This window comes from Alligator mississippiensis, chromosome 15 (assembly GCF_030867095.1).
Source record: "Alligator mississippiensis isolate rAllMis1 chromosome 15, rAllMis1, whole genome shotgun sequence".
Taxonomy (NCBI): Eukaryota; Metazoa; Chordata; order Crocodylia; family Alligatoridae; genus Alligator; species Alligator mississippiensis.
Genome location: NC_081838.1, coordinates 16,196,288 through 16,265,264, shown reverse-complemented (window position 1 = coordinate 16,265,264; position 68,977 = coordinate 16,196,288). Strand labels below are relative to the sequence as shown.

At 56.3% G+C, this 68,977-nt stretch overlaps 2 protein-coding genes across 8 annotated transcripts; both read left to right on the top strand.

The window, feature by feature from the left end:
• The first annotated feature begins 38,508 nt into the window (after positions 1–38,508).
• Positions 38,509–65,714, top strand: LOC109285658 (uncharacterized). Its single transcript, XM_059719075.1, has 16 exons — positions 38,509–39,509; positions 40,174–40,287; positions 40,783–40,896; positions 45,711–45,800; positions 47,568–47,627; positions 49,416–49,745; positions 49,836–50,132; positions 51,936–52,031; positions 56,156–56,425; positions 56,758–56,914; positions 61,534–61,646; positions 61,977–62,291; positions 62,371–62,658; positions 63,009–63,365; positions 64,029–64,289; positions 64,632–65,714. The coding sequence occupies exons 1-16, from the start codon at positions 39,209–39,211 to the stop codon at positions 64,772–64,774; spliced, it is 3,306 nt and encodes a 1,101-aa protein (XP_059575058.1). The 5' UTR covers positions 38,509–39,208; the 3' UTR covers positions 64,775–65,714.
• LOC109284405 (natural killer cell receptor 2B4) lies at positions 42,796–59,354 on the top strand. Of its 7 annotated transcripts, none has more exons than XM_059718988.1 (5): positions 43,050–43,067; positions 49,416–49,745; positions 49,836–50,132; positions 51,936–55,991; positions 56,156–59,354. In XM_059718988.1, the coding sequence occupies exon 5, from the start codon at positions 56,490–56,492 to the stop codon at positions 57,513–57,515; it is 1,026 nt and encodes a 341-aa protein (XP_059574971.1). In that variant the 5' UTR covers positions 43,050–43,067; positions 49,416–49,745; positions 49,836–50,132; positions 51,936–55,991; positions 56,156–56,489; the 3' UTR covers positions 57,516–59,354. The 7 variants fall into 7 exon arrangements, with proteins under 7 accessions (XP_059574974.1, XP_059574971.1, XP_019348283.1 ...); XM_059718987.1 differs by lacking the exon at positions 43,050–43,067 and adding an exon at positions 49,117–49,219; XM_059718991.1 differs by lacking the exon at positions 56,156–59,354 and having other exon boundaries at positions 42,796–43,067; positions 51,936–53,683.
• Positions 65,715–68,977: the final 3,263 nt, after the last annotated feature.

Here is a 68,977-nt window from a genome sequence, read left to right as displayed (position 1 = left end):
CACTTGCTCAGCCCCCTACAAGCACCCTGCGCTCGCTCGCCCTCTCTCTCACTCTGACGCCTACCTCCTGGCTCTTCGCTGGGGGGTCCGGGTCCTTGGATCCCGGGGGCACAACGGGCGTGAACCCGTGCGTCTCCACCGGGGAGCACACCCACTAGCACTATGGACCAATGTAGGCCCCTGGATATTTCCCCACCTCCTGTGTTTGGGACAGCACCGCACCTCCTGCCATGTCGAAGGCATGCGGATGCAATGCAAATGGTTTGGTGAAGTCCGGTGTGTACAGCCCTGGCTGGGTGCACAGGGCATTTTTAACTCTGAGAAATGCCTGCTTCATCTCCGGTATCTCAGGTGTCCAGCCCCCGGCTCCCTCCCAGCCCTACTGGCACCCCTCACTCCTGCCCTCCCCCAGCCCCGCCAGTGCCCCTCCCTCCTGCCCCCAGCCATGCCAGTGCCCCTCGTTCCCAACCCGCAGCCCCTTTCCCACCCCCAGCTCTGCTGGTGCTCCTCATTCCCCACCCACAGCTCCCTGCTCCCCCCGCGAACCCTAGGTGGGGGGCATCGGCAGAGGGGCAGGGGGCAGGTGGTGTCTGCAGGGGGGTGGGAGGGGGTTGGGGGGGTCTGCCAAGCGGGGTGGGAGGGCAGATGTAATCCATGTGGGTTGGGTGGTGGAATGGGTAGGCACAATGTGGGGATGTCGGCACGATCCACGGGAGGGACCATGGGTAGACGGGATCTGAAGGGGGTTCCTGGGGTCTGGGAAGGTTTGGCAGGATCAGGTTTTTAGCCCCCAGCCTGTGTGTGTCACCTCTGAGTGTCCTCTGAACGCTGCAAAAGCACTGACCTGTGTCCAGACAATGTCTGCAGCACGGCTGTAAAACCTCCATTGCTGTGATGACCAAATGTATATAGTTCAAACATTTCTGTTTCTAGTATTTCAGACAAGAAAATATTTATTAGTTGAAAGGTTCCATTAAAGTTCGTCTTTTAAAACAGTTACGCTCTCGTGGACAAGCTCTCTGCTCAAACGTCAGCGAGCTTCTTAACAAGATCGATTGTCAACCCTGCTGCTACCCCTCCTTCCTCCTACCTGTGACTCACCGTCCCATTAATCTGTTCCTGAAATGACAAGAACATCAGGACGTAGCTGGTGGGTTTTGGTGCCTGTGTGCTGTGCAGCATGAGGCAGACGTTGAAACAGAGTGCCCATGTGCCCAACAACGCTCCAAAACCAGGTTGGTTCGCCCCTACTTGCAGCCCGTTCAGTTCTGAGTTATGAACCCTGACTGCAACCGCCAGGAAAGTGCCGTTTTCCCCTCTCACACGTGGACACAAACCCAGTGGGACTAAACTCCCTTATCATTGCCCAAAGGAGTATTTACTTGTCGGTAAGTGGAAGCATGATCAGTGTTACTGTAGAAAGGAAGTGAAAAAGGGAGGGTGAAAAAGTGGTTCTACTGGATCCTGCAGAACTCTTGGCAGCGTGGGATCTTTTATTCGACCAACTAAGTAGTTGCAAAACTAATTCTTGATTTGCAAGCTTTGGGGCTCGCGCCCCCTTGCTCAGGCAAAGCAGCATGCACAGGTTGTAGCACTTCTCCCGGGAAGAAATGTTCCTGTCCTGGATCCTGGCACGTCCTCACCACTAGAGATGGCCCTGGTCCCCTGCAGCTAGTAGATGAACTGGGGAGAAGTCGAGGATGCATCGGGGCTGGTCTGCAGGGAGAGGTGGAGACGCACTGCAGGATTTCTCTAAGCAAATGCCCGCAGAATAAGTCCTTTGATGTGTTAAACTATACAAGCTTACATCTTTCATTTTCTGGCGTTAAATGTTCCCTTGTCATTCCCGTCCATGTACTGAGACTAGGGAACAGACAGTTTTCAAGGAGCATTGAAAGGTGTTTTTAAGGAGGCACTACTGCTTGAAGAGCCTAAACCCTAAAAACAGCTGTAATAGTTTTAAAATGTGCTTAACTCAGATTCCTCCTCCCCCATCCAACAGCTTCGTCTTCATCTGTCACACGCTATCCCACCTCGTTTCCCTTCTCCACGTGAAGTCTTTTACGTGCAAGGGCAGCTGTGCACCGCGTGGCCTGAGCTTGAAAATGAGACTTGCCAACCCAGGGGCCTCCCATTGCCAGCACGGTGAGCAGCCCGGCGTGGGAAGCTCTGCCTTGACACAGAGCAGGGAGCTCAGCTGTGCATCTGCTGTGCTCCCTGGGGTCTGTGCATCAGCTGTGCCATCTGCTGAGCCGCCGCCTCCCCGGAGCGGCCGCAGCCGCCGGCCCAGCGCCGTGCCCGGCATGGCCGGGGCCCCGCGCCTCCTCCTGCTCCTGCTGGCGCTGCCGCGGGCCGGGGAGCGCGGCCGGGCCGGGCCGGGCCGGGGCGGGAGGGCCCGGGAAGGGCGCGGGCAGCGCCGAGCTCCCGGCAGGGCGAGCCCCGCAGCGGGGCAGGGCCGGCGGCGGGGGAGGCGGGGGGCAAAGGCCGGGGCCGGCGGCATGATAGCCTTGGAGCTGCCCCTGCCCGGCCGGGACAGGGACCTTGCACCCGGAGCGGCAGAAGCGGCCGGGGCTGGGCAGGGCAATGCCCGTGTGCGCGGGGGTCGCCCTCAGTCCGTGTTGTTCCCCGGCAAGTGCAGCATGGTCCGGAGCCGGTGCAGACGCCGCCCCGACAGAGCTGGTCGGCACCGCGGGGGAGACGGTCACGTTTCCTCTCGAGATCCCGGCAGGGGAGACATTAGATAATGCTGCCTGGACGATTGGCACAGAGAGTCTAGCATCGGCGGGACCAGGAGACCCCCCGAGTGTCGTTGTCGCAGACACACAGACGTGCAGAAGAGGGAAGGTTTATTGAGAGATCGCAGGGTTTTTAAAAATATGTTTTTATACACACACACACACACACACACACACACACACATCTAGCAAAACCTTTTCTTCACACAGCTTAAACCACATTTAAATCCCATGCGGCTGTTACAGCAAACACACCCACGGACTCGTGCTCCTGCTCTCCCATCCGCTGTCCTTTCCCCATCCCAGTCGCAGTCTCTGAGTCTTAGCCCTAATTTTGGGGTTTACATGCACAGCTCAGGAGGCACAGGGCACTCCTGAAGCAGGACATGAACTGGTCCAGGCAGGTTGTCGGAGTCCCCTGATGTTTAGTCAGGTGTCTGTACAGCGCCACCTCCTTTGTCATCAGCCTGAGCCCTGTCACCTCTCTGCGGAGCCAGTTTGCCTTGTGTATGGGCAGAGCCATAGGAGATGGTGGATGGTCTCTGCTGCACTTTGGCAGATTTCCTTGGGGAAGCTGGGTCAAGTCCCCTGCCCCGCTCTGTCTCTCCAAACCCCACTGGGTGAGCACGGTGCGCTATTAGTCAGTTCAGGTCTCTGCTCCTGTCATAGGCCTTGTGGAAGACCCACTCCCAGATGGCCAGGTGTCATCATCAGGGAGCAGCTCCATGATTGGTAGCACATAACTGGCTCTGAGCGCCCTCTGCATCTTGCTGTGGCAGCTTTTTATTTAATTTTTTTAATTTTTTTATTTTTAAGGATTTTTTTTCTGTTCCAAGCCAAATCAGCCAAATCAATTCCTAATCTGCAAGTCATTCAAGAACCATAAGTGGTCCTACAACCAGCAAACATCCTCCACCTCCACCTGGGGCTTCAAATGTTTCCAAATCATTTAGCAAGTATCCAATGTGCAAGCCCAAGCCCAGAGACTTGGGGTGTGGATGCCCCTGGGTTTCACATGCTCTAGGCCATATGGCCACAGAAGCAAGCTAGGAAGAAATCACCCAGGTCCATAAAATAGGCATAAAGCCAAAATCTTCCAGTGGGAAATGAATATGGGAGGTTTATTACTATACATTACCTCCAGGGGTACTCTCTTGCCCCTGGGAAAACCACCTTAGTGGTCATTGTATCTCCTGTACCTGCCTCTCAGGGCTGGACGCCCCAGAAAGGAACAATGCAGGGAGCTCTGCAGGGTGAACACCAGCAAGGCCCAGCTTTCCCATGGGCCAGGGAGATGCAGCTGGAAGGGCACAAGCTCCCTGTGCCAAGCACCAGTTCCAGAGCATTGCAAGATGGATCCCAGTTCACTTTGCCACCTTCTCCTCCAGCCTTTAACATGTCTGTTCTGATATGGGGTCAGTCTGTCTATGCCAAGGCGGATTCAGACACTGGCAACAAGAACAGGGGACTGCACCCCAAGCACCAGGACTTGGAGATGTTTCCTGGCTGGGGCAGGTCCTAGGTTAGGGGCCACTGGGAACCCCCCACCCTGCACCATTTCTAAGCCCAGGGAACACATGTGGGGAAAAGTAGGTGCAGCTCCCGGTCTGGCTCCAAGGGAACTCAGGGCCAGTAGCTGAGCTGGGCTGACAGTCTGGAGAACACATGGATCCAGGCTTCCCGCAGACCTGTTGGGGCTGAGACAGCCCTTGATGAGCAACTATCAGGTAGCTCCACTGAGCACAGCCTGATTTAGAAAGCTGTCACCCAGCCCAGGCCCCAGTGGCATGTACCAGCTCAGTGGCATGTACCTGGGTTTTAACTTTCTAAGGCTCTAAAATCTGTCTTACCCACACCCTCATGCACCCCACAGACCCAAGCAGCAGGCCCTCACCTGCAAACTCCTCCCACATGGAGATTTCTAAAGCAAAAAAGGTTTCTTTCCAAAATGTGAAGCTGTCCCCCACCCCCCTGACTTTGTAGTTCAAACACATATCAGGACCCAGTCCTCTTTGACTGAGGTCCAGGAAAAATTGAGAACAGAAACTTTCCAGGGGACAGGGAGCAGACGTTTCCAAGCCCACTGGGCTGTTAGCAGGCTGCCTGCCTTGTGTATCTGTGAAGTTCTTGGTTTCATCCCCTCATGCCCTGGTACAAGGAACAGTGTGTTACCCTTGTATGTGCCCATGTGGCTGCAGCTCCTAGGAGCTCCTGTGCTGGGGCAGCGCTGGAACAAATGGCACCACGGCAAGACTAGAGACTGTCTCTGCCTTGCAGAAACCATTAGCCTGCGCTCACCTAGGGTTACCCAGACGGGTGGTGCAGTCTCCATCCATGGAGGTTTTTAAGGCCCAGCTAGACAAAGCCTTGGCTGGGATGATGTAACTGGGGCTGGTCCTGCTTTGAGCAGGGGGTTGGACTTGATGTGACCTCCTGAGATCCCTTCCCACCCCCATTTTCTGTGATTCTACAACCTCTCCTGTCTGCACCCGGGGTAAACACAGCCCCTTGGCACTTACCATAAGCTTGGGAATGCAGGAGGAGGCACAGCACAAAGGGACAGAGAGCTTCCTCCATCACAGCAGGCATGTGAAGTGCCAACGGGCAGAGGGGAGTGAGGCTGGAAGGAGATGTGGTTACAAGCCAGGACATGTCTGACATGTAGCACTTTCTCAGTGGGAGCGTCTGCTCCTTCCCTGCTATGGTGGGAGCTTGCAGAGAGCGAGAGAGGCATCCTCTGCACTGCACACACTCCAACAACAGTCGCCGTGTGCTTCCTGCCTCACATTCCTTCTCCTCTGCGGTTGGGCACTGGCCGTACAGGGTACAGAGCTAGAGATGTGTGAAGCTGCAGGGGAGAAAGACTCAGGCTGGTTCTGTCACCCCTTTAGCAGAAAATAATGGCACAGAGACATGCGGGGAGGTGGGGGGAGCTGCAGGATGGACATAGATGGCCAGCACCTGCAGCTGCACCAGGAGGTGAAGGGGAACATTGCCTTTGCACCCATGGCATGACAGCAACACTGAGGGACTTCCCCTGCAACATCTTCTGCATTTTTTTGCTGAGAAAGTTTTAAGAGACCCAGCAACCTCAGTTCCTTGTTGCACTTATAAAGGTATAATTAGTACCCATCGAGGTGTTGGGGCTTAAGGCCCATTTTCTGGAAATGGGGAGTCTCCTTCTTGTCTTGCTCCTTCAGCCATATGGCTGAGGGCAGGTGAAACTTGGGGGCATCCAAACCCCAAACCTCTGGGCTTGGGCCTGCACGTAGGATGCCGGTCAAAAGACTTTGGAAATATCTGAAGCCCCTAGTGTGGGTGGAGGTTGTTTGCTGGTTGTTTGGGCACTTATGGTTCTGGACTGCCTCACGGATTTGGACTTGATTTGGTTGATTTGGCTTGGAATATGAACAATTTCTTAAGAAAAAAAAAAGCTAAGGTAGGTACCAACAAGGAATAAAACTAAATTGCAGAAAAAGACTCTTTCCCACTATGAAACGAGCTATTAGTCCTTGTAATATGTTAGCTGCAAGAGATTTTTACCCTAGCAGGCAGGAAGCAGTTGATGGCAGCTTTCACCGAGTGTGGGTCCTTCACTCATGCGCTCGTGGTGCAGGATGGCTTCTGCATTTTCTCTGGACTGCACACCTTGCTGGCACTTCTGTCTTGCTTTACGCTGTTTAATGTTATAGCTTCAAAGCATTTTTTCTTTGATGGCTGGCCGATTAAAATCCTAACAAAACAGGGAGGAAAAGGGTGACCATCACATTACAATTATTAAATTGCCTGGCTGCTGTTTTTGGCTTTGTCCAGGTGTGAAGACCCGTGTTTCTTGCGATTAAATGTGATGGGGCTTGAGTGACCAAACAGGATGCTAGGGGCATTGGTAACCGATCGGGTGGCCATTAGAGAGGGCATTCCAGTTTTCTGCTACTTTGTCTTCTGTTCTCGATCTGGACACCTTTATGTCCTCTATTTTTCTCTTCAAGAGTAACATAGAGGACATAAAGGCATCGGGTTTTGTACCAATAGAGGACAGAGTACAACCAGATTGTCCTCTTTGATGGCCACCCTAGTGACCGGACCCGTTTTTGGGTATTTATCAATGGGGCAAATTTGCAATAGCTTGTACCAGGATGGTCTGCTTACAAAACTCCAGACATACAAATGTCTGAATCATTCAGTGTAACACCTTAGACCCTGGATGCCTGATGTGAGAAATGTGAGGATGTCACATACAGGACATTTTCCCTGTATTCATTGCACCTTTTACAGGTTTTACATGAAATGTATATTTAGTCTTTAGCTGCTAGTTCAACTGAAATGTATATGTAGTTTCCTTTCCTTTTCTAGTTACACTGACTCCGTCATTCTTTTTCTTGTTCTTTTAGCTTGGATATACACATGTGATGAGTGTGTCAGGTGTCTGCCAACAATTTTCCTTTTAGAGGAACCATCAGTCTAATTATTTTATGGCATGGGTCTGGTATTTTGGTGCCTCAAGCTTTTTTTCTTGTGGCAGTCTTGTCACCACAACCCAGTCTTGCCCCAGCCACTTCCTTGCATTTTTCTGCAAGAGACACCATCCAAGCTTTTACAGACAGCACCCATGTCATGAGAGCAAGCCTGAGGGACCTGCCCTGCAAAGGCTTCTCCATTGGCCTTATTACCACTCTCTCGGTCAGGAAGTTTTAAGAGACTCAGGAGCCTACCGGGACTTGGTGTGTGGGCAAGCACTTTCTGGGTCCAGACAGACATCACACAGCCCTGAAATCTCTGCACTGAGTCACCTGGACACCGGGGAACAGCTGGGCCTGGACCAACGAGGCTGCAGTAACAGCAATCATCCAGGCTCGGCGTGTGCAGGGGGTGGGGGAGGCAGGACATGCCTGAGCGGTGCCTTTGTGGGGCCTGGGACCCTTGCTGTCTGGTGTAAAGGGGCATTTACAAGAGGAGTTGTACAGTGGCTCAACACTGCTGGTGGCCATGCCCCAGCTGAGGGTACTGCTGGGTTGCGTGTTTGGAGGTCACTGCTGTATCCAGCAAGCTCCAGCTGCAGCTGGGCTCTGGAGATGTGCTCACGGGGCAGGCAAAGCTTTCAAGTGAGCTCCAGCAATTGAGGGCAGTGCCTGATCTTCCCCTTGTGCCATGCACAAGGAAGGCATTGCTGTGCATGCAAGGCAGGCCTCCAGGGCTTGGGTCCGATCCCAGCTCTTTCTGGCAGGACTCGAGTCACCAGGCTGTGTTCCTGACTCTTCCTGGAAGGGCCCCGAGGTCTGTTTTCAGCTCTTCCAGGAAAAGCTTTGATAGCCTCTTTGTACCCAGGTGCCTCCACAGCCAAGACCCTGTGCGGCTGATCAGCTCGCTCGGCCTTACCTACCACCAGTCGACATGCTTTTGGCCTCCTGAGAAGAGGCTTCCCTGATCCCTGCTCATCCCGTGAGCTGCCAGCCCCCCAGGGCTCCTGCTCTTGTATCGATAAGTTTTGCTTCCAATGTGCTTCCTCCTAGTTGCGCCACATGGCTGGGTCGGCAGACAAGGAAGATTGCTCCTGGCAGGGTTCAGAGACACAGACAGTGCAGAGGAGGGAAGTTTAGTTTAGAGGCTGCAGCTGCCCTTGGGGCTGTGGTGTTTTGTACTGCCCATGTCTGTGGGCCCCTGAGCACAGCCAGTCCGTGCCCTAAAGCCTGGATACTGGGGTCTACTGGTCCCACTGGGCAGGGGAGGAGGAAGCCTTGGAAGAGACACTCTACTCCAGAGCGCTGATGGACCTGCAGTGCCAAGCGATGGATCAGGAACTGGCATCCGATACTCAGATTCAGACCCCTGAAGCCCACCGGCTGCTTCTCCTCAGTGTTGCAGCCTCCCCCAGTCCTTCCCTCCCAGAGGGGAGCAGACCCAGTGTGGGCTGGGCCCAGCTCAGTCCCATTTCAGCTGCATGCGAGTCACGATGTACACCTTGGTAGTCCCAGCGATCAGCTCCCCTGGCACCACCAGCAGGATGAGCCCCTTGGCCTGGTAGTAGGACAGTGATGCGGCCTGGGAGTGCAGTTGTGCTGGAACAGAGCAAGGCAGCAGGTCAGGGCCAGGGGGAAGTGGCTGGTGCTGCCCTGCGGTGTTTGCTCTGGGGGGCAGCAGGGATAGGGGCAGTCCCTGGGTGCTTCCAGGTGGGGTGGAGGAGACTTGCAGGGAGCTCTGGGCTGGGCCGTCCCTGCAGGGAGATGGAGCATGTGGCTCCCTGGGTAGCAGGGTCAGAGGGAATGTGCAAGGCAGGGACTTGGGGTAGGGAGGGGGCAGCATCTAGACTCAGGTGCCTCAGGTTAGCCAACCTGGCACCCTCATGCTCATTCTCCCCAGGTGTGAGCTGCATGGAGCTTCCCCACAGGGCATGTTACCTGCACAAAGGGCCTTGGCAGAAGCCATCGTGGAGCTGTTGCTGGCAGGGTTGTGCACTGTGCACGTGACATTTATCAGAAGATCTGCATTAGAGATTATTACAATGGATCCTTGAGCGGTCATACTGGGAGGGTCTGGGGCTCTCCAGCTGTAGATCACGATGTTGCCTCCATTGGGGATGGTGCAGATCAGGACAGTTTTCAGGATCCATTTGCACAGCTGTGGGCACTGCAGTGAATTGTGGGCTGGGGCAGCTGCTCTGCAGGGAGACAAAAGGGACTGAAATGGGAGGATACAGGAGTGAAGGGAAGAAAACAGCACTTTGCCTTCCTGCAAGCATCTCCCTGGGACACTACCGGGAGAGCAGAGCCCCCAAGACTACCAGGTGATACAGTAGACGAGATAAAGACTCATTAGCCCCCTTCAGGGTCGCTGTAGGAGTCTCCCGTGGGTGGAAAAACCCCATAGGGATGTGTCTGGTGTGAGATGCCCCTGATGACTGATATTTCTAAAAAGGGCTCTTTGCTCAAAAATATCCATGCTCATGAGCTCAGGAGGTAACAAGGGCACTGCACAACATGTATTTACTCCGGCTATGGCTGTAACACTCAGAGCCCGGGTCTGTCTAGGGTCCCCTGCTTTGCTGATGTGTGGGGGAAGCAAAGACTGCTTGCCCAGACCGGGCACAAGCACAAGCAAAAGCGCTCATCCTGCCCCTTTCCATGGAAGGGGATTCACATCCCTTGGGGGTTTCCAGGACCATTCTTGTGCTCTTGTGTGCACGCAAGCAGGAGTGCTCATCCTGCCCCTTCATTTGGCCTCGGGTCGACTGGATGGGGTAGAGAGTCAGGATGGCGGACGAGTATGTCCCGATGACTGTGCCTGAACTGAAAGAACTGGCAAAAGAGAGAGGCCTTCCAGTGAAGAAAGGGCTAAAGAAGGATGAGCTGATTAAACTCTTGTGTACCGGCGAGTCAGAAACAACGTCAGCTTCACGCTCGTCAAGTCCTGAGCTCAACCCGGTAACACACTACTGCTCGCCAAGCCCGGAGGCTGCCGGGAGACCACCCTCCGAGAGGGAGCAGCAGAGACTCCATGAGATAGAGCTGAAAAGGATGGAGTGGGAAGAAAAGAAGGAACAGCAACAGCTGGAGGAAAAACAGCTAGAATTGAAAAGGCTGGAGCTGGAGGCCCAGCGCGAGAAGGAGCAGCTGGCATTGAAAAGGCTGGAGCTCGAGGACCAGCGTGAAAGGGAACAGCGGGAAGCTCAGCATGAGAAGGAACAGGAACAACGTCAGCTGGAGGAAAAGAGGATGCAGATGGAGCTCGAGCAGAAAAAGCTCGATGCTCAGCTCCATTTGCAGACCAACGGGGGAAACGCGAATCCTCCTCAAGCGTCCGGGGAACAGCCCAAACTGGACGTCTCAGCCTTCGCTCGCTACCGAGACGGAGACGATCCTGCAGTGTTCCTAAGCAACTTCGAAAGACAAGCCCAGTGGTGTAAGGTGCCAGAGGAAAAGCTCATGATGTACTTGTCTGCTCTGGTAGAAGGCGACATGGCGGTGGTCCTGAACAGCCTGCCCTCAGATGCAGCTGATGACTATAATGCCTTCAAAGCTGCTGTGTCCAAACGGTTCAAGTTAGGACCGGATTATTTTCGGAAAAAATTCCGGAATACGTGCCCACAACCCAGGAAGTCATTGACTGATTATGCGGCACTGTTGAACGACAAATACATTAAATGGTTAGCCGAAGCCAAGGTTGACACTTTAGAAAAGGCACGCCAGCTCCTGGTGCTGGAACAATTCTATTTTTGGTGTCCGAGAGAGGTTAAGACCCTGGTCAGGGACAGGGACCCCAAAGATGCTCTCAAGGCCGCAGACATTGCAGACCGACTGTTGCTAAACCGTGAGAAGCCTCCCTACTCTGGGAAGGAACAAAAAGGGGTCCAAAGAGGGGGGAAGGGAGGTCCAGGTCAAAAAGGGGAAAGAGGGCCACCTCCTGCAGAGCGCAAAGTGGCCCGAGATTCGGACAAACCACCCAATTCGGAAAAGAGGGGGTGCTATAACTGTGGGGAGCCGGGCCACATCAAGCCCAACTGCCCAAAGCTAAGCACTAGACCCAGGCCCGTCAGGCATGCAACGACCGTGAGCAGTGAGGGGGAGGGCCAGAGCCCCTCTGAGGGGAGTGTCTGTTGCTACAGGATCACAAACTCGGAGGAGGTGATGGCCCCCCACCGGACCATGATCACAGTAAAGGAGAGGACCCTTGTGGGGGAACTGGACTCGGGGTCCAGTATGACACTAATTAATTCCAACCTGGTCTTGCCTGCAGACATAATCCCGGGGAAGACCCTCACTATTCAAGGAGTGGGGCCCCCACCTGTGACGGTACCGGTAGCCCGTGCCCCCGTCGTGTGGAACGACTGTGCAACGTACCTGGAAATGGGGGTACTGGAAGGGGCTCCGGTCCGCATCCTGGTGGGACGGGATCTTATGGGGCAGGAATCCCAGCTCCGGAGGTGGGAACAGACCCAAGAGCCAAAGCCCTGCACTGTTCATGCGGCGACTCGTCTGCAGAGCAGGAAGGCTAAAGATGGGGGGTTAGGAAATCCCCAGGAGACAGGCACACCATTGGCCACAGGGAAAGGGACCCCTGCAGACGGCGATTGCACCCTGGTCCTGGAGGGAACTAGCGACCCCCAGGGTGGGTTAAATGACAGTCCCGGGGAGGTGTGTATTCCGTCAGTGGCAGAGGGAGGTGAGACTAGCAGGGAGGAGACCCAGGAAGTCCCTGAGGGTGAGTGTGCACTCCCTGCAGGAGCACCTGCACTCCCTGCTGATTGCCTAGCTGGGCAGGAGGAGTTCAAGAGGGAGGTTCGGGAGGACCCCAGCTTGGAGGGACTCCGGCAGATGGCTCAGGAGCAAGAGACTGAGTTCACTCCGGACAAAAGGGAATGGGTGGTCTGGGATAAGGGGCTTCTCTATCGGTTGTGGGTGCCGAAGAACCATGCCGAGACCTGGGAGCCCCAGCGCCAGCTCATAGTACCCCGGAAATACAGACAGCAATTGCTTGCCCTGGCTCATGATTTACTGTGTCCTGGTCACATGGGCAGGGAACGGACACGCCAGCAGTTGCAGGTGAACTTTTTTTGGCCCAGAATTGCCCAGAATGTGACAGACTACTGCAGATCTTGCGAGACATGCCAGCGGACGGGCAAAAGCGGGGACAGGACAAGGGCTCCCCTGCAGCCCCTCCCTGTCATCGACCAACCCTTCCACCGGGTGGCAGTGGACATTGCGGGACCGCTGAAGCATAGGACTCGTAGGGGAAAGAAATACATACTGACTCTAGTGGATTTCGCAACGCGGTACCTGGAGGCAGTTGCCTTGACCTCCATCGAGGCACCCGTAGTTGCTGACGCCCTCATCAAGGTCTTCTGTCAGCTGGGATTTCCCTCCGAGATCCTGACGGACCGGGGTGGGAACTTCCTGGCGGAGGTGATGAAGTGCCTGTGGGACTGCTGTGGGGTGCAACACCTTAAGACCACAGCCTACCACCCTCAGACAAATGGGCTGCTGGAAAGGTTCAATGGGACCTTGAAAGGCATGCTAAAGGCCTACATGGACTCCAACCCCAATGACTGGGATGAGAAACTGCCGCATCTGCTCTTTGCCTACCAGGAGGTGCCCCAGGAGTCCACTGGGTTCTCGCCCGTCGAGCTGATGTTCGGGAGGCAAGTGCGAGGTCCTCTCGATTTGGTGAGAGAGGAGTGGGAAGGGAAGATCCCTTCCACAAAGACCTCCGTGGTGGAGTATGTGCTTGACTTCCGTCAGAAACTGACTGACATGATGAAGGTGGCACGGGACTCCCTGGGACAGGCTCAGGAGAAGCAAAGGTCCTGGTATGATGAGAAGGCCCGCTTATGTACCTTTGAGCGGGGTGATAATGTGATGGTTTTCCTGCCACTAAAAACGGACAAGCTGCAAGCTGCTTGGGAAGGTTCTCATGCTATCCTGGACAGACTGGATGATGTGACCTATGTAGTGGCTATTAGGGGTAGAAAACCTAAGACAGTTCACGTGAACATGCTTAAATCCTACTATGACAGAAAGGAGATGGTATTCTGGGTTCCCCCTGTTGAGGGAACACCGGAGGACCCGGAGGAGCCGGTCATGTATGGGGACTGAGATGGCAAGGCAGGGATCGAGGAACTCCACCTGCCGGACCATCTGCCCTCCCAGGACAAGGACCAGCTGCTCGCAGCACTCAAGAACTTTGAGACCGTGTTCTCTAATAAACCAGGTAAAACGGACCTGGTGGTACACTCGATAGAGACGGGCAGCCATCGTCCTATATACGCCCGACATTACCCAGTCAATGAGAAGGTGAGACAAGAAATAAAGCGGGAGATCGCAGAGATGGAGGAGTTGGGGTTAATCCGGCCTTCAACGAGTCCCTGGGCCAGTCCGGTGGTACTCGTCTGGAAGCAGGATGGGACCATCCGGTTCTGTGTGGACTACAGGAAGCTGAATGCTATTACCACCCCTGATGTGTACCCTGTACCCAGGATGGACACGTTGCTGGATCGCCTGGGCCCAGCCAAGGTGATCTCAACTCTCGATCTGTCTAAAGGATTTTCATAGATTCATAGATTCAGAGATGTTAGGGTTGGAAGGGACCTCAATAGATCATCGAGTCCGACCCCCTGCACAAGCAGGAAAGAGCGCTGAGTCTAGATGACCCCAGCTAGATGCTCATCCAACCTCCTCTTGAAGACCCCCAGGGTAGGGGAGAGCACCACCTCCCTTGGGAGCCCGTTCCAGACCTTGGCCACTCGAACTGTGAAGAAGTTCTTGTCCAATCTAAATCTGCTCTCTGCTAGCTTGTGGCCATTATTTCTTGTAAGCCCCGGGGGCGCCTTGGTGAATAAATACTCACCAATTCCCTTCTGTGCCCCTGTGATGAACTTATAGGCAGCCACAAGGTCGCCTCTCAACCTTCTCTTGCGGAGGCTGGAAAGATCCAGTTTCTCTAGTCTCTCCTCGTAGGGCTTGGTCTGCAGGCCCTTGACCAAACGAGTGGCCCTTCTCTGGACCCTCTCCAGGTTATCCGTATCCCTCTTGAATTGCGGAGCCCAGAATTGCACGCAGTACTCCAACTGCGGTCTGACCAGCGCCCGATAGAGGGGAAGTATCACCTCCTTGGACCTATTTGTCATGCATCTGCTGATGCATGATAAAGTACCATTGGCTTTTTTGATGGCTTCGTCACACTGCCGCCTCATGTTCATCTTGGAGTCCACTAGGACTCCAAGATCCCTTTCCACTTACGTGCCACCCAGCAGGTCATTTCCTAGGCAGTAGGTGTGCTGGACATTTTTCCTCCCTAGGTGCAGCACTTTGCATTTCTCCTTGTTGAACTGCATTCTGTTGTTTTCTGCCCACTTGTCCAACCTGTCCAGATCTGCTTGCAGCTGTTCCCTGCCCTCCGGCGTGTCTACATCTCCCCATAGCTTTGTGTCATCTGCAAACTTGGACAGAGTACATTTCACTCCCTCGTCCAAGTCACTGATGAAGACATTAAAGAGTATCGGTCCAAGGACCGAACCCTGCGGGACCCCACTGCCCACACCCTTCCAGGTCGAAACCGACCCATCCACCACGACTCTCTGGGTGCGACCCTCCAGCCAATTCGCCACCCACCGGACTGTGTAGTCATCCACGTCACAGCCTCTTAACTTGTTCACCAGTATGGGGTGGGATACCGTATTGAAGGCCTTCCTGAAGTCTAAGTATACGACATCCACCCCTCCTCCTGTGTCCAGGCGTTTGGTAACCTGGTCATAAAAAGAGACTAGATTAGTCAGGCATGATCTACCTGCTACGAACCTGTGCTGGTTTCCCCTCAGCATAATTTGTCCTGCTGGGCTCTCACAAATGTGGGCCTTGATAATTTTTTCAAAGACTTTGCCAAGGATGGAGGTGAGACTAACTGGCCTATAGTTGCCCAGGTCCTCCTTCCTCCCCTTCTGCCCATCATTTTGGCAGATGGCACTGGACCCGGATGCCATAGCCAAGTCTGCCTTTACCACACCTATGGGGCTATATGAGTTCACAGTTTTACCTTTCGGTTTGCGCAACTCGCCCGCCTCTTTCCAGAGACTGATCAATAATCTGCTGCAAGGATGTGAGCAGTTTGCCATGGCTTACATCGATGACATCGCCATTTTCAGTCAGGATTTCGAGTCGCACCTGACTCACCTGATCACCGTGTTAGGTAAGATCAAGCAAGCTGGTCTTACAGTGAAAGCCAAAAAGTGACAGTGGGCACTATCTGAGGTAGTGTACTTGGGTCATCGTGTGGGTGGAGGTCATATTGCTCCCTTGTGGGACAAGATTGAGGCCATCAAAGACTGGCTGCCTCCACAGACCAAGAAGCAAGTCAGAGCCTTCCTTGGTCTGGTGAGTTACTACCGAAGATTTGTCCCTGGGTTTGGAGCAACCGCAGCCCCGCTGCACGAGCTGACCAAGAAGGGCAGCCCGGACCCGGTGGTCTGGAAGCAGGGGTGTCAGGAAGCATTTGATACCCTCAAGGCTGCCCTGGTCAAACAACCGATCCTGAAGGCACCTTCCAGGATAAACCCTTCTACATGGCAACGGATGCCTCCGACGTAGGACTGGGAGCTTTACTCTTACAGGAGCACCAGGAGACACGGCACCCCATGGTGTACCTCAGCCGGAAGCTAATCCCTCGGGAGCGAAACCTGTCCTCCATCGAGAAGGAGTGCTTGGCAATCGTCTGGGCCCTGAACAAGCTGAAGCCCTATTTATGGGGACAACAGTTCACTGTCCTGTCGGACCATGCCCCACTGCAGTGGCTGCAGACCATGCACAACACCAATGCCAAGCTGCAGCGATGGGCCTGGCAGCTGCAGGAATTTAATTTTACTGTTGAACACATAAAAGGAAGCCAAAATGTGATAGCGGATGCTTTGTCATGAAAGGACTCTGGGTAGTGGGTCCTTGGGACTCGGGACTAGTGAGGAGATCACTAGTGTAAGACTGCCATCAGGTTTATGGTTTCTGTCTGTTATTGTCATAACTTGTTTCATGTTCCTTGTTTTTTCCTTTTTTTTTCTTCTGGCATCCTGTGGGAACTCCCTGACCCGACACGCCTGGACCCACGGCCCTGAGAGGCCCGGTGTCTGAGCTTGTAAAGGAGGGGGGGGAAGTGTGGCAGAAATGCCACTGTCGGTGCCCCTCTCCAGAGACCTGTCTCCACTAGCCTGAGAGGCTGGTGTTGAATCCCTCAGGGCGGGGATCTCCCTCCTTGTCTGCATATCAAAAGCCTGGTGCCTGAATGCTCTGGTCACCTGGGCAGGTGGGGAAAGGCCCGGCCCTGCGGTCGGGCCCAGGTAGCCAGGGATGCTTGGTAGATTGGTCAGCTTTTGGCCAGCACTGGCAGCTTCGATTGGACCGGGCTGCTGAGGTCAGAGTGGTTATTTAAGGGCCCGGGCCAGGAAGAAGGCAGCCATTAGCCATGCGGTCATCCAGGTGAATCTGAAACTGGCTCTCTTTTCATAACCGCATGGTCCAAGAGCGACCTGCCTCCAGAGGAAACTCCAACCACCTCTGGATGATGCGAGTGAGTAAGCTACTCGAGATCTGATTAGATATTTAGCTTACAGTAATTCAGATGCGTGTTTAAACAGCTACCTCAGCCATGCTGGTTTGCTCTATGGGATTCCTCTGATATTCCTCTAATATTTCTAGGATAAGGCTCTACCTTTTACCCTGTTTCCGGCCTACCCCCTGTAATCAATAAAGTTCTCCTTTGTGACCGGTGTGGGAGACTTATTGAGGGGTGGGTCTAAATTATGCCGAGGAGGCCCCTTAGGTCTGTGGACTAAGGGAGACTTTCCTAATCAGCCCCTGACTTGGGAAGTGCCCCAAGTGCTTATATTGGGTCTAGTGCCCATTGGACGATCAGGCCTGTGTTCTCCAAGGTGCGCAGAGCCAGAATTGAGTCCAGAGCCTTGGATGGTGGCAGCGGGAACCCCAGGCTAGCGGGTGTGCTCCAGGGAAAGGGTCGGCCGGATGGGAGGCACCCCAGGGAGGCACTCGGAGCCTGGAATGTGGGTGGGCTCAGGGAGGTGGGCGGCTCAACGCAGGAGCCCGCCACAGTAACAACTTTGTGCCCTTCACAGACCTTTACATTAACTAGGCTGTCACACTTAGATCGTAGTGGAGAGATTACCTCAGTGGGCAGAGACTGTGTAACTCCTACATGATTGAGTTATCTTTGCTACAGAGTTAAATAACATATGACTCACCATAGCTGTGCAGTGTGAAGCGGCTAGTAAATATGATTTTATCCATGTTGACTGTAGTTTTGTAGGACCTATGTTAGCAAATAAAAACCTAGGATTTTGGACTAGCCCAGGGATTGACCTGATACCTCTTTTGATGAGTGACGGATGATTTTAAATATTTATAGTAAATAAAGCTTAAGTCAAGTGAGCCCCAACCAAATCAAAGCCCAGCAATTAGCTGTAAGGTGATGATTTCTCACCAAACAGGTGACGAAGAGGCAGTCTGGTTCTCTTCAACTTTTCGAGCAAGTCGGGCGCATCAGCAACTGGTGTCGGAGAGATTTCTCGCTCTTGAAGTGCGCGCTGTTTGCTGTTTTACTGTCTTTTTTTCACTCTTAGTTTAGCATCTTCAAAGCATTCTTTTAGTTGTGTAAATCAAGAGAGTCCCAAGCAATAACTGATGGGATAATGCTGTTAATTAACCTGCTCATTACTGGTTATCAGAAATTTCTAATTTGAATGAGTTACCTTCTTCAGTGACAAGAGGCTATCCAGTTTGCAACATATCAAGAAACTGATTAACAGCCAGGAAAAACATACTAAATCAGGAGGAGACATCTATCACTTATGGAGAATGTCTCTTCCTGCACATAAACACGAGTTAGTCACAAAATAAATATTTACCATACTAATTAATGAAGCATGGACATTTCATATGGTTACGCACCAGACAACTAAGAGTCTGCCTGAAATCATCCTGAATAGAGCAAGATAAGCTGGGAGAGATACTTCATTATTCCTTCTTAGGTGGCCTAGCCATGAACTCGCACCTTCTTGCATTATGCAATTAGCATCAGTATTCTGTATTTTAACTTTTATGAGTCGGCCCAAGCTTAGCATGAGTTTCAGAGTCATCACCCCGCGTCCTCCATCCTCAGGTCGGTGATTTGCACTGAGAGGTCGTCAGGGACCTGCATGTGGCCCCTATAGCGTTTGTCTGTCACAATGACACCTGGGCTGGGGGTGGGGGTCGTCTCCTGGTACCAGCACTGCTAGACTGCCTGTGCCAACAGTTCAGGCAACACTCTTCAATCTCTCCCCTCCCGGGATCCCAATAAGGAAGGTGACTGTCTCCCTTGGTGTCCTGGCCAGCTGCATCAGGGCTGCATCTGCACCTGCTCTGGACCATCCTGCACTTGATAGGGGACAACGCAAACTGAGGGTGACAGAGCTGGATCCCCTGCGCACAGGCATTGTGCTGCCCAGCCCCAGGCAGCCCTTCCTGCACAGCCCCAGCACCTGCCTGCAGCCAGGCAGGGGCAGCTCTGAGGCTCTCATGCCCCCTGCCCTGGCCTTTGTGCCCTGATTCCTCCTGCTCCCGCCCCTGCCCATGAGCAGCAGGAGGAGGCGCAGGGCTCTGGGCATCCTGGGCACTAAGCTCTATCCTCCCTGCTCCCTAACCCAGCCCCCATGCACGTCCACAGGCCCAAGCAGCAGTCCCCCATCTGCAAACTCCTCCCACATGGAGATTTCTAAAACTGCAAAAGTTTCTTTCCAGAATCAAAAGACCCCCCCGCCCCCAACACACACACACAATTTCCCATTTCAAATGCATATAAAGACCCAATACTCTTTGACCGAGGTCTAGGAGATATTCAGAACAGAAACCTTCAGGGAACAGTAGCTGATGCTTACAAGGCCACTAAGCTGTTTGCAGGCTGCCTGCCTCATGTTTCCGTGTAGTGCTCAGTGTTATCCCCTCACCCCCGGGCACAAGTGACAGTGCTAATACCAGTGTAAGTGCCCATGTGGCTGCAGCTCCCCGGAGCTCCCATGCTGGGGCAGTGCTGGAACAAAACTGCAAGACCAGAGACCATCCCTGCCTTGCAGAAAACAGCACCCTGTGCTCACCCCCGGGTTACTCAGAGACGTGGTGCAATTTCCATCCCTGGAGGTTTTTAAGACCTGGCTAGACAAAGCCTTGGCTGGGATGATGTGGCGGGGCCTAGTACCACTTTGAGCAGGGGACTGGACTAGACACAACCACCTGATGTCTGTTCCCACACCAATTATCTGCACCGGGGGAAACACAGCCCCTTCTTACTTAACCTGAGTGTGGAAATGCAGGAGGCACAGCAGAATGGGACAGAGAGCTTCCTCCATCCCAGCAGGCATTTGAAAGGTGAGCAGGCATTGGGGAGCTAGGCTTGAAGGAGTCAGACAGAGACATGACTTAGGAGGAACCAAGCCGACTTCCCCTTGGAGGGCTCTGTTTCTGCAGGCCCCGAGTGCTCAAGGTGCATCCAGCAGGGAGGACGTTACTAGAAAGCAGAATTGCTTCTGGTGAGACTGAGCCATGCAGACACCCTTGCTATGAACAGCAAAGACATCAAGTACTCAAGCGGACTGGAGTGAGCCAAAGGGATGTGGTTACAAGCCGGGACAGGTGTGACGTACAGTGGCTTTTTGGGAGGCCTCGGCCTCTGCCTTGATATGGTGGGAACTTGCAGAGACATGACCAAGAGGCTTCTTCCACGCTGCAGACACTTCCACCGCAGCGGCTGCATGCTTCCTGCCTCACGTTCCTTCTCCTCTGTGGTTGGGCACTGGCCATACAGGGTGCAGAGCGCTCACAGCAGTGCCAAGAGGTGTGTAAAGCTTCAGAGGAGAAAACCTCACACTGGTTCTGTTATATCTTTAGCAGGACATACCGGCACAGAGACAGGTGTGGAGTTGGGGGCAGGGGGGGGCTGGAGGATGGAGATGGCCACCCAGCACCTGCAGCTGCACAGTGAGGTGAATGGGAACATTGCACTTGGCACCCATGGCATGAGAGCTAGGGCCATGCGAGGCTTTGGACAGAGCTTCTGATCTGGAGAAGCTTTGGACACTTTGGGGTCCAAACCAGCACATCTGGGTCAAAGTGCTGGCCTCATTAGGCTTCCCAAACTGGTACAGGGGTTTGAGGGGAACTGCACCCCAAATTCTTGAAAGCAAAACACTTATCATGTCTAGGCATTACAACATAGGGGGGTGAAAACTGCAGCGATGGTAGCCTATGCTGAGGCCACAAAGCCTGCCAGGTTTCAAGAAGATTGGTGCAGGGGTTTGAGGGGAAATACCCCTCAAGCTGTGCACAAACAAAACTCGTGCCATGGGTGACACTGTGTGTGCTAAGGCGCAGCGGGGTTATAGCTGCAGGGATGGTGGCCTCTGCTGTGACGCCGGCCAGCTGTGGAGGAGATCGGTGCAGGGGGGTCCTGGGGTCCTGCATCCCTAGCTGCTGACAGGCAAGACTCATGCCAGGGGTGATTGTGGGACTGCTATCTCTGTCTTGAGGGGTGGGAGAAACTACTGCAGGCCTGGCTGCTAAGCTACTGTGTTACCAGTTACCAATCAATCATGATTCACTGGGGATCAGCTCAATACACAGGACCTAGCTAATGTAGCCTATTAATTGCCATCAATGAGCACCTACAAAACCAGGCTAAGGAGAGGAAAGAAGCAATACAGACAATCAACTGCCCAAGACAGACATGGAGGTGGGAGGCTAACTCTGCATTACCCGGGTCAGGATGCTACTCCACCGAGAAAGTGCTGCTCGCCGCTAGGTGCGGGGCGAGGAGCGGCCAGGAAGGCAGCCCAGAGCCGGCTCACCTGGGAGGGAGGCTGTGGGGGGGGGGGCGCTTGGCTTTGGCTCAGCGAGTTGCAGCTGCCCGGGTCCTTGACCGTCTCCCTGGCGGCCTTCCTGCCTGATCATGGCCGCTGCCCCTGGCGGATTGGTACAAGAGGCACTGGGCAGCGCAGCCTGGACAGAGACAGACACGGCAGGGTGCGGGGCGGGATTGCCGCTGAGCTGCGAGCAGGGAGGCAGCGGTTGTGGGTGCCAGTTGCAGGTTGGTGGCCCTGGGTCTGTGCTGGGCAGTGATGCAGTGCGCACCCTGCATCTACGTTGCGTCCCACTGGATCCAGCATCAGCCCTCCCTGCTCCCCTTTGGAGCTGCCCCGAGGCAGGGACAGCGGTGCCCCAAGTGTCAGGAGTGCAGAGGTGGCAGGGGAGCTGTTGTGCCTAGTGCTGCTATATTGGGTCTTGTACAGGGTACAGAGACTAAGGCACAGGTGTCCTAAATTAGAAGCAAGTTTATTGAACCCTGTCAGATACAACCGTAAATGAATAATGAAGTATTTGCAGTGGTTATAATTATAGAGCTGTACTTAGTGCAAAGCAAGAAAAGATGCTGACCACCCCAAGTTTGAACGGAGGTGTTGTCACTGCATGGCCAGTCCATGAGCTCTTTTCAAAGGCTCCCAACTCTTTTGTCTGCAATATGGATGTTAGATAGGCAACTGGATCATTCAGGACTAGGTTCAGGAGGGTACATGCCCTCCCCTTTCTTTACATGCCAGATAGCTTGCATTTCTTAATACAGAAAATCAACTTAAGCCTTCCTGCTAATGCATATTAACAATCATGGAATCATAGAAAATAAGGGTGGGAAGGGACCTCAGGGGGTCACATCCAGTCCAACTCCTGCTCAAAGGAGGACCAGCCCCGACTAGATCATCCCAGCCAAGGCTTTGTCTAGCCGGGCCTTAAAAGCCTCCCAGGATGGAGATGGCACCACTTTTCTGGGTAATCTGTCTTGGTGTTTCACCACCCTCCTCATGAGAAAGATCTTCATAACCTCAACTTCCCTTGCTGCAGCTTGAGCCCTTTGCTCCTTGCTCTGTCATCTGCCCCCACTGAGAACAGCCCAGCTCCATCCTCTTTGCAACCCCCCTGCAGGGAGCTGAAGTCTGCTATTCAACCCCCCCTCAGTCTTCTCTTCTCTAGACTAAATATGCCCAATTCCTGCAGCCTCTTCTCACAAGTCCTGTCTCCCAGCCCCACAACCATTTTTGTTGCCATGTGCTGGACTCTCTCCAGTGTGTCCATGTCCTTTCTGTAGTGGGGTGCCCAAAATTGGACACAGGACTCCAGATGTGGCGTCCCCAGTGCCGAACAGAGGGAAGAATCACTTCCATGACCTGCTGGCAACACTCCTAGCAATGCAGCCCAGGATGCCATTAGCTTTCTTGGCAACAAGAGCACACTGCTGGCTCATACCCGTCTTCTTGCCCACTGTCACCCCCAGGTCCTTTTCTGTGTAGCTGCTGCCCAGCCAGTCGGCCCCCAGCCTGTACCGCCACATGGGATTGCTCCATCCTAAGTGCAGGACTTTGCACTTGTCCTTGTTGAACATCATGGGACTCCTTTTGGCCCAGTCCTCCAATTTGTCTAGGTCGCTCTGAATCCTAGCCCTACCCTCCAGCGTATCTACTACTTTCTCCAGCCTGGTGTTATCTGCAGTCTTGCTGAGGGTGCACTGCATCCCATCCTCCAGGTCGATGATGAAGACATTGAACAAAACTGGCTCCAGGACCAACCCTTGAGGCATTGCTCTTGATACCAGCTGCTTCTGTTTGCCAAAAGTGGTTACCTTTAACTAGGAGTCTCTATTCCAAGATCATCTTTTCATTCTTAGCCTGGGGTAGGTTTGCTCTGACTGTTCCTCTTGTGCTCAGGCTATATTTATTCAATTTAGTTAGCCAACTCTCCAATTTGTTTTAAGCCAGAGAGAGTATTATTCCAGCTGCTCCTTTGCCTGGATGCTTGTCTTGACCACAAGCTAAGCATGCACTTAAGTTAATCACAAAGATCAAAACCCAGGCCTGAAGGCCTCTGGGTCCCAACACAGCACCCTGCGGGGTCCTTGCTCCTGGGTCCAAGTCTGTGTAAAATCTCCCCATAGGCACCAGGGCTGGTGTCTGCAGGAGCAGCAGGGCAAGCCACCTGGCCCAGCAGTGTCATGGCTGGGCAGAGGTGCAGAAGCAGGGACCAGGCCAGGCACCTGGGAGGGCATGTGCCCAGGGCAGGCATCCAAGGGGGCACAGAAGTGCAGGGGCAGGGGGCAAGGCTGGCCAGGAGCTCCCCTGTGCCGTGGGTGGATTGGGCTGGGCTCACTGCAAAGAGGAAATGTTATGGGTGGGGGGAGTGGGTGGATCTTGGGCACTACCCTGCCAGTGGAGAGCCTGGCATGCAGGGACTATGATGTGTGCAACACTGATGCCTGAGCATGTCCTGAGTGCTGTGGTGCAGACCCTAAGGCTCTTGCGAGGGTGGGGGAAGCATTGCCCCTGACAGGGTTCAGAGACGGAGGAGGGAAGGTTTGTTTAGAGGCTGCAGTTGCCCTGGGGCAGTGATGTTTGGGCCCATAAGTTCAGGCAATCCCTGCCTACAGATGGGTCCCGGGGTCTGCTGGGCCTTCTGGGCAGGGGAAGAGGCAGCTGTGGGGGGCACCCTGTGTGCCAGGGTGCCTGTGGGCCTGTAGTGCTGGGCACTGCATTAGGGACTGGCCTCTGACACTCAGAGATGGACCCTGCAGACCCACAGCCTGCTTCTGCTCTGTGCTGCAGCCTCCCCCAGGCTTTCCATCCCAGAGGGAAGTAGGGTCCATGTGAGCTGGGCCCTGCTCAGTCCCGTTTCTCCTGCTTGCCAGCCACGATGTGCACTGCCACGGTCCCGGCGATCATCGCCCCAGCACCAGCAGCAGGATGTGCCCCTTGGCCTGGCAGTAGGAGAGCGACGAGGCTGGAACTAGAGCAAGGCAGTGGGTCAGAGCCAGGGAGAGGGGCTGGGTGCCCCTGGGGCTCAGCACGGGGGGCGGCGGGGAAACAGCACCCCCAAACTCACCAAGCACAAACAGCTGAAAGTAACTGGTGACATTAGAGCCATCCCCCAGCTTCAGGTCCATGGTGTAGAGGCCACTTTGTTTCTCTGTGACCGAGTTAATCTGCAGCGAGAGATTCCCAGGGTGGAAAGAGACTCTGTCAGCAAAGGGCAGTAATGGATTGGCCGAGGTGCCTTTCTGATCGTGTCTGAGGATCCAGTAATGCTCTGAACGTAGTTTCACTTTCCATTTGACTGCCGCCCAGTACGACGGCCATGTCTTGGGCTGCAGCTGAACCGTCTCCCCAACAGCAGCCTCCACTTTTACTTCTTGACAAGCTGGGGGTTCAGAAGGGCAAGGGGGAGAGAAGGGTTCACAGACTTCTCAGCTCCTTACTTCTCTCCGGAGCAAAGGAGCAACACAGATTGAGGGCAGCAGTGCTGGATCCCCACGCACACAGGCATTGCCTTTCCCAGCCCCAGACACCCCTGCCCGCACAGCCTGGGGCTCTGCCTGCTGCCAGGAGCAGGAGGAGGCACAGGGCCCCAAGGCCGGAGACCCAGCCCCACCAGTCTGCCAGGCTCTCAGATGAGCCAGACCAAGATGGAGGCTGGGGCAGCTAGAGCATCCTCACAGATGCTAGCCCCTTCCTCTGGTTTAATTCAGTCCAGGCTCACGAACCAGCTCCATAGGACCAAGGATGATGCTAAACATCCCTGTCCCCCCTCGTATGTTTGGTGCAAAGGGTTTAGGTTGTAGCCGTGTTGGTCTAAGGAAATAGGCAGACAAGGTTTCTTGGGTGAATTTAATCTCTTTTATTAGACCAACCCAAATAGATGGAGAATAGTTTATTAAGCAAGCTTTTGGGTTCAAAAACCCTTCATCAGGCTAAGGAAGTTTCAGCAGTCGGTGCGTGCTCTTCCTGGATGGAATGACAAGTAAAGAAGCCAGGGGCTGGGCTGGGCTGGGGAGTCAGTTGCCAGGCCGATTATAATGTATCAAAAATCCAATGTCTATGTTTAGTCCATGATCTCTAGTATCCAGGAGGTTGATGAAATGGAGCTCATAGGCTCGTCTTTGGGAAGTGTTGTGTAAGTTTCCTTTGAGGATCAGGACTGAGAGATTGGAGGGAGAGTGGCCCTCCTGTGAGAAATGTGCCCCCACCGGTAATTGGGTATTTCTGTCTTTAATGGATTTCCGGTGTGCATTCATTCAGGTGCGCAGTTGTTGTTTGGTCTCTCCAGCATATTTTCCATCAGGGCATTTGGTGCATTGGATGAGGTATGTTACATTTCTGGAGGTGCAGCTGTAAGATCCTGGGATGCTGATGGCTCTGTTGTGGGGTGCAGTGATAGTGGGGGTGGTGGAGATGTGTTGGCAGGTTTTGCATTTCTTGTCATGGCACGGTCTGGATCTTTTTGGTTTGTTCTGGGCTTGAGGGAGTTTGCTTCTGGTGATGAGGTTGGTGAGGTTGGGTGCTTGTCTGAAGGTTAGGATGGGTGGCCCTGGGAAGATCTTTTTAAGAATAGGGTCTCTTTCTAGTATGGGTTGCAATATTTTGAGGATGGTGTAAAGGGGCACTTACCTGTGTAATTGCACAGCGGTTCGACATCTATGGTGGCCATGCCTCAGCTGATGGCATTGCTGACATTGCAGTGATAGAAGGTGTTGCTGCTGCTTTTAGTGATCTCCAGCTGCAGATCGGCTTGATGTTCTTGGAGCCAATGGTCCTCTGGGGCTGGGCTGGAAGATATGCCTCGAGACCTGCTGTAGGTGACCCAGGCAGCTTTGGGCACCAAGCAGGACAGGGTAAGTAGCACCGTCCACACTCCTGGGAAGTAGATGCCTTGAAGTTGGGCTGCTGGACATGGTCTGGAAGAAGAAGTCCCAGTGAGAGGGGCTGGGTGCCCCGGGGCTGAGCATGGGGGGAAAGCGGCACCCCCAAACTCACCCAGCACAAACAGCCGAAAATTATTGCTGATTCCAGATCCATCCCCCAGCGTCAGATCCATGGTGCAGAGGCCACTTTCTTTCTCCGTGACCGAGTTAATCTGCAGCGAGAGATTGCCAGGGTGGAAAGAGACTCTGTCAGCAAAGGGCAGAAACGGACTGATCAAGGTGCTGTTCTTATTATGTCTGAGGATCCAGTAGGTCTGTGAACCGTGTTTCACTTTCCAGTCGATTGCCACCAGAACAACGGCCATGTCTGGGCTGCAGCTGAACCGTCTCCCCAACAGCAGCCTCCACTTTTACTTCTTGACAACCTGGGGGTTCAGAAGGGCAAGGGGGAGAGAAGGGTCCGCAGACTCCTCAGCTCTTTAGAGAAATACAGGCTGCCGCACACTTCTCTCGGGTGCAAAGGGCACTTAGAGGCAAGCCGTGTCTTGTATTTTCTACAGAACACGTAGAAAAGATGCTTCTCCCTGGAAGCTCCTGCTGCTTTTCGATATCCCTCATCCTAGCCCAGGGCTTCCCTCTGCAAAGCACGGCACAAACACGGCTCCCAAAGACAGTCTCTGCTCCAAAGACCCCCCTCTCCCATGCCTGAGCTCGCCCCAGGCTGCACCCAGAAAGTGCTGCTCGCCGCTGAGGGGAAACCCGCCTGCCTGGGCACGGTCTTTCCCCCGTCAGGTGAGGCCAGGAGGGGCAGGAGGCGGCGCGGGGCCCCGGGCATCCCGGGCACGGCGCTGGGCGGCCGCAGGTGCGGGGCCTGGAGGCGGCGGCGCACGGACACCGCTCCCGGCCGGACACGGGCTCCCCGGGCCCGGCCCGGCGCGGCGAGCGGCGCACACGGAGGGGCCCGGCCCGGGCTGCCCGCGGGGAAGGCGGCGGCGGCGGCGGCACCGGGGCCAGGAGCTCCCCGCGCGGGGTCAGCGCCGAGCCCCACGGCCCGCGTCCAGCGCCGAGCACTGGGGCTGCCCTGCTGCCGGCCCGGCCCGGCCCGGCCCGGCCCCCGGCTCCAAGGGCCCGGCCTGGCCGCCAGCTCTGCCGGTGCCTCTGCCCTGCAGCCCCGGCCTGGCCCGGGCACGGAGCGCATGTCAGGCGGAGCAGCAGCGTCCGCGGCGCGGAGCACGCACGAGGAGCCGGGGCTGCCCCTGGGTGTCCGGCCCGGGCCCGGGCAGCGAGGCCGGCGCGGGGCGGGGCGGGGCGGGGCGAGGAGCGGCCGGGAAGGCAGCCCGGAGGCTGGGAGATAGGCTGCGGGGGGCGCTCGGCTTTGGCCCAACGAGCTGCAGCTGCCCCGGTCTTTAAGCGTCTCCCTGGCGGCCTTCCTGCCTGATCATCGCCCCTCTTGCAGCACATTACGGTCCCCGCGCTCCTGTGCCTGCTACTCCCCTCCTAGGCTACTCAGATGCCCCGGGCACCGCTGCCCCCGGGGGTTGCTACAAGAGGCACCGGGCAGCGCAGCCTGGACAGAGGCGGACACGGCTGGGGGGCAGGGGGCATCTGTGGCGCTGCCGGGTGAAGCGAGACAGGGGTTAGGCAGGGGCGGGGTTGCCGGCAGGGGGCCCTGGGGCTGTGCCAGGCAGCGATGCAGTGCCCACCCCGCTGACACTAGGTCGGGCTCTGCTGGGGGGTTTCCAGGACTGGCAACTGCTGTCTGAGTGCCAGGCAGAGGCAGGAGGAGCTTGAGGCTGGAGCCGTCCTCCTCCTGGGGACAGCATCAGTCCCCCTCCGCTCCGAACTGGTGTGGACGCAGAGACAGCAGTGCCCCTGGTGAGACGAGGGCATGGCGTGGTGTGGGAGCTGTTGCATCCAGTGACGCTGTGTTGGGTCTTGTACCAGGTAAGGGGACTAAGACACTGTTGTCCTAAACTAGAAGCAAGTTTATTGAACCCTCTCCTTTCCTTACATACCAGATAGCTTGCATTTCTTAATACAGAAAATCAACTTAAGCCTTTTGCGTAATGCATATTAATAATTTTACTTGTGTTTGCCAAATATGGTAACCGTTAACTGGGATTGTCTATTTGGAGGTGATGTTTTCATTCTTAGGTGGGGGTAGGTTTGCTGTTTTGTCCAGGCTATATTTATTCAAATTAGTAAGCCAACTTCTCGATTTGGTTTCAGGCAGGGACAGTATTTTCTCACCTGCTCCTTACACTGCGTGCTCATCTTGACCACAATTCATGCAAAGCACAGAGCTTAAGCTAAGCCCAAAGCTCAAACCGCAGGCCAGGAGGCCTCTGGGTCCCAACAGAGCACCCTGCAGGGCCCTGCTCCTGGGTCCAAGTCTGTGTAAACCTGGGAGCCAGGGCAGGTGGCAGCAGGACAAGCCCCTTGGCCCAGCAGTAGAGCAGTGCCCTGCCTGGGAAGAGGAGCAGGAGCAGGGGCCAGGCCGGGCACTGGGGTGGGTGCAGTGGAGGCAGGCTTTCAAGGAGGGGCAGGAAGTGCAGGGGCAGGCAGCAAGGCTTGTTGGGAGCTTCCCCCTGATGGGGCTGGGCTGGGTTTGTTGCAAAAGAGAAATGGGGGGGGAAGAGGGTGCTTGGGCATTACCCCTGCCAGTGGAGATCCTGCCTCCCAGGGACGTTGGCACCCACAGTGCTGATGGCTGAACAAGCCCTGGGGGCCACGGTGCAACCCCATGGGGCTCTAGGGGAGTAGTTGGGGGAGGATTGACCCTGCCGGTTCAGAGACGCAGACAGAACAGAGGAGGGAAAGTTTGTTTAGAGGCTGCTGCTCCCCCGGGACAGCGGTGTTGTGTCTTGCCTGTGTATGTGGGTCCCTGAGCCCAGCCAGTGACTGCCTTGCATACTGGGGGCCATGGTCTGTTGTCCCCGCCGGGCACGGTAGGAGGCAGCGATGGGGTGGCACTTCTCCTCCAGGGCACCTGTGATGCTTTAGGAACTGGTCTGTGTCACTGGGAGTCGGACCCCCGCAGCCCACCGAATGCTTCTCCTTCTTTCTGAAGCTTTTCTATCCTTCCCTCCCAGAGCAGAGCAGGGCTGGAGTGGGCTGGGCCCTGCACAATCCTGTTTCGGTTGCCTGCCAGCCATGATGTTCACTGCCACGGTCCCGGTGATCAGCACCCCCAGCACCAACAGCAGGATGAGCCCCTTGACCTGGCAGTAGGACAGCGATGAGGCCCCGTCAGGTGTGTTTGCTGAAACAAGAGCAAGGCAGAGGGTCAGAGCCAGGGGGAAGTGCCTCGTGCTGCCCCGCGGTGTTTGCCCTTTTTGCCGCTTTTATCACTGTTTATCCCCCAGTTCTGGGCACCACACTTCAGGAGGGATGTAGACAGCATTGAGAGGGTCCAGAGGTGGGCTACTCGCATGATCCAGGGACAACAGGGCAGGACCTGCGAGGAGAGGCTACAGGACCTGAACCTGTTCAGCCTTCACAACAGAAGGCTGAGAGGGGACCTGGTGGCCATCTATAAACTTACCAGGGGGGACCAGCAGGGAATGGGAGAGACCTTTTCCCCTGAGCACCTCCTGGAGTAACAAGGAATAATGGCCATAAGTTGTTAGAGAGTAGGTTCAGACTAAATATCAGGAGGTGCTACTTCACAGTCAGGGCGGCTAGGAGATGGAACCAACTTCCAAGGGAAGTATTGCTGGCTCCTACTCTGGGGGTCTTTAAGAGGAGGCTTGATGATTATCCAGCTGGGGTCATCTGAGGCCAGTTTCCTCTCCTGCCCAGGGCAAGGGGTCGGACTAGAAGATCTGCAAGGTCCCTTCTGACCCGACATCTGTGAATCTACTAATCTATGACTTTAGCTGTGTAGGACCCCGCGTCCTCCGGCCTCAGGTCGGTGATGTGCAGTGCGAGGCCGGCGTTGGGGACACGCAGGCGGCCCCTATAGCGTCTGTTTGACACAACGACACTCGCGGGGTCTCCTGGTACCGCCGATGCTAGACTCTCTGTGCCAATCGTCCAGGCAGCATTATCTAATGTCTCCCCTGCCGGGATCTCGAGAGGAAACGTGACCGTCTCCCCCGCGGTCCCGACCAGCTCTGTCGGGGCGGCGTCTGCACCGGCTCCGGACCATGCTGCACTTGCCGGGGAACAACACGGACTGAGGGCGACCCCCGCGCACACGGGCATTGCCCTGCCCAGCCCCGGGCACCCCTGCCCGCCCCGCCCCGCCCCGGCCGCTTCTGCCGCTCCGGGTGCAAGATCCCTGTCCCGGCCGGGCAGGGGCAGGTCCGAGGCTGTCGTGCCGCCGGCCCCGGCCTTTGCCCCCGGCCTCCCCCGCCGCCGGCCCTGCCCCGCTGCGGGGCTCGCCCTGCCGGGAGCTCGGCGCTGCCCGCGCCCTTCCCGGGCCCTCCCGCCCCGGCCCGGCCCGGCCCGGCCGCGCTCCCCGGCCCGCGGCAGCGCCAGCAGGAGCAGGAGGAGGCGCGGGGCCCCGGCCATGCCGGGCACGGCGCTGGGCCGGCGGCTGCGGCCGCTCCGGGGAGGCGGCGGCTCCGGCCACGCTGCTCTCGGCCCGGGCCAAGCGGGAGGCGGCGGCCACGGACCCACAGCCCGCCCGGATCTGCCGGGGAACCAGCGGGCCCAGCTGGCCGGGGCCAGGGCGATGCGGCTGGGACGACGGCGGGATCCCGGCGGCCCAGGACCCAGGGGCTGCCCCAGCCAGGACACAGGTGCGAGCCCCGGTCTTGCTGCCGGGTCTGACCCCGCCTGGGCAGGGACAGGACGCGGAGGGGGTGCGCGGGGTCCGCCGTGCCCTGCCCCGTGTGCGCACAGAGCGGGCGGAGGCCGGAGCAGGGCCCGGGCTCCTCCTTGCGCCTGGGGCTGGGTCCGGCTGGTTCCCGCTGCGGAGCTGGGGCCGGTTCCTGTCGGGGCAGCCCGGAGCCGCCTCCCTCCCCACCCGGCTTCCCACCAGGATCGCCAAGGCCGGAGACCCAGCCCCACCAGTCTGCCAGGCTCTCGGAGGAGCCAGACCGGGATGGAGGCTGGGGCAGCTAGAGCATCCTCACTGATGCTAGGCCCCTTCCTCTGGTTTCATTCAGGCCAGGCTCACGAACCAGCTCCATAGGACCCAGGAAGATCCTAAACATCCCTGTCCCCCCTCATCTGTTTGGTGCAAAGGGGGCACTTACCTGTGTAGTTGCACAGTGGTTCGACTTCGATGGTGGCCATGCCCCAGCTGATGGCATTGCTGACATTGCAGGGATAGAAGGTGTTGCTGCTGCTTTTAGTGATCTCCAGCTGCAGATCAGTTGATGCTTTTGGAGCCAATGGTCCTCTGGGGCTGGGTGTGAAGATACGCCTCGAGACCAGTTGTAGGTGACCCAGGCAGCTTTGGGCACCAAGCAGGACAGGGTAAGCTAGCACTGTCCACGCTCCTGGGAAGCAGATGCCTTGATGTTGGGCTGCTGGACACGGTCTGGAAAGAGAAGTCCCAGTGAGAGGGGCTGGGTGCCCCAGGGGGAGCTTGGGGGGGAAAGTGGCACCCCCAAACTCACCCAGCACAAACAGCCAAAAATTCCTGGTGATTCCAGTTTCATTCCCCAGCTTCAGGTCCATGGTGTAGAGGCCACTTTCTTTCTCCGTGACTGAGTGAATCTGCAGCGAGAGATTCCCAGGGTGGAAAGAGACTGTCAGCAAAGGGCAGTAATGGATTGGCCGAGGTGCTGTTCTGTTCGTGTCTGAGGATCCAGTAGCCCTTTAAACGTAGTTTCACTTTCCAGTTGATTGCCACCCAGGATGACGGCCATGTCTTGGGCTGCAGATGAACCGTCTCCCCAACATCAGCCATCACTTTTACTTCTTGACAACCTGGGGGTTCAGAAGGGCAAAGGGGGAGAGAAGGGTTCGCAGACTCCTCAGCTCTTTAGAGAAATACAGGCTGCCCAACAATTCTCTCAGGTGCAAAGGGCACTTAGAGGCAAGCCGTGTCTTGCATTTTCTATATAATAAGTAGAAAAGATGCATCTCCCTGGAAGCTCCTGCTGCTTTTTGATATGCTTCATCCTAGCCCAGGGCTCCCCTTTGCAAAGCACACTGCTTAAGCTAATCACAAAGGTCAAGATCCAGGCTTGAAGGCCTCTGGGTCCAACACAGCACCCTGAGGGGTCCTTGCTCCTGGGTCCAAGCCTGTGTAAATCCTCCCCTTGGGCGCCAGGGCCAGTATCTGAAAAAGCAGCAGGCCCAACACCTCAGCCCAGCAGTAGAGCGGTGCCTTGCCTGAATGGAGGAGCAGGAGGAGGGGCCAGGCTGGGCACCTGGGAGGGCACATCCCCAGGGCAAGTGTCCAAGGAGGGAAAGAAGGGCAGGAGCAGGTGGCAAGACTAGCCAGGAGCTCCCCTCTGTCAGGGCTGGGCTGGACTGGGCTCACGGCAAAGGGGAAATAGTGTGGGGGGACCTTGAGCACTAGCCCTGCCAGTGGAGACCCTGGCACGCAGGGACATTGGCACAGGGAAGGCTGATGGCTGAGTGTGCCCTGAGGACTGTGGTGCAGCTAGTAGGGTTCATGGCAGTGTTCAGAGAAGCAGATAGGGATGAGGGGGGAAGTTTGTTTAAAGGCTTCAGCTGGCCGCAGGGCAGCAGTGAATTGTACTGCCCATGCCTGTGGGCCCCTGAGCCCAGCCAGTCCCTGCCCTGCAGACTGGGGGTCATGGTCCGGTGGCCTCCCTGAGCAGGGGAGGAAGAAGCTGTGGGGGAGGGGGGACGCTCTTCTCCAGGGTGCCTGTGGGCCTGCAGTGCCGGATACTGCATCCAGGACTAGATTCTGGCACTGGGACACAGACCCCAAACACCCACCAGCAATTTCTTCTTCATTCTTCAGCCTCCTTACTTCCCACAGGGGAGCAAGGCCTGCGTGGGCTGTGCCCTGTTCAGTCCTGTTTCACCTGCTTGCCAGCCATGATGTGCTCCTCCATGGTCCCAATGATCAGCACCCCCAGCACCAGCAGCAGGACGGGCCCCTTGGTCTGGTAGTAGGACAGCGATGAGGAGTGGGAGGGTGGTTGTGCTGGAACTAGAGCACGGCAGCGGCTCAGAGCTGGGGGAAGTGGCTGGTGCTGCCCCATGGTGTTTGCCCTGCAGGGCAGTGGGGTTGGAGACAGCCCTTGGGGTGCTTCCAGGGGGAGGAAGAGCCCCACCAGGAGGTCAGGGCTGGGCCGTCTCTGCACAGAGATGGTGCATGTGGCTCCCTCTGTACCAGGGTCAGGGGAGATTTGTAGGGCAGAGATTTGGGGTGGGGAAGGGGCAGCATTTAGAGTCAGGTGCTTCCTAGCAGCAAACGTATGGGCCTGATGCTTGTTCTCCCTAGGTGAAGTCTGCACAGAGCTTCCCCATAAGACGTGTTACCTGTGCAGAAGGCTCTGACACAGGCAGTCACCGTGGAGCTGCTGCTGACGGGGTTGTGCACGGTGCATTTGACGTTTACTGGAAGATCTGGGTGAGAGATGATCACGCTGGATCCTTGAGTGGTTGTACTGTGGGGCGGAGGGTTCTGGGGCACTCCGGTTGTAGGTCACATTGCTGCCTCTGTTGGGGATGGTCAGCTCAGGGTGGTGTTACAGAGCCCATTGACACAGCTCTGGGCATCACAGTCAATCGTGGGCTTGGGCAGACACTCTGCAGGGAGAGGAAAGGAACTGTAAATGGCAGGATACAGGTGTGAAGGGAAGTAAACAGCACCCTGCCTTCCTGAAAGCATCTCTCTGAGACATAACCAGGAGAGCAGAGCTGCTGAGAGCACCAGGTGACACAGCAGACAGGAAAAAGGCCTATTAGCCCCACCTTGGGCGATGCTGGGTCCATGCAGGAGGCTCCTGGGGGTGGAAGACCCCCGCAGGGATGTGTCCAGTGTAAGATGTGCCTGCTGACTGATATTTCTATGCTGGCTCCTTTCTCACAAAAATAGACACACTTGAGCTCTTAGAGCGCAGGTGACAAGGGCGCTGCACAAAACACGTCTTCACTCCGGCTGCAGCTGCAACACTCAGATCCTGGATCTCCAAAGTGCCCCCCACTTTGCTGGTGTGTGGTGAAAGCAGAGTCTGCTCCCCTGGACCGGGCACAGAAACAGCTGTGCTAATCCTGCCTTATCCACAGAGTGGGATTCACATCCCTGCCAGTGCATCCATCACTGATCCTTTGCGCTTCCAGGACATTTACTGATTAGGCTGTTGCATTTCAGTGTGTGGGGAGAGATTGTCTTTGAGGCTCAGTGGGCAGAGAGTGTTTGACTCCTGTCAAGTTAAACTAATTGTCAAGTTATTTTTGCAGCAGAGTAAAAAAAAAAAAACAACCTGCATGCACCATAGAGGTGCAGTGTGAAGAACCTGGTGAATTCCCTGTTGTCTGTGATGACTTTAGCTGTGTAGAAGCCTGTGTCCTCCAGCCTCAGGTTGGTGATTTGCAGTGAGAGGCCGTCATTGGGGACATGCAGGCGGCTCCTATAGTATTTCTCCAACACAAGGGCACTAGGGGGTCTCCCAGTGCCATGCTTGCTCGACTGCCTGTGCCAACAGTCCAGCCAGAGATGTTTAATCTCTCGCCTGCTGGGATCACAAGGACGAAGGTGACCGTCTCCCCCAGGGTCCCGACCAGCTCCATGGAGGCTGCATCTGCACCTGCTCTGGACTGTCCTGCACCTTGAAAGGAAACAACATAAATTCAGGGCGACAGAGCTTGCCGTTACCACACACATGGCCATTGTCCTGCCCAGGCCCTGGCACCTCTGCCCGCAGAGCCCCAGATGCTGCCTGGGGCTCGGTGCTGACCCCAACGTGGGGAGCTCCTGCTCCGGGTGCTGTTGCCTTCCCGTGGGCAGCCCGGGCCGGGCACCTCTGTGTGAGTCGCTCCCCGAGCTAGGCCCAGGGAGCCTGTGTCCACCCAGGAGCGGTGTCCCTACCCTGCTGCCTCCAGGCCCTGGACTTGCCGCCAGCCCAGCCCCATGTCCGGGATGCCCAGGGCCCTGTGCTGCCTCCTGCTTCTCCTGGTCTCACCTGGCAGGGGCAATACCATGCCCGGGCAGGTGGGTTTCCTCCTAGCGGGGAAAACCGCATTCTTGGCAGGTGTAGTACCCTGACCCGGGTAACACAGAGTTACCCTCCCACTTTCACTTCCAGCGGTAAGATCTTGGCTACACACAGACCTTTTGGAAAAGGGTGACTCATTTCTTGCTTGCTTCTGTGGCTGTACGGCTGAGGGGAAGCAAAACTAATGGGCACCCAAACTTGAAGGCTTTGGGCTTGGGCCTGCAGGTGGGATGCCCGCCAAAGGCTTTGGAAATGTCTGAAGGCCCAGGTGGGGATGGAGGATGTTTGCAGGTAGGAGGGCCACATATGGTTCTTCAATGGTTCACCGATTCAGAATTGATTTGTCTGATTGGGCTTGGGAAGTTAAAAATTTTCCTGGCAGACCATTGCAGCTCCAGCCTTGAAGCAGCCCCCTGGATACCCCAGTGGTAAGCTGCAGAGCCGGGAGCACTGTTTCTCCAGTGCTGGGACAGCCCCTGTGGCTGGGCTGCCTCAGAGCCAGGGGCCTGGAAGGCAGGGGTCCCCAGCCTTGGGAGTCTCCCGATGGGGCTGCCCCAGAGCCAGGGGCACTGACTGGTCCTCCTAGAAGTAGTGGGGCTCAGCATGGGTACCAGCCCTCCTGAGGGCACCACTCAGGCATGTCCCGACTCCCCCTTGCCCTGCACACGGCAAGCCCGGTTGATTGCATTACTGCAGCCTCATCTGTCCAGGCCCAGCTGTGTTCCCCAGTGTCCTGCTGGCTGATCGCAGAGATTTCAGGGCTGTGTGATGTGTGTCTGGACCCAAAAAGTGCTTGTGCAGACTCCAGGCAGTGGGAACTTGTGAGTCTCTTAAAACTTCCTGACCAAGAGAGTGGCAATAAGGCCCATGTAGAAGGCTTTGCAGGGCAGGTCCCTCAGGTTTACTCTCACGCCATGGGTGCCAAGGGCAATGTTCCCCTTCACCTCACAGTGCAGCTGCAGGTGTGGGGCGTTTGTGTCCGTCCTCCAACTGCCCCCACCTCCCACCCCCCACCACCTGCACCCATGTCTCTGTGTGGTTATTTTCTGCTACTGGAGCGACAGAACCAATGTGAGGTTTTCTGTCCTGCAGCTTCACACATGTCTCCCTCTGCAACATGTATGGCCAGTGGCCAACCCCTGAGAACTAAAAACAAGAGACAGGAAGGACACAGCCAATGTAGGGGGAGTGTCTGGAGTGCGGAGGGTGCCTATCACTCAGTCTCTGCCAGCGCCCTCCGTTTGAGGGTTGGAGCAGAGATCCTCACCCTGAAAAGGTCAGACCTGTTCTGGTTTGCAACCACACCCTTCTGATTCACTCGGGTCTGCTTCAGTACTTGATACCTTCACTATTTGTGGAAAGGGCATCTGTGTGGGTCAGTCTCTCTCACTCGAAGCAATTCTGCTTTCTAGTAAAGCCTCCCTGTTGGATGCACCCACGGGCACTCGGGGCCTGCAGGATGGAGCCCTCCATGGAGAAGTCGGCCTGGTTCCTCCTAACTCAAGTCTCTTTCTCACTACTTCCAGCCTGACTCCCTGCTGCCTGCTCGCCCTTCAGGTGCCTGCCATAATGGAGGAAGCTCTTTGTCCCTTTCTGCTGTGCCTCATCCTGCATTTCCAAGCTCAGGGTAAGTGCCAAGGGGCTGCATTTACCCCTGGTGCAGCTCATAGAGGTTCTAGAAACACAGAAAATGAGGGTGGGAAGGGAGCTTAGGAGGTCACATTGAGCCCAACCCCCTGCTCAAAGCAGGTACAGCCTCACCTACATCATCCCAGCCAAGGTTTTCTCTATCTGGGCCTTAAAAACCTCCAAGGTTGCACCACCTTTTTGGGTAACCCATGCGTGGACGCAGGCTGCTGGTTTCTGCAAGGCAGGGGTCATCTCTGGTCTTGTTGTGGGGCCATTTATTCCAGCGCTGCCCCAGCATGGGAGCTCCTGGGAGCTGCAGCCACATGGGCACTTCCAGGAGTATTAGCACTGTCCCTCAGACCAGCGTATGAGGGGATAACACTGAGCACTGCACAGACACCCAAGGCAGGCAGCCTGGGAAAAGCTTGGCATGCTTGGAAGCATCTGCTTCTTATCCCATGAAAGTATCTGCTCTGAATGTCTCCTGGACCTCTGTTGAAGAGTATTGGGTCTACCTGCATTTGAAATGGAAAATAGGCAGGGTTGATGATCCTTTCATTTTAAAAAGAAGCTTTTGCAGCTTTGGAAATCTGTGTGTGGGAGGAGTTTGCAGGTGTGGGGCTGCAGCTTGGGCCTGTGGGGTGCATGGGCCGGGGGACAGAGCTTAGTGCCTCAGAAAATGAAAACTCAGATCCATGTCCCCAAGCTGAATGACTCTGGGGCCTGGGCTGGGTGACTGCTGGTTGGATCAGTCTGCGCTCAGTGGAGCTACCTGCTAGCTGCTCATCAAGGGCTGTCTATACCCAGATGTGGGGTTGCAGGTATCCAGGTCAGTGGGAAGCCTGTTTAATGGGGAATCAAGTTTTGCCTGTCAGCACCTAGAGGTGCAGGGCCCCAGAACCCAGAAGCCTTGCACCTATGTCTGTGACAGCTGGCAGGCTTTGTGGCCACAGCAGGGGCTAGCAGGCCTGCAGCTGTCGACCTGCTGTGACTTAACACACGCAGTGTCACCCATGTCACGAGTTTTGCTTGTCCGCAGCTTGAGGTGCAGTTTCCCCCGAACCCATGCACCGATCGTCTTGAAACTTGGCAGGCTTTTTGGCCTCTGCAGGGGCTAGCAGCCCTGCAGTTTTGGCCCTGCTGTGACTTAACACAAACATGTGACTTGAGTCTTGCTTTCACAGATTTGGAGCGCTCTGTGGAAGTAAAGGCACCTCCTGAGGTACAGACACATGAACCTCGTGGCGGTAGACCATGTTAAAATGGCTTTGAGCAAACTCCAGTCCTACTACTAAAAAACAGTAGTAGAGGACGGTGAGGATGCTGCCAGATCCACCGGCAGAGGGACACCTGGCACAGGAGTTGTCAAGACCCTGGGGAAGGGAACAGACAGCGGCAGCGAAGCGGAGGTGGAGACAACCAGAGTGGAAGACAGCGACGAGGACAGCAGCAGTGACCGCAGTGGTGGGTCCTCCTGTGAAACGGACAGCAAATGAACCGAGTCTGAAACCCCGTGTTCAGGGACTGGACTGAGATGGGGCTGGAGGGACACGATGCCTTGAGACCCCTGCGTGGGAGCGCTATTCTGGGGTGCTTCTATTATAACAGTGCGTGGGCTTTCTACTGGTGGGTTAAGGAGGTGATGAACAGTGACTACAAGGTGTATGTGTGACACATCATTTTACTCAAAAATAAAAAAGTATAAGAAAAAAAGCTGCGGCCTCTGAGTACGTTCCTCCTCTGCAGGTCTGTGTGTCTGAACCCTGCTAGGATCGAGTCTCCTCCCCCACGGCCCCATCCGCTTGCACCACAGACCTCAGGAGCCCTTCAACCTCCCTTCGTGCCGGGCTCTCTGCTGCCCCCGCCCCGGGTCCCTTTTCAAGCAGCCCGGACCAGAGCACGGGGACGGGCGTGGGTGTTATCTGCCGTGCGGGTGCTCGGGGCTGTGCGGCCGGCAGATCCGGGCGGGCTGTGGGTCCGTGGCCGCCGCCTCCCGCTTGGCCCGGGCCGAGAGCAGCGTGGCCGGAGCCGCCGCCTCCCCGGAGCGGCCGCAGCCGCCGGCCCAGCGCCGTGCCCGGCATGGCCGGGGCCCCGCGCCTCCTCCTGCTCCTGCTGGCGCTGCCGCGGGCCGGGGAGCGCGGCCGGGCCGGGCCGGGCCGGGCCGGGCGGGCCCAGGAAGGGCGCGGGCAGCGCCGAGCTCCCGGCAGGGCGAGCCCCGCAGCGGGGCAGGGCCGGCGGCGGGGGAGGCCGGGGGAAAGGCCGGGACCGGCGGCACGACAGCCTCGGAGCTGCCCCTGCCCGGCCGGGACAGGGACCTTGCACCCGGAACAGGCACGAGCGGCCGGGGCTGGGCAGGGCAATGCCCGTGTGCGCGGGGATCCCCCTTAATCCGTGCTGTTCGCCGCCAAGTGCAGCATGGTCCGGAGCTTGCTTTTATCCCTCTTGACTCTAGCTGTGTAGGACCCCGCGACTTCCGGCCTCAGGTCTGTGATGTGCAGTGCGAGGCCGGCGTTGGGGGAGACGGTCACGTTTCCTCTCGAGATCTCGGCAGGGGAGACATTAGATAATGTTGGCCGGACGATTGGCACAGAGAGTCTAGCAACGGCGGGACCAGGAGACCCCCCGAATGTCCTTGTCACAGACAGGCGCTATAGGGGCCGCCTGCGTGTCCCCAACGCCGGCCTCGCACTGCACATCACCGACCTGAGGCCGGAGGACGCGGGGTCCTACACAGCTAGAGTCAACACGGATAAAAGTGAATTCACCCGGTTCTTCGCACTGCGGGTCTACGGTGAGTGCTGGTTTGTTCGGTCTTTTTTTTTTAATCGATTAAAAATAACTCTCCCAATGTAGGAATTAAACAGGCTGTGCCCACCGACCTTCCGTGTCTATCTCTCCTCTACAACCTAGTTAATATAACGGTCTGGAAGGGCACAGGAATGGGGTGGATACCCGGGTAGAGATGTGAATCCCGCTCCGGGGAAGGGGCAGGATGAGCACTCGTGTTACTGTGCCTGGTCTGGGGGAGCAGTCTCTGCTTTCCCCACACATCAGCCATTGCAGGGGGCATTGGACAGATCCAGGCTCTGAGCGTTACAGCTGCAGCCAGAGTCAAGACATGATGTGCAATGCCCTTGTCACCTCCACGCTAAAAGCTCACAAGTGTGGATATTTGTGAGCAAGAAGCCCTGCATAGGAATATCAGTCACCAGGGGCATCTCATACTAGACACATTCCTGTGGGGTCTTCCACCCCCAGGGGCCTCCTACACGGACCCAGCATCACCTGAGTGTGGGGCTGATAGGCCTTTTTCTTGTCTGCTCTGTCACCTGGTGGTCTCGGGGGCTCTGCTTTCCTGGTAGTGTCTCAGGGAGATGCTTGCAGGAAGGCGAGGTGCTGTTTTCTTCCCTTCACACCTGTATCCTCCCATTTCGGTTCCTTTCCTCTCCCTGCAGATCGTCTGCTAGAGCCCACAATTCACTGCAATGCCCAGAGCTGTGCGAATGGACCCTGTAACATCACCCTGAGCTGCTCCATCCCCAAAGGAGCCAACAATGTGACCTACAGCTAGAGTACCCCCCAGCCCCCCAGTATGACTGCTGAAGGATCCATCGCAGTCATTCCTTACCCAGATCTTCTGATAAACGTCACGTGCACAGTGCAGAACCCCGCCAGCAGCAGCTCCACGACGGCCTCTGTCAAGGCCCTTTGTGCAGGTAACATGCCCTGTGAGGAAGCAGTATGCAGCTCGCACCTGGGGGAAATGGTCCTCATGGTGCAGGCTGCTGTGGGGCCACAAGGCACCTGACTCCAGGCAGATGCTGCACCACTGTCCACCCAAAATCCCTACTCTGCAGATTTGCTCTGACTCTGCTACCCAGAGAAGCACACGCTTCATCTCTGTGCAGGGAGGGCCGAGCCTCCTAGCTCCCTGCAGGGCTCCTCCTGCTCCTAGAGGGACCCCAGGGGCTGGCCCCATCCCCACTGCCCCCCAGGGCAAACACCACGGGGCAGCACCAGGCACTTCCCCCTGGCTCTGACCCTCTGTCGTGCTCTTGTTCCAGCAAACACGCCTGCCCAGGCCTCATTACTGTCCTACTGCCAGGTCAAGAGGCTCATCCTGCTGTTGGTGTTGGGATTGCTGATCACCAGGACCGTGGCAGTGCACATCATGCCTGGCAAGCTGCCGAAACAGGATTGAGCAGGGCCCAGCCCACTCCAGCCCTGCTCTGCTCTGCTCGGGAAGGATAGAAAAGCTGCAGCATGGAGGAGAAGCAGCGGGTGGGCTGCAGGGGTCTGACTCCAAGTGACAGAGACCAGTTCCTAAAGCACCACGGGCGCCCTGGAGAAGTGCCACCCCATCGCTGCCTGCTACAGTGCCCAGCGGGGACAACAGACCATGGCCCCCAGTCTACAGGACAGTAACTGGCTGGGCTCAGGGGCCCCCAGACATGGGAAAGACACAACACCTCTGTCCCAGGGGCAGCTGCAGCCTCGAAACAAACTTTTCCTCCTCTGCACTGTCTGTCTCTGAACCCTCAGGGTCAATCCTCCCCCAGCTATTCCCCAAGAGCCCCATGAGGTTGCACCGTGGCCCCCAGGGCTTGTTCAGCCATCAGCATTGTGGGTGCTAACGTCTGTGGAAGGCAGGCTCTCCGCTGGCAGGGGTAATGCCCAAACACCCCCCTCCCCCTCATTTCCCTTTTGCAGCAAACCCAGTCCAGCCCCATCAGGGGGAATTCCCAGCAAGCCTTGCTGCCTGTCCTGTCCCTGCACCTCCTGCCCCTCCTTGAAATCCTGCCTCCACTGCACCCACCCCGGTGCCCGGCTTGGCCCCTACTCCTGCTCCTCCACCCAGACAGGGCACTGCTCTACTGCTGGGCCAAGGGGCTGTACCTGCTGCCACCGGCCCTAGTGCCCAGGGGGAGGCTTTACACAGGCTTGGACCCAGGAGCAGAGACCCTGCAGAGTGCTCTGTTGGGACCCAGAGGCCTTTAGGCCCAGGTTTTGAGCTTTGTGCTTAGCTTAAACTCTGTGCTTTGCTTGAATGATGGTCGAGACAAGCTTGCAGTGTAAGGAGCAGATGGGTAAAGAGTGTCCCAGCCTGAAAACAAATCGAGAAGCTGGCTTACCAAATTGAATAAATATAGCCTGAACAAAAGAGCAAACCTACCCCCACCTAAGAATGAAAGTATCACCTTGGAGTAGAGAATACCAGTTAAAAGAAACTATATTTGGCAACCACAAGGAAAATTTTAATATGCATTAGGACAGAGGTGGGCAAAATGTGGCCCAGAGGCTGGATGCAGCCCCCCAAGCCATTCTATCCAGCCTGCGGGGCCCCTAAAACATTTAGAAACTTAATATTTATCTGCCCTGGTCTGCCTACTCAGTAAGTAGCCCTCTGCCCAAAATAATTGTCTGCCCCTGCATTAGGAGGAAGCATTACGTTTATTTTCTGTATTAAGAAATGCAAGCTATCTGGTATGTAAAGAAAGGAGAGGGCACGGACCCTTGTGCACCTAGTCCTGGGTGATCCGGTCACTGATCCAAGATCCAGAACTCAGACGAAGGAGTCAGGAACCTTGGTCAAACCTCACAGACTACCCATCCAGAGATGTTGCCTCTGTTCAACCTTGGGGTGGTGAGCATCTTTTTTTTTGCTTTGACTAACTACAGTTCACAGATTAATAAGTCCTGATAATGCTTCATTTTTCATTGAGGGTTGTATCTGAAAGGGTTCAATAAACTTGCTTTTAGTTCAGGACAACAGTGTCTTAGTCCCCTTACCACGTACAAGACCCAATACAGCATCACTGGATGCAACAGCTCCCTCCACTCCCTCACCCCTGCACACTCGTGTCACCAGGGGCACTGCTGTCTCTGCGTCCACACCAGTTCGGAGCGGAGGGGGACTGATGCTGTCCCCAGGAGGAGGACGGCTCCAGTCTCAAGCTCCTCCTGCCTCTGCCCGGCACTCAGACAGCAGTTGCCAGTCCTGGAGATCCCCCAGCAGAGCCCGGCCTAGTGCCAGCAGGGTGGGCACTACATCACTGCCTGGCACAGCCCCAGGGTCCCCCGCCGGCAACCCCGCCCCTGCCTAACCCCTGCCTCCCTGCTCCCGGCAGCGCCACAGATGCCCCCTGCCCCCCAGCCGTGTCCGCCTCTGTCCAGGCTGCGCTGCCCGGTGCCTCTTGTAGCAACCCCCGGGGGCAGCGGTGCCCGGGGCATCTGGCCAGGAGGGGCAGGGGCCGTTATGTGCTGCAGGAGGGGTGATCAAATCATCCGGAGGAAGGACGCCAGGGAGACGCTTACAGCCCGGGGCAGCTGCAGCTCGTTGGGCTCCCAGGTGAGCCGGCTCCGGGCTGCTTTCCCGGCCGCTCCTCGCCTCGCCCCGCCCCGCGCCGGCCTCGCTGCCCGGGCCCGGGCCGGACACCCAGGGGCAGCCCCGGCTCCTCGTGCGTGCTCCGCGCCGCGGACGCTGCTGCTCCGCCTGACATGCGCTCCGTGCCCGGGCCAGGCCGGGGCTGCAGGGCAGAGGCACCGGCAGAGCTGGCGGCCAGGCCGGGCCCTTGGAGCCGGGGGCCGGGCCGGGCAGGCAGCAGGGCAGCCCCGGTGCTCGGCGCTGGACGCGGGCCGTGGGGCTCGGCGCTGACCCCGCGCGGGGAGCTCCTGGCCCCGGTGCCGCCGCCGCCGCCGCCTTCCCCGCGGGCAGCCCGGGCCGGGCCCCTCCGTGTGCGCCGCTCGCCGCGCCGGGCCGGGCCCGGGGAGCCCGTGTCCGGCCGGGAGCGGTGTCCGTGCGCCGCCGCCTCCAGGCCCCGAGCCTGCGGCCGCCCAGCGCCGTGCCCGGGATGCCCGGGGCCCCGCGCCGCCTCCTGCCCCTCCTGGCCTCACCTGGCAGGGGAAAGACTGTGCCCGGGCAGGCGGGTTTCCTCCCAGCAGCGAGCAGCTCTTTCTGGGCGGGGTAGTACCCTGCCCCGGGTAATGCAGAGTTAGCCTCCCACCTTCATCTCCAGCGGGAAGATTTTGGCTACTCCTGACTTCATGGAAAAGGGAGACTCGTTTTTAGCATGGTCCTGTGGCTGTAGGGCTGATGGCAAATGAAACTCGGTGGCACCCGAACCCCAAGCCCTCAGTCTTGGGCCTGCAGGTGGGATGCCTGCCAAAGGATTTGGAAATAGCTGAAGCCTGAGCTGGGGGAGGAGGATGTTTGCAGGTCGGAGGACCACATATGGTTCTTCAATGACTCACTGATTTGGAATTGATCTGGCTGATGGGACTTGTGATATGACATATTTTCCTGGCAGACCCATGGGGCTCGGTCTTCAGCCTTGGAGCAGCCTGGTTTTTTGTAGTAGGACAGGAGTTTGCTCAAAGCCTTGGCAGTCTCCTGATGGGGCTGCCCTAGAGCCAGAGGCACTGACTGGTCCTCCTGGAAGTAGCGGGGCTCAGCATGGGTCCCAGCCTCCCGAGGGCACTCTTCAGGCATGTCCTGCCTCTCCCTCCCCCTCTCCCTGCACATGCTAAGCCCAGATGATTCATGTTACTGCAGTCTGGATGGTCCAGGGCCAGCTGTTCCCCTGTGTCCCACTGGCTCAGTGCAGAGATTTCAGAGCTGTGTGATATATGTCTGGACCCAAAAAGTGCTTGTCCAGACACCAGGTCCCAATAGCTCCATGGCAGTGAGTCTCTTAAAACTTCCTCACCAAGGAAGTGGGAATAAGACCCATGGAGAAGGCATTGCAGGAAAGGTTCCTCAGGGTTGCTCTCATGCCTTGGGTGATAAGAGGAATGTTCCCATTCACCTCGACGTGCAGCTGCAGGTGCTGGGTGTCCACCTCCATCTCCCCGGCCCTCCTCTTCCATGCCTGTCTTTGTGCTGATATATCCTGCTGAAAGGGTGACAGAACAGGTATGAGGTTTTCTCCTTTGCAGCTTTACACACCTCTTGGCACTGCTGTGAGTGCTCTGCACCCTGTATTGGGAGTGCCCAACTGCAGAGGAGAAGGAACAGGAGGGAAGAAGCACACAGCTGCTGCGGTGGAAGTGTGTGCAGCATGAGCATGCCTCTCCATCATGTCTCTGTAAGCTCCCACCATATCAAGGCAGGGGCAGAGCCTGCCTGAAAGGCCACCTCGCTCTGGCTGTCTCAGATCTACTTCAGTACTTGATGCCTTCGCTGTTTCTGGCAAGGGCATCTGCATGTCTCAGTCTCAATGAAAGCAATTCTGGTTTCTAGTAAGGTCCTCCGTATTGGACGCACCCGCGGGCACTCGGGACCTGCAGGATGGAGCTCTGCATGGGGAAGTTGGCCTGGGTCCTCCTCACTCATGTCTCTTTCTGACTCCTTCCAGTCTTGCTTCCTGGTGCCTGCTTGCCCTTCACATGTCCTCTGTGATGGGGGAAGCTCTGTGTCCCTTTCTGCTGTGCCTCCTCCTGCATTTCCAAGTTCAGGGTGAGTGAGAAGGGGCTGCATTTATCCCGGGTGCAGCTGGTAGAGGTTATGGAATCACAGGAAATTGGGTGGGAAAAGACCTCTGGGGGGGTCTCATCTCATCCGGGCCCCTGCTCAAAGTGGTACCAGGCCCAGCTACATCATCCCAGCCAAGGCTATATCTAGCCAGGCCTTATAAGCCTGCAAGGTGAAGATTGCACCACATCTCTGGGTAATCCTGAGGTGAGTACAGGCTGCTGGTTTCTGCAAAGCAGGGACAGTCTCTGGTCTTGCTGTGGTGCCATTTGTTCCAGCGCTGCCCCAGGATGGGAGCGCCTGTGAACTGCTGCTGCATGAGCACTTACAGGAGTATTAGCACTGTCACTTGTGCCAGGGGTCCTGCCAGAAAGAGCTGGGATCAGACCCAAGGCCTGGAGGCCTGCCTTGCACCCACAACATTGCCCTCTTTGTGCATGGCACAAAGCGAAGGCCGGGCACTGCCCTCAATCACTGGAGCTCCCCTCAAAGCTTAGCCAACCTGCGTGCATGTCTCCCCAGCCCAGTTGCAGCTGGAGATCATTTTAAGCAGCAGCAACACCTCTCACTGCAAGGCCAGCAATGATGTCAAACTGCTGTGCAACTTCTCAGGTAAGTGCCCCTTCGCACCAGACATGCAAGGAGGGACAGGGATGTTAAGCACCTTCCTGAGTCCTATGGAGCTGGTTCCTGAGACTGGCCTGGATGAAACCAGAGGAAGGGGCCTTGCAGAGCTGCCTGGCACTAAGGATGCTCTAGCTGCACCACCCTCCACCCCGGTGTGGTTCATCTGAGAGACTGGCAGACCAGTGGGGCTGGGTCCCTGGGCTTGTGCCCCCCACCCTCCAGCCCCGCGCCCCCCGAGAACCCGGTTTGAATCCACAGCGCTGGAAGCACCACTTCCTTGGCTGAGCTGCCCCAGAGGCAGGGACCTGAAGCCAGGGGTCCTCAGCCTTGGCAGTCTCCCAATGGGGCTGCCCCAGAGCCAGGGACACTGACTGGTCCTCCTGGAAGTAGGGTCAGCATGGATATACAGCCTCTCCCAGCCCCCCAAGGGCACCACTCAGGCATGGCCTACTTTCCTCTCCCTGGCACACACCAAGCTCAGATGATTGCTGTTACTGCAGCCTCATTGGTCCAGGCCCAGCTGTTCCCCAGTGTCCCACTGGCTCAGTGCAGAGATTTCGGGGTTGTGTGATGTCTGTCTGGCCCCAGAAAGTGCTTGCCCACACACCAGGTTCTGTTTGCTTCATGGCAACGGCCGCTGCTGAGTCTCTTAAAACTTCCTGACCAAGAGAGTGGCAATAAGGCCCATAGACAACGCTTTACAGAGCAGGGCCCGCAGGGTTGCTCTAATGCTATGGGTGCTGGCCGTAAAAGCTTGGACAGTGTCTCTTGCAGAAAAATGCAAAACAGTGGTGGGGGCTAGACTGGGTTGTGACAAGACGGCCACAAGAGAGAAAAAAAAACAAACAAGTCTCCACTATGGCTGCAACCTATTAAGGCACTGGGAAAACAGTAGAGCTTGTGGTATCCAATACGAGACCCATGGCATAAAATAATAAGAGTGATGGTTCCTCTAAAAGGAAAACTGTTGGCAGAGACCTGACACACTCACCACCTGTGTATGTCCAAGCTAAAAGAGCAAGAAAAAGAATGACCGAGTCAGTGTAACTAGAAAAGGAAAGGAAACTACATATACATTTCAATTGAACTAGCAACAAAAGACTAAATATACATTTAATGCAAAACCTGTAAAATGTGCATTGAATACAGGAAAAGTGTCCTGTATGTGACATCCCCGCATTTCTCAAAGCAGGCATCCGATATCTAAGGTGTTACACCACTTTAGATATTTGTAATACCACAAGCGCATGAGTGAAGGACCCACACTGTGAAAGCTGCCATCAACTGCTTCCTGCCTGCTTGGGTAAAAATCTCTTGCAGCAAAGATACTACAAGGACTAATAAGTCATTTCATAGCAGGAAGGAGTCTTTCTGTCATTTAGTTTTATAGCTTGTTGGTAGTTATTAAAGCAAGGCTTTCTGTGTTGTGTCATTCTTAAAATACTAGGTTTAAAAACCCGCTTTATAAATGCAACAACCAACAGGGAGTGCTGAGTCTCTTAAAACTTCCTCACCAAGAAAGTAGCAATAAGGCCCATGGAGAAGGTGTTGCAGGGAAGGTCCCTCAGGGTTGCTTTCATGCCATGGGTGCCAAGGGCAATGTCCCCATTCACCTCGCGGTGCAGCTGCAGGCAAAGGGCATCCATCTCCATCCCCCAACTCCCCCCTCCCCCCACCTCCACCTCTGTCTCTTGTGCCGATATTTTCTGCAGAAGGGGTGACAGAATCAGCATGAGCTTTTCTCCTCTGCAGCTTCACACATGTCTCGCTCTGCACTGTATGGCCAGTGCCCAACTGCGGAGGAGAAGGAACGTGAGGAGGAAGCACACGGTTGCTGTGTTGGGAGTGTGCGCAGTGCGGACGATGCTTCTCAGCCAGCCTCTGCATGCTCCCACCATCACCATAGCAGGGCAGGAGCATAGGCCCCTGCTAAGAAGGGGATGTACGTCCTGGCTTGTAACCACATCTCCTTGCAGTCTCACTCCCCGCCGCATGCTCACCCTTCTCATGCGTGCTGTGATGGAGGAAGCTCTCTGTCTCTTTCTGCTGTGCCTCCTTCTGCATTTCCAAGCTCAGGGTAGGTGGAAGGGGCTGCATTTTCCTCTGTGGAAGCCAGGAGAGGTTATAGAACCACAGAAAATGGGGGTGGGAAGGGATCTCAGGAGGTTGCATCTAGTCCAAACCCCAGCTGAAAGGACCAGCCTCAGCTACATCATGCCAGCCAAGGCTTTGTCTAGCTGGGCCTTAGAAACCTCCAGGGATGGAGATTGCACCACTCATCTGGGTAACCCTGGGGTGAGAGCAGGCTGCTGGTTTCTGCAAGGCAGGGACGGTCTCTGGGCTTTTCATAGATTCATAGATTCATAGATGTTAGGGTCGGAAGGGACCTTAATAGATCATCGAGTCCGACCCCCTGCATAGGCAGGAAAGTGTGCTGGGTCTAGATGACCCCAGCTAGATGCCTATCTAACCTCCTCTTGAAGACCCCCAGGGACGGGGAGAGCACCACCTCCCTTGGGAGCCCGTTCCAGACCTTGGCCACTTGAACTGTGAAGAAGTTCTTCCTAATGTCCAATCTAAATCTGCTCTGCTAGCTTGTGGCCATTATTTCTTGTAACCCCCGGGGGCGCCTTGGTGAATAAAACCTCACCAATTCCCTTCTGTGCCCCCGTGATGAACTTATAGGCAGGCTTGCCATGGTGCTGTTCGTTCCAGCGCTGCCCCAGCACAGGATCTCCTGGGAGCTGCAGCCACTTTGGCACTTTCAGGAGTATTAGCACTGTCCCTCGTACCAGGGGTGAGGGGATAACACCGAGCACTGCACAGACACTCAAGGCAGGCAGCCTGCAAACAGCCTAGCGGGCTTGGAAACATCTGCTCCCTGTCCCCTGAAAGTTTCTGTTCTCAATGTCTCCTGGACGTCAGTCAAAGAGGTCTGGATTTCAGGTGTTTTCAGAATGGGAAATTGTGGGGGTGAGAGAGTTCATTTTCGAAAGAAGCGTTTGCAGCTTTGGAAATTTCCAGGCAGGAGGAGTATGCAGGAAGAAGGGGCTGCTTGTTCGGTGTGTGGTGTGCATGGGAGGGGCGGGAGGGTAAGGACACAACTCAGAAAGTTAAAAGCCCCTCATACATGCCACCGAGCAGCAACATCGGGCCTGGGCTGGGCGGCTGTTATGTAAATCGGATTGTGCTCTGTGGAGTTTCCTGCCAGTTGCTCTTCAAGGACTGTCTCAGCCCCAAGAGGTGGTTGCCAGGCCTGTGCGAGTATGCAGCTACTGGATCTGGCTATATCAGGCCGCTTCCCATTCCAGGGATCCGATCCGGAGATCCAGACCAGGTTTCTGCTTCGATCTGGCCGATGCAGCTCTGAAGCTTCAGAGCCGCCTTGGAGATCCGGCCATAGGGTATTATGGGGAGTCAATGAAATATCTATAACTTTGTTGTTTTTTGTCTTATTTGGATGAAACGTGCAGGGGTGGGAGCCTCTGCTGAGAGCATGGCACATCCCTGCAGGAACATCCCTGCTACACCCCCGGTACCCAGCTGTGCACAGGGGTGCATTAACACCTTGCTCCCCTTTGCTCCCTGTCTTTTTTGAAGCACTAGGTTGTAAAGAAATGGAAGTGGCTGTGGTTACAGAGGAAAGCGTGTGGTTAGTGCCAGAAAATCAACCGTCAGTTTGGGACGAAATCACCTGGAGAATGAGACTCAGCTCTGGAGTGCAGTATTGGATTGTGGAACTTGCTAATAGGGACAGTCGTGTGGAGCTCAACACAGCCTCCCCGCTAGGTAGGAGAGTCACCTTCCACCCCAAGAATTTCTCACTGCAGATTGAGCTGGTTAACAAGTCGGACAGTGGTAACTATTTCATGGATATGACATCTCCATTCGGCACTACCCATACCACCTGCTTCCGTGTGTCTGTGTTTGGTGAGTATCTGGGCCCTGCTTCCCCCCAATCTCACCTCCTTGGGGGCACCCACTGCCCTCAGCCCCTCTCACCAGGACTTCTCCTTCCAGACCGAGTCCGGCAGCCCAAACTCACAGCGCTCTCTGCTCACGCAGAGCTCAGACGGTGCAACGTGACCCTGTCCTGCCAGGTGCAGGATACTGACAGAGTCGCTTACAGTTGGTCACGAGGTGCATCCTGGAGCCCAGCCACAGGGGACCAGCAGCTCCCCGGGCATCAATCCCAGCTGCAGCTGGAGATCACTGAGGGCAGCAAAGACACCTTCTATCACTGCAACGCCAGCAATGCAGCCAGCTGGGGCATGGCCACCATCCATGTCAAAACAGTGTGCCGCTTCCCAGCCACAGGTAAATGTCCTTTAGCAGGAACCTGACTAAAGATTGTTCCCGGCTAGTCTGAGGGCCCCCCTCACCCCAAAGCAGAAATGAGCTTCCCATTGCAAGCAAGTTCTTCCCTCAGGAAGCCAGAGAACAATATTTGCTGGAGACTTGCACCTCCCTGCTCCCAAGCTTTGCATGCTCATGGGCCAGACACTTAGGGCTGGGCCTTGGGAGGTATTTAGACACTTTGCTCTTGTGGATGTAAAGCAGGGCAAAATATGACCTGTGGGCCAGATGCAGCCCGCCAAGCACTTCCCTCCAGCCTGCGGAGCCCCTTCAAAACCCACGTGATGGCAGCTGCCTCTCTAAAAGCCTCCGGTGGCACCAGCTGCCAGTGACAGCACCTCAGGCTGTTTCCTTGGGTTCTGGTTGAGAGGCAACCGACCCCGACCTTAACCCGCCCCAGCTGGCCTTGCCCAGCTCGGTTCAGGCCACGTTTGCAGCTTGAGAGGGGCAGGGGGGCTGGGCCAAAACCTGTGGTGCTGGTGAAGGGAAACAGTGTCTGGGCTGGCTTCTGCCTCCTGTGCGGGACTGGGAAGGGCCCTGCCCTGCAGGTAAGCCCAGCGAAGTGGCTGCTGGGCAGGCTTTCCCTGTGCTGTGCTGTGCCGTACCGTACAGGGTCGGGCTGGGCAGCCCTGGGGAGGGGAAGCAGCGGCTGGGCTGCAGCTCCGGCCCAGTCAGCACCAGGGAGGAGAGGTGGTGGCGGAGCCGTGTGCCGCTCAGGACAGGACGAGCCCGGCCAGCCAGTCCCCTGCTTGCGCTGACCGGTCCCGAGCGGCACACGGCCTTGCCACCACTTCTGCTGGCTGGTGCCAACCTGGCCGGGCTTGTCCCGTGCCCAGCAGCATGTGGGAAGCCAGCTTCAGCTTTTGGGTCCAGCTGCCACAGGTAGGGGGAAAGTTCTGGGGGAGGTCTGGTGCCCCCGAAACCCCACTGCTGGGGCAGGATGTTAGAGAGGTCACAACCCCTTTGCTACTTGGTAAGTTGTGCAAGGGGAGGGACTTCCAGTGGCAAAGGCCAGGGGTCAGGGTGGGGGGATGTCCGGTCCCAAGATGATGACTAGGGGTGGGGCAACTGATGGGGTGGGGCTACCCATGCGGCCCTTGATAGCTTGCCAAAAGACATTGAGCAGCCCTCTGCCCAAAATAATTGCCCACCCCTGATGTAGAGGGCATTAGGCACCTAAGTACTGTCAAGTGACAGCCCATACTGATGTCGATGGTGTTGGACAACAGGTTGATGCACAGAATTCATTGCGTTGACCGGCAGACCAGGCCTGGCTCCCCAGACTACAGGTCAGCCTGCCATAGGGATGCACTGAGCGGACCTTTAACCCAGCCACACAGGAATGCACCGGTTTGACTTGTAGCCTGGCAGCAGCAGCATGAAAACAGCTGGATACATTACGAGGTGGCCCAGCTGTGCCGTGACTCCTTGGCCCTGTGATGACCGGCTGAGCTGCTGCTTGAGCATCACTTCTCCGTTGCTCCATAGAAACAGGCCTAGGCTCACCGTCACCGCAGTTACAGTAAAGGGTGTTTCCTCTGCTCCGAGTGATGCTGTGAGAGACCTGGCATCGGGCACTGGGACTGCCCCACTCTGGGCGCCTGACTCCAACAGGCATGTCCCGCTCTGGCCCCTGTTCACAGCCCAGGGCTCCCCCTCCCCGGTACTGCCTGCTCCTGCCCACCTGCAGCCAGGGAGGGACTGCAGCCCTGCCACAAGCTGATTGCTCCCCCAGCTCTGACCCACTGCCTTGCTCTCTTCCAGCCTCGTCGCTGTCCTACTGCCAGACCAAGGGGCTCATCCTGCTGCTGGTGCTGGGGCTGCTGATCACTGGGACTGTGGCGGTGCATGTTGTGGCTGGCAAGCAGCCAAAAAGGGACTGAACGGGGCCCAGCAAACTGCCCCTGCACCCACTGGGAGGGAGGGATTGAGGGAGGCATTTGCCTGCAGCTTCCAAGGGGTTCCTGTCCCATCTGCATCCCAGAGAAGCAGCCGATGGGTCTGTAGGGGGCAAGTCCCAGTGCCTGAGCCCGGTCCCTGATGCAGTGCATGAGCAATACAGCCCATGGAGAAAGCTTTGCAGGCCAGGTCCCTCAAGGTTGCTCTCATGCCATGGGTGCTGGCTGTAAATGTTTGGACAGTGTCTCTTGCAGAAAAATGCAAGACAGTGGCTGGGGCAAGACGGTTGTAGTGACAAGACTGCCACAAGAAAAAAAAAGTCTCCACCATGGCCACGACCCATTAAGGCCTACAGACAGTGGAGCTTCAGGCATTCAGTGCCAGACCCCAGCCATAAAATAATAAGACTGATGCTTCCTTTAAAAGGAACATTGTTGGCAGAGACCTGACACACTCATCACATGTCTATATCCAAGATAAAAGAGTAGGTAAAAATCTCTTGCAGCTAAGATAACACAAGGACTAATAGCTCATTTCATAGAGGGAAAGAATCTTTTTCTATCATTAAATTTATAGCTTGTTGGTATTTGTTATAGCTTTATAAGTGCAACAAGGAGCTGAGGGTGCTGGGTCTCTTAAAACTTTCTTGGCAAGAAAGTGGAGTAGACTTTGCCAGGCAAGTCTGTCAGGGTTGGTATCATGTCACGGGTGCAAGGGAAATGTTCACCTTCACGTCACGATGTAGCTGCAGGCGCTGAGCATCTACGTCCATCCTGCAGCTCCCCACACCTCCACCCATGTTTCCGAGCCATTATTTTCTGATAAAGGGATGACCGAGCCAGCATGAGACAGGGGAGAGATTAAAGAGTGTTGGCTGGACTGCTGGCACAGGCAGGGTAGCAACGGTGGTACCAGGAGACCCCCTGAGTGTCATTGTGACAAACAGTCGGTATGAAGGCCTCCCGCAGCTCCCCGATGGCCTCCCACTGCAAATCACTGACCTGAGGCTGGAGGACGCAAGGTCCTCCATAGCTCAAATCAATATGGATAGAAGCCAGTTCACCAGGCTCTTCACACTGCACATCTATGGTGAGTGCTATTTTTTTAACTGTCTCAAAGTTAACTCATTAATGTAGGAGTTAAACAGTCTCTGCCCACCAAGCCACCATGGCAGTCTCTCCCCTACGGTTGAAATGCAACCGGCTAATTAATCAAAAGGTCTGGAAGGGCACAGGAATGGGGTTGGATACCCTGGTAGGGATGTGCGCTACACGTGACCTGGGAGGGAGGGCCTGCGGGAGATGTTTGCCTGCAGTTTCCAAGGGGTTCATGTCCCAGCTGCAGCACGGAGAAGAAGCAGCCGGTGTGTCTGCAGGGGTCACAGCCCATCTTCCTGGCCCCGTATCAGCACAGAGGCTTCAAAGGCTGGAGCAGGAGGTGGCGCAGGGAGCTGGGCTCCTCTTTGCACCACCTTGGGCAGGTGCCTGATGCAAGGAGCTTGTGTCCTTCCCACTGCTGGGGTTCCCCCTGCAGAGCTTGTGGCATTGCTCCTCTCCCACGCAAGGAGCCCTGCGGGGCAGCTGTGGCCTATGAATAAACCATCTCACTCTGCACGTCTGTGTCTCTGAACCCTGCCATGGTCAACCCTCCTTCCAGCCCCAGGGCCCCATCTGGCTGTACCCTGGCCCTCAGTGTCCGCTTAGCCATCCACACTGCCCATGTCAAACTCCCTTCGTGCCAGGCTTTCCGATGCCAGATGACCCCCCAGTTCCCTTTTCAAGCAGCCTCAGTGGTGGCATTGGGGGCTGGGGTGCATGTTATCTGCTGTTTCAGTGACTGGTGCTGTGTGCCCAGCAGATCTGAGTGGGGATACCAAATCCTGCATCCTGAGAGCTGCCACCCCTTGCTTCCCTTCCTAGGTCTGTGCAGAAGGTCCTGCCCCAAGGGGACCTGTCCAGAAATGGTCCAGGCCAGGGAGGAAACAGCAGCCTTGGAGGGCTGGGGCTGGGGGGGAGCTGCGGGCTGCAGTGGAGAGGCACCTGCAGAGCTGGCGACCAGGCCAGGCTCTTGGAGCTGAGAGAAGTCCCGGTGCTTGGTGCTAGACATGGCCCATTTGGCTCCAGAGTGATCCCTGGCACAGGGAAGGTGCAGGGTGGCTGCTGGGAGGTCCTGCCCCTGGTGCTGCTGCCTTCAGCCTGGGCTCAGGGTGGGCCTTTGGCTGGGATGCTCCCTGCACCTGGGCTGGACAAAGGTGAAGGAAGGTGAGGAGGAGCCTGGTGCTGCCTGGGCAAGGGTAGGGCCTGCAGGAAGGGTGCGAGCAGCCCCGAGCTCTTGGGCAGTGCAAGCCCTGCAGCAGGGGTAGGGAGAGGAAGAAACTGGGGGAAACAGAGGTAAGAGTTCAGTGGGGCAAGGCGAGGCTGGCAGCTTGGGGGAGCCAGGTGGGGAGTAAAGGCCAGGACAGGAGGCACAAGAGCCCCAGAGCTGCTCCTCCCTGGCTGCGAGATAGGGGCCTTGGACCCTTTGGTCCTGGCACCATGCTAGAAGCAGGCATGAGTGCCCAGAGTTGGGGGTGCTGTGCCACGCCCCCATAGACAAGGCAGGGGCAGGGCCCTCTCAGCAGCCAGTGTCTGGGGCTCTGTGGGCAAAGGGGCCAGGGGCTGGGCAGGACAATGCCCGTGTATGTGGTAGGGTCCAGCTCCATCACCCTGAATCTGTGTTGTTCCCTTTCAAGGTGCAGGACTGCCTGGAGCAGGTGCAGATGCAGCCTCCATGGAGCTGGTCGGGACCCTGGGGGAGACGGTCACCTTTGTCTTTGTGATCCCAGCAGGGGAGAGATTAGACATTGCTGGCTGGACTGTTGGCACAGGCAGTCTAACAAGCATGGCACCAGGAGACACCCCCCCCCCCCCCCGAGTGTCCTTGTGTCAGAGAATTGCTATAGGGGCCGCCTGCGTGTCCCCAGCGACGGCCTCTCACTGCAAATCACCGACCTGAGGCTGGAGGACGCGGGGTCCTACACAGCTCAAGTCATCACAGACAAGAGGGAATTCACCAGGTTTTTCACACTGCGCCTCTATGTTGAATGCAGGTTGTTTTTAACTCTGCAGCAAAAATAACTTGACAATTAGGTTAACTTAACAGGAGTTAAACAGTCTCTGCCCATTGAGCCTCCAAGACAATCTCTCCCCTCACATTGCAACAGCCTAATTAGAAAAAATTTCCTGGAAGCTCACAGCAACAATGATGGATACACTGGTAGGGATGTGCATCCCACTGTGTGGAAGAGGCAGGATTAGCACTGCTGTTTCTGTGCCCCGGTCCAGGGGAGCAGTCTCTGCTTTCACCACACAGCCGGAGTGAAGACGTGTTGAGCAGCGCCCTTGTCACTCTGCTGTTAGAGCTCATGAGTGTGGATATTTGTGAGCAAGGAGCCTGCATAGAAATATCAGACTTTTAGGTACACTTGACAGGAGTTAAACAGTCTCTGCCCACCGAGCCTCAAAGACAATCTCTCCCCTCCCACTGAAATGCAACAGCCTAATCAGTAAATGTCCTGGAAGCGCACAGGAACGGTGATGGATACACTGGCAGGGATGTGAATCCCACTCTGTGGATCAGGCAGGATTAGCACAGCTGTTTCTGTGCCCGGTCCAGGGGAGCAGTCTCTGCTTTCACCACACACCAGCAAACTTGGGGGCACTTTGCAGATCCAGGATCTGAGTGTTGCAGCTGCAGCCGGAGTGAAGACATGTTTTGTGCAGTGCCCTTGTCACCTCTGCTCTAAGAGCTCAAGTGTGTCTATATTTGTGAGCAAGGAGCCTGCATAGAAATATCAGTCAGCAGGCACATCTCACATGGACACATCCCTGCGGGGGTCTTCCACCCCCAGGAGCCTCCTGCATGGACCCAGCATCGCCCAAGGTGAGGCTAATAGGCATTTTCCTGTCTGCTTTGTCACCTGGTGCTCTCAGCAGCTCTGCTCTCCTGGTAATGTCTCAGGGAGATGCTTTCAGGAAGACAGGGTGCTGTTTACTTCCCTTCACACCTGTATCCTCCCATTTACAGTTCCTTTCCTCCTCCTGCAGAGTGTCTGCCCCAGCCCATGATTGACTGCGATGCCCAGAGCTGTGTCAATGGGCTCTGTAACACCACCCTGAGCTGCACCATCCCCAACAGAGGCAGCAATGTGACCTACAACTGGAGTGCCGCAGACCCCCAGGCCCCCAGTACGACCACTCAAGGATCCAGCGTGATCATCTCTCACCCAGATCTTCCAGTAAACGTCAAGTGCACCGTGCACAACCCCATCAGCAGCAGCTCCACGATGACTGCCTGTGTCAGTGCCTTCTGCACAGGTAACATGTCTTATGGGGAAGCTCTGCGCAGCCTTCACCTGGGGAGAACAAGCATCAGACCTGCATGTTTGCTGCTAGGAAGCATCTGACTCTAAATGCTGCCCCTTCCCCACCCCAAATCTCTGCCCTACAAATCTCCCCTGACCCTGCTACAGAGGGAGTCACACACACCATCTCTGTGCAGGGACGGCCCAGCCCTGACCTCCTGGTGGGGCTCTTCCTCCCCCTGGAAGCACCCCAAGGGCTGTCTCCAACCCCACTGCTCTGCAGGGCAAACACCATGGGGCAGCACCAGCCACTTCCCCCAGCTCTGAGCCGCTGCCTTGCTCTAGTTCCAGCACAACCACCCTCCCACTCCTCATCGCTGTCCTGCTGCCAGGCCAAGGGGCTCGTCCTGCTGCTGGTGCTGGAGGCGCTGATCATTGGGACCATTGTGGCTGATAAGCAGCCAAAACAGGACTGGACAAGGCACAGGGTCTCCACTGGCAGGTCTGGTGCCCAAGGTCTCCCCACACTATTTCCCCTTTCCTGTGAGCCCAGCCCAGTCCAGCCCAGCCCAGCCCAGCCCAACCCCAGCAGAGGGGAGCTCCTGGCCAGCCTTGCCACCTGCCCCTGCACTTCTGTCCCTCCTCGAACAACTGCCCTGCGGATGTGCCCGCCCAGGTGCCCAGCCTGGCCCCTGCTTCTGCTCTTCCATTCAGGCAGGCAGTGCTCTACTGCTGGGCCAAGAGACTCATCCTGCTGCTACCAGCCCTGGCGCCCAGGGGGAGGCTTTACACAGGCTCGGACCCAGGAGCAGAGACCCTGCAGGGTGCTGTGTTCGGACCCAGAGGCCTTCAGGGCTGGTTTGACTTTTGTGCTTAGCTCAACTTGCATGCTAAGCTTGAATTGTGGTCAAGACAAGCATCTGGCGAAAGGAGCAAATGGAAAAATACTGTCCTTGCCTTCAAACTTAACAGGAAGTTGGCTGACTATATTGAATAAATATAGCCTGAGCAAAAGAGGAACAGTGAGAGCAAACATACCCCCACCTAAGAAGGAAAAGATGAGCAAGGAAGAGAGACTCCCAGTTAAAGTTAACCACATTTGACAAACAGAAGCCGTTGCTATCAAGAGCAGTGCCTCACGGATCAGTCCCGGGCTGGTTTTGTTGAGTGTCTTCATCATCGACCTGGAGGATGGGATGCAGTGCACCCTCAGCAAGTTCGCAGATGACATCAAGCTGCAGGGAGTAGCAGCTACCCTGGAGGGTAGGGCTAGGATTCAGAGTGACCTAGACAAATTGGAGGACTGGGCCAAAAGGAGTCCCATGAGGTTCAACAAGGACAAGTGCAAAGTCCTGCACTTAGGACGGAGCAATCCCATGTGGCGGTACAGACCAGGGCCGACTGGCTGGGCAGCAGCTCCAGAGAAAAGGACCTGGGGAAAAGGAGATGAATATGATCCAGCAGTGTGCTGTTGGTGCCAAAAAGGCTAATGCCGTACTGGGCTGCATTGGTAGGAGCATTGCCAGCAGATAGAAGAAAGTGATTCTTCCCCTTTATTCAGCACTGGGGAGCCCACATCGGGAGTCCTGTGTCCAGTTTTGGCCCTCACTACAGAAAGGAGGTGGACACATTCGAGAAAGTCCAGTGGAGGGCAATGAAAACGGTTCATAGGCGGGGGCACATGGCTTGTGTGGAGAAGCTGAGCGCACTGGGCTTACTTAGTCTGCAGAGGAGAAGACTGAGGGGGGATTTAATAGCAGCCTGTAACTCCTTGCAGGGTGGTTGCAAAGAGGATGGACCTGCACTGATCTCAGTGGTGGCAGATGACAGAACAAGGAGCAATGGGCTCCAGTTGCAGCAACACAGGTTGAGGTTAAATATTAGGAAAAGCTTTCTCACCAGGAGGGTGGTGAAGCACTGGGATAGTTTTCCCAGACAGGCTGTGAAATCTCCATCCTTGGAGGTGTTTAAGACCCAGCTAGACAAAGCCTTGGATGGGATGATGCAGCTGGGGCTGATCTTGCTTTGAGCAGGGGGTGGGACTAGATGTGACGTTCTGAGGTCATGTGAACGTCGAGTGGGTAAGGTAACTAGTAGGGTGAAAGTGCTAGACTTTAGGAAAGCTGATCTCAATGAACTCAGGCGATTAGTCAAGGACGCACTGCAGAGTAAGAGTTTTGAAGTGATGGGAGCCCAAGAAGGGTGGCTGTGCCTTAAGGAAACGATCCTTCGGGCACAAAGCGAGACGATCCCCATGCGAGGCAAAAGAGGGAAAGGAGCCAGGAGGCTTCCCTGGCTGACCAGAGAAATCCAGGGCAGCCTAAGGGCCAAAAGGGGAGCACAAAAAAAGTGGAAACAGGGAGAGATCACCAAAGACGAATATACCTCCTCTGCTCGTGCTTGTCGGGAGGCAGTTAGACAGGCAAAAGCTACCATGGAGCTGAGGATGGCATCCCAAGTAAAAGACAACAAGAAATTGTTTTTTAGATATATTGGGAGTAAAAGGAAGGCCCAGGGAGGAATAGGACCCCTGCTAAATGGGCAGAAGCAATTGGTGACGGAGAGGGGGGACAAGGCCAAACTCCTCAACGAATTCTTTGCCTCAGTGTTCCTAAGCGAGGGGCACGACGAGTCTCTCACTGGGGGTGTAGAGAGGCAGCAGCAAGGCGCCAGACTGCCATGCGTAGACCCTGAGATGGTGCAGAGTCACTTGGAAGAACTGAATGCCTTTAAGTCGGCAGGCCCGGATAAGCTCCATCCGAGGGTGCTGAAGGCACTGACCGACATCATTGCAGAGCCACTGGCGGGAAAATTTGAACGCTCGTGGCGCACGGGCCAAGTCCCGGAGGACTGGAAAAGGGCCAACGTGGTCCCCATTTTCAAAAAGGTGAGGAAGGAGGACCTGATGAACTTATAGGCAGCCACAAGGTCGCCTCTCAACCTTCTCTTGCAGAGGCTGAAAAGGTCCAGGTTCTCTAGTCTCTCCTCGTAGGGCTTGGCCTGCAGGCCCTTAACCATATGAGTGGCCCTTCTCTGGACCCTCTCCAGGTTATCCACATCCCTCTTGAAGTGTGGCGCCCAAAACTGCACGCATTACTCCAACTGCGGTCTGACCAGCGCCCGATAGAGGGGAAGTATCACCTCCTTGGATCTGTTCGTCATGCGTCTGCTGATGCACGATAAAGTGCCATTAGCTTTTCTGATGGCTTTGTCACCCTGCTGTCTCATGTTCATCTTGGAGTCCACTAGGACTCGAAGATCCCTTTCTGCTTCCGTGCCACCCAGCAGGTCATTCCCTAGGCTGTAGGTGTGCTGGACATTTTTCCTCCCTAGGTGCAGCACTTTGCATTTCTCCTTGTTGAACTGCATCCTGTTGTTTTCTGCCCACTTGTCCAACCTGTCCAGGTCTGCTTGTAGTTGTTCCCTGCCCTCCGGCGTGTCCACTTCTCCCCACAGTTTTGTGTCATCTGCAAACTTGGACAGAGTACACTTCACTCCCTCGTCCAAGTCGCTGATGAAGACATTGAAGAGTATCGGTCCTAGGACCGAGCCCTGCGGGACCCCACTGCCCACACCCTTCCAGGTCGAGACCGACCCATCCACTACGACTCTCTGGGTGCGACCCTCTAGCCAATTCGCCACCCACCGGACTGTGCAGTCATCCACGTCACAGCCTCTTAACTTGTTCACCAGTATGGGGTGGGATACTGTATCGAAGGCCTTCCTGAAGTCTAAGTATACGACATCCACCCCTCCTCTTGTGTCCAGGCGTTTTGTAACCTGGTCATAAAAAGAGACTAGATTAGTCAGGCATGATCTACCTGCTACGAACCCGTGCTGGTTTCCCCTCAGCATAATTTGTCCTGCCGGGCTCTTGCAAATGTGAGCCTTGATAATTTTTTCAAAGACTTTGCCAAGGATGGAGGTGAGACTGACTGGCCTATAGTTGCCCGGGTCCTCCTTCCTCCCCTTCTTGAAAATGGGGACCGCATTGGCCCTTTTCCAGTCCTCCGGTATTGCAGCCGTGCAGTCATGGGAAGCAATCTCAGCCCATCTGCTCAGCACTTAGCAGAGAAGTGTCATGGGGCAGCACGTTTGTTGGGGGTAACAAGGGGCATTTCAGGTCAGTGAGTCAGGGGCTGGGGAATGTTCCTGGCAGTTTCACTAGGATGCCAACCCGCAGCTTCCCCGTGCACACAGGACCCAGTTTGGATTAGAGCCCTGGGATCCTGGAAATACTGAGACGGTTCAGCTGGCCGAGCAGGATTTACTCTTTTCAGCCAGCGAGGCAGGTGGGCCTGGGTGGGGGGAAGTTGGACATCCCGTGGCTGGTACATACCTCATCCTCACTGTATTGGCAGGCGTGAACAGTGGCATTTTGATGTAAAAGCAGCCCTTGGATCCGTGCTAATCTCATGCATTGGGTGTGATCGGTGGACAGTCGGGCTGTGACCTGTTTCCTGACTCCCTGGCAGTTGCTGACCTGATCCTGGGTCTGTCAGGCAGGTAACAACAACAGGAATAGCCTGTACTGCACTAGCTCAGCGCACAAAGCTCTTGGCTATGCCGGGGCTGAGGCTGGCTCCTGTCCCAGCTTGGAAGAGCAAGGGAGAGGGGAAAGGGTGGGCAGCCCTATGGATCCTGGCTGAGCTGCTGAGGGATGGCAGTATTAACCCCCTGCCCTCCTTTAACCTCTTCTATCCCCGAATCTGCCCCCTTCCTTATTGCTCTTCTCTGCCTATTCCCACTTTGTGCAGCCATGAAGGAACCAGGAGGAAGTGCTGGCAGGCTGGGTTGTGGAGGGGTGGGGTTTCTGTGCTGCGGGACACACTGCTGAGTCGGGGTTTTGGCAAGCCGTGGCAGGATTGGGGCCTGAAGGTGCTGGAAGGGAGACACAGCATCTGGTCACACTGCCGTGGGCCTCTTCATACACTTCCTCTGCTGCTGGGTGATGCATTCACAACCCAGCCCTGCTCAAGCCATCTTAGCCCTGATTTATGCAGGGCTGCTTGCACTTGTGGGGTGCTCAGGGCCTGCCGGATTGACCACTCAAGGGAGAAGTCAGCCTGCTTCCTCATTATTCATCATTTCTCCATCTGACTTCTTCAGCCTGGCCACATAACCTTGCTCTCCACTGCCTGGTCTGCACTCGCCTGCCCTGCGCAACTCAGCCGGGATGATGCGGGCTCTCGGACCCCTCCTGCTCTCCCTCCTTCTGCTCCTCCAAGCTGGAGGTGAGTGACAAGGGGCTGCTCTTCCCTCAGTGCAGTGTGGGGTGAGCTCAGGCATGGGAGAAGGGGTCTTTAGAGCAGAGACCATCTTTGGGAGCTGTGTTTGTGCCATGCTTTGCAGAGGGGAGCACTGGGCTAGAATGAGGGATATCGAAAAGCAGCATGAGCTTCCAGGGAGATGCATCTTTTCTACTTCTTCTGTTGAAAATGCAAGACACGGCTTGCACCTAAGTGCCCTTCGAACCCGAGAGAAGTGTGTGGCAGTCTTTATTTCTCTAAAGAGCTGAGGAGTCTGTGAACCCTTCTCTCCCCCTTGCCCTTCTGAACCCCCAGGTTGTCAAGAAGTAAAAGTGATGGCTGGTGTTGGGGAGACGGTTCAGCTGCAGCCCAAGACATGGCCGTCGTCCTGGGTGGCAATCAACTGGAAAGTGAAACTGCGTTTAGAGGGCTACTGGATCCTCAGACACGATCAGAACAGCACCTCGGCCAATCCATTACTGCCCTTTGCTGACAGAGTCTCTTTCCACCCTGGGAATCTCTCGCTGCAGATTAACTCGGTCACGGAGAAAGAGAGTGGCCTCTACACCATGGACCTGATGCTGGGGGATGGCTCTGGAATCACCAGTAATTTTCGGCTGTTTGTGCTTGGTGAGTTTGGGGGTGCCACTTTCCCCCCGTGCTCACCCCCGAGGCACCCAGCCCCTCTCACTGGGACTTCTTCTTCCAGACCGTGTCCAGCAGCCCAACATCAAGGCATCTACTTCCCAGGAGCGTGGATGGTGCTACCTTACCCTGTCCTGCTTGGTGCCCAAATCTGCCTGGGTCACCTACAGTTGGTCTCGAGGGGTATCTTCCAGCCCAGCCCCAGAAGACCATTGGCTCGAAGAGCATCAAGCCGATTTGCAGCTGGAGATCACTAAAAGTGGCAGCAACACCTTCTATCACTGCAATGTCAGCAATGCCATCAGCTGGGGCATGGCCACCATCGATGTCGAACCGCTGTGCAACTACACAGGTAAGTGCTCGCTTTGCACCACACATACGAGGGGGACCAAGGATGTTTAGCATCTTCCTGGGTCCTATGGAGCTGGTTCGTGAGCCTGGCCTGAATGAAACCAGAGGAAGGGGCCTAGCATCTGTGAGGACGCTCTAGCTGCCCCAGCCTCCATCCCAGTCTGGCTCCTCCGAGAGCCTGGCAGACTGGTGGAGCTGGGTCTCGGGCCTTGGGTTCCTGCTCCTCCTCCTGCTCCTGGAAGAAGGCAGAGCCCCAGGCTGTGTGGGCCTGGGGCTGGGAAAGGCAATGCCCGTGTGCGCGGGGATCCAGCACCACTGCCTTCAATCCGTGTTGTCTCCCATCAAATGCAGGATGGTCTGGAGCAGGCACAGAAGCCCCCACAACAGAGGTGGTCCGGACCCCAGAGGCCGCCCCAACAGAGCTGGTTGGGACCCCAGGGGAGACGGTCATGTTTCCTCTCAAGATCCCGGCAGGGGAGACATTAGATAATGCTGCCTGGATGATTGGCACAGAGAGTCTAGCAATGGCTGGAGACCCCCCGAGTGTCCTTGTGTCGGGCAGGAGGTATAGGGGCCGCCTGCGTATCCCCAATGATGGCCTCTCACTGCACATCACCGACCTGAGGCTGGAGGACGCGGGGACCTACACAGCTCAAGTTAACACAGATAAAAGCCAATTCACCAGGCTTTTCACACTGCACATCTATGGTGAGTTGTACCTTATTTTAATCTGTGCCAAAAATAACACTGAAAGTGTAGGAATTAAACAGTCTCTGCCCAGCAAGCCCCTGCACCAGTCTCTCCTCTGCAGGTGAAATGCAACAGCTACTTAATATAAAGGTCTGGAAGGGCACAGGAAAGGGGATGGATACCTCCAGGGGCTGTGAATCCCCCTCCCTGGAAGGGGCAGGATGAGCACTCCTACTTGTGACCAGTCCAGGGCAGCAGTCTCTGCTTTCCCTACATCAGCCAAGCGGGGTGCACTGGACAGATCCGGGCTGTGAGCGTTACAGCTGCAGCCAGAGTAAATACACATTGTGCAGCACCATTGTCACCTCCACGCTAAGAGCACACAAGTGTGGATATTTCTGAGCAAGGACTCCTGGACAGAAATATCAGTCATCAGGGGCATCTCACACCAGACACATCCCTTTGGGGGTCTTCCATCCCCAGGGCCTGCTACGGGGACCATCCAGCATCGCCTGAGCGGGGGCTGATAGGCCTTTATCTTCTCTGCTCTGTCACCTGGTGGTCTCAGGGGATGTGCTGTCCCGGTAGTGTCTTAGATAATTGCTTGCAGGAAGGCGAGGTGCTGGTTTCTTCCCTTCACACCTGTATCCTCCCATTTTGGTTCCTTCCCTCTCCCTGCAGAGCGGCTGCCAGAGCCCATGATTCACTGCAATGCCCAGAGCTGTGTGAATGGGTCCTGTAACATGACCCTGAGCTGCACCATCCCCAATGGAGGCAACAAGGTGACGTACAGCTGGAGCACCCCACAGCCCCTCCGTATGTTCAGTCAAGGATCCATCGTGATCATTACTCACCCAGATCTTCTTATAAACGTCACGTGCACAGTGCAGAACCCCGCCAGCAGCAGCTCCACGATGGCCTATGTCAAGGCCCTTTGTGCAGGTAACATGCCCTGTGGGGAAGCTACATGCAGCCCACACCTGGGGAGAATGGTCCTCATGGTGAAGGCTGTTGGGGGGGCCACAAGGCACCTGACTCCAGGCAGATGCTGCACCACTCTCCAGCCCAAATTCCTCCCCTGCAGATTTGCTCTGACCCTCCTACCCAGGCAGACACATGCACCATCTCTGTGCAGGGAGGGCCCAGACCATGGAGCTCCCTGCAGGGCTCCTCTTGGCCCTGGAAGTACCCCAGGGGCTGGCCTATCCCTGCTGCCACTCAGGGCAAACAGCGTGGGAAGCACCAGTCCCTTCCCCCTGGCATTGTTCCTCTACCTTGCTCTAGTTCCAGCAACCATGCCTGTCCAGGCCTCATCACTCTCCTACTGCCAGGCCAAGGGGCTCATCCTGCTGTTGGTGCTGGGGGTGCTGATCACCGGGACCGTGGGAGTGCACATCATGGCTAGCAAGCCACCGAAACAGGACTGAGCAGGGCCGAGCCCACATCAGCCCTGCTCCACTCCAGGAGAGGAAGATGAGGGGAGGCTGCAGCACGGAGGAGAAGCAGCCAGTGGGCTGCAGGGGTCTGACTATGAGTGTCGGAGACCAGTTCCTAAAGCAGCACGGGCGCCCTGCAGAAGTTTCACCCCATCGCTGCCTCCTCCCCTGCCCAGGGGGCCAAACGATCAAGACCCCAGTCTGCAAGGCAGTCACTGGCTGGGCTCAGGGGCACACAGACATGGGCAAGGCACAACACTGCTGTCCCGGGGGCAGCTGCAGCCTCTACACAAACCTTCCCTCCTCTGCACTGTCTGTCTCTGAACCCTCAGGGTCAATCCTCCCCCCATGCCCCAAGAGCCCCCTGAGGTTGCACCATGGGTCCCAGGGCTTGTTCAGCAACCAGCACTGTGGGTGCCAACGTCCCTGTAAGGCAGGCTCTCCACTGGGAGGGGTAATGCCCAAACACTCCAGCCCCCCATTTCTCTTTTGCAACAAACCCAGCCTAGCCCCATCATGGGAGAGCTCCCAAGAAGCCTTGCTGCCTGTCCCCGCGCTTCCCACCCCTCCTTGAAAGCCTGCCTCCATTGCACCCACCCCAGTGCCTGGCCTGGCCCCTGCTCCTGCTCCTCTGCCCAGGCAGGGCACTGCTCTCCTGCTGGGCCAAGGGGCTATTCCTGCTGCCACCAGCACTGGTGCCCAGGGGGAGAGGCTTGGACTCAGGAGCAGAGACCCCACAGGGTGCTCTGTTGGGAACCAGGGGCCATCAGGTGTGGATTTTGACCTTTGTGATTGACTTAAGCTCCATGCATTGCTTGAATTGTGGTCGAGACAAGCAGCCAGTGAAAGGACCAGGTGGAAAATATTGACCCCGCTTAAAAAGAAATTGAGAAGTTGGCTTACTAAATTGAATAAATATATCCTGAAGCTCCTCCTGCCTCTGCCTGGCACTCAGACAGCAGTTGCCAGTCCTGGAGACCCCCCAGCACAGCCCGGCCTAGTGCCAGCAGGGTGGGCACTGCATCACTGCCTGGCACAGCCCCAGGGCCCCCCGCCGGCAACCCCGCCCCTGCCTAACCCCTGCCTCCCTGCTCCCGGCAGCGCCACAGATGCCTCCTGCCCCCCAGCCGTGTCCGCCTCTGTCCAGGCTGCGCTGCCCGGTGCCTCTTGTAGCAACCCCCGGGGGCAGCGGTGCCCGGGGCATCTGGCCAGGAGGGGCAGGGGCCGTTATGTGCTGCAGGAGGGGTGATCAAATCATCCAGAGGAAGGACGCCAGGGAGACGCTTACAGCCCGGGGCAGCTGCAGCTCGTTGGGCTCCCAGGTGAGCCGGCTCCGGGCTGCCTTCCCGGCCGCTCCTCGCCCCGCGCCGGCCTCGCTGCCCGGGCCCGGGCCGGACACCCAGGGGCAGCCCCGGTTCCTCGTGCGTGCTCCGCGCCGCGGACGCTGCTGCTCCGCCTGACACGCGCTCCGTGCCCGGGCCAGGCCGGGGCTGCAGGGCAGAGGCACCGGCAGAGCTGGCGGCCAGGCCGGGCCCTTGGAGCCGGGGGCCGGGCCGGCAGCAGGGCAGCCCCGGTGCTCGGCGCTGGACGCGGGCCGTGGGGCTCGGCGCTGACCCCGCGCGGGGAGCTCCTGGCCCCGGTGCCGCCGCCGCCGCCGCCTTCCCCGCGGGCAGCCCGGGCCGGGCCCCTCCGTGTGCGCCGCTCGCCGCGCCGGGCCGGGCCCGGGGAGCCCGTGTCCGGCCGGGAGCGGTGTCCGTGCGCCGCCGCCTCCAGGCCCCGCACCTGCGGCCGCCCAGCGCCGTGCCCGGGATGCCCGGGGCCCCGCGCCGCCTCCTGCCCCTCCTGGCCTCACCTGTCCGGGGAAAGACCGTGCCCAGGCAGGCGGGTTTCCTCCTAGCGACGAGCAGCTCTTTCTGGGCGGGGTGGTACCCTGCCCCGGGTAATGCAGCAATGCCCGCTCTCCACCTGCACGCCAGTCTCTGTGCCGGTATTTCCTGCTAAAGAGGTGACAGAACCGGTATGAGGTTTTCTCCTCTGGAGATTTACACACCTCTTGGCCCTGCTGTGAGCGCTCAGCACCCTGTATGGCCAGTGCCTGACCGCAGCGGAGAAGCAGGAAGCAGGTGGGCCGTGGTGTGGAAGTGTCTGCAGCGTGGACGATGCCACTCAGTCATGTCTCTGCAAGCTCCCACTGTACCAGGACAGGGGCAGAGGCCCTGGCTGAAAAGCCACCGTATGTCAGACTTTGCCTGGCTTGTAACCACATCCCTCTGACTCAGGTCTGCTGTTCATAGCATGGGCATCTGTGTGGGTCAGTCTCAACGGGAGCAATTGTGCTTTCTACTAACGTCCTCCCTGCTGGGTGCACTAATGCCGCAGGCGATGCATAGGGAGGGTACGGGGGGCGCGGGGTACTTGCACCTCCTGAGATTGGCAACTGCCGACTCTGCTACCGGTGTCTGGGTAGTAAACTTTTATAATAATTTTTACACATTTTCATCCCACAGGGTAACAGCTATAGGGCAAGATTGTGAGTGGCTCTAAAACCAACAGATTAGCATAAGACTAGGTACAAAAAGTGCATGCGTCAGGTAACCAGCAGGAAAAAGGGAACAGAACGGTAATAGCTTTTCCAAGCCCAGACCCCGAACTCCCGGTGTGAGTGAAGATCGGAATCTGATCAAGACAACTTCCCCAGTAATCCCTCTGACATTGTCGATCGGGGATGCCTGACTTTGCCTGCGATAGATTGATCTATCTATCTGTTGTTATTATTTACTATTAGCTCTTCAATACTGCATTATCTGCTTATCGCATTGATCTTTCTGTTAACTGTTCTGTGTGTAAGCTATAATAAATTTGCCATTGCTTCACGCCCAACTCAGCCTTTCAATCCCGAACCAAACAGCCTAGGGGCTGATACAGTTGCAGCACCCAGTCAGCCAGGCAACTAAATTGATATACTCACAGTGCCCAGTTGGCCTGTGGCACACTACCAGCACATGAGTGAAGACACATGCTCGGTGAAACCTGACATCAACTCCAATGTTGAAAGAGGACATCAACCAATGTTGATGGCCTTCAACTCCGAAAAATGCAAGGTACTCCGCCTTGGGAAGAAAAATGCGCAGCATGCTTATAGGCTCGTCAGTGCTACACTTGCTAGCACCATGGCTGAGAGGGACTTGGGGGTCATGATTAACCACATGATGAATATGAGCCACGAATGTGATGCTGTAGCCAGCAAAGCGAGCAAAACTCTGTCTTGCATCCGTAGATGCTTCTCCAACAAATCCCAGGATGTCATCCTCCTGCTGTACTTGGCCTTGGTTAGGCTGCAGCTGGAGTGCTATATCCAATTCTGGGCTCCACACTTTAAGAAGGATGTGGAGAAGCTTGAGAGAGTCCAGAGGAGAGCCATGCACATGATCAGAGGTCTGGAAAACAGACCTTAAGATGAGAGGCTGAGAGGGACTCTTCAGGCTGGAAAAGCACAGGCTCAGGGGGAACTGGTGGCTGCATATCAGTAATTAAGGGGTCTTCACCAGCATCTGGGGGAACATCTGTTCACCAGAGTGCCGCATGGGATGACAAGGTCAAACGGTCACAAACTTCTCCAAGACCATTTCAGGCTAGACATAAGGAGGAACTTCTTTACAGTCTGAGCCCCCAGGACCTGGAACAGACTGCCGCTGGAGGTGGTGCAAGCACCTACTCCGGACTCCTTCAAGAGTCAATTGTACGTTTATCTTGTTGGGATCCTGTGACCCCTGCTGACTTCCTGCCCCTGGGGCAGGGGACTGGACTCAATGATCTTCCAAGGTCCCTTCCAGCCTTAATGTCTATGAAATCTATTAAATCAACTGCTTCCTGCCTGTTTGGGCAAAAATCTCTTGCAGCTAAGGACTAATAGCTCATTTCACAGTGCAAATAATCTTTTTCTGTCACTTAGGTTTATAGCTTACTGGTACTTATTAAAGCAAGACTTTCTGAGTTTTGTGTCAATTCTTAAAGTACAAGGTTTAAAAGCCCACTTTATAAGTGCACCAAGGAGCAGGGTGTGCTGTGTCTCTTAAAACTTCCTGACCAAGAGAGTGGCAATAAGGCCCACGTAGAAGGCTTTGCAGGGCAGGTCCCTCAGGATTACTCTCATGCCATGGGTGCCAAGGGCAATGTTCCCCTTCACCTCACAGT

Bases quoted from the DNA above. Each gene is read 5' to 3' on its own strand.
- LOC109285658 (XM_059719075.1), top strand. From the start codon at position 39,209: ATGTGCAGTGCGAGGCCGGCGTTGGGGGAGACGGTCACGTTTCCTCTC. The intron at 39,510-40,173 runs GTGAGTGCTGGT...CTCTCCCTGCAG, and splicing joins CTTCGCACTGCGGGTCTACG to ATCGTCTGCTAGAGCCCACA. The intron at 64,290-64,631 runs GTAACATGCCCT...ACCTTGCTCTAG, and splicing joins TGTCAAGGCCCTTTGTGCAG to TTCCAGCAACCATGCCTGTC.
- LOC109284405 (XM_019492737.2), top strand. From the start codon at position 47,547: ATGAGCTTTTCTCCTCTGCAGCTTCACACATGTCTCGCTCTGCACTGT. The intron at 49,746-49,835 runs GTGAGTATCTGG...TTCTCCTTCCAG, and splicing joins CTTCCGTGTGTCTGTGTTTG to ACCGAGTCCGGCAGCCCAAA. The intron at 50,133-51,935 runs GTAAATGTCCTT...GCTCTCTTCCAG, and splicing joins GTGCCGCTTCCCAGCCACAG to CCTCGTCGCTGTCCTACTGC.